Genomic DNA, 57,915 nt, shown 5'->3' on the forward strand with positions numbered 1-57,915 from the left:
CTTTTACTTTCAGAGAGGGGTTGACGAAGAAATGATCAGGAATTGGAGTTAACAGCTTTTCTGTTGGGCAGTTCGACATGAAGAAAATACCTGTTCAAGGACTTGAAATAAAAAGGAAAAAGAGGCCACACATCCTTACATACATGATCTTTCTTTCTTTCCCTTTCTTTCCTTCTTTCTTTCTTTCTTTCTTTCTTTCTTTTTCTTTCTTTCTTTCTTTCTTTCCTTTCTTTTCTTTCTTTCTTTTCTTTCTTTCCTTCCTTCCTTTCCTTTTCTTTCTTTCTTTCTTTCTTTCTTTCTTTCTTTCTTTCTTTCTCTCTTTTTCTTTCTTTCATTTCTCTTTCTTTCTTTCTTTCTCCCTTCCTTCCTTCCTTCCTTTCTTCCTTCCTTCCTCCTTTCCTTTCCTTTCCTTTCCTCTTTCTTCTTCTTCTTCTTCTTTTTTTTCTTTTTTTTTGAGATAGTTTTACTCTGTTGCCCAGGCTGGAGTACAGGAGGCTCAATCTCAGCTCACTGCAACCTCTGCCTCCTGGGTTCAAGAGATTCTCCTGCCTCAGCCTCCTGAGTAGCTGGGATTACAGGTGCGTGCCACCACACCTGGCTAATTTTTGTATTTTTAGTGGAGACAGGGTTTCACCATGTTGGCCAGGTTGGTCTCAAACTCCTGACCTTAAGTGATCCACCCACCTTGGCCTCCGAAAGTGCTGGGATTTCGGGTGTGAGCCACTGCGCCCGGCCTGAGCCACCGCCCCTGGCTGTTTTATATGTTACGTGTATCGTATGCTATATTCTTACAAGTAAGCTAGAGGAAAGGAAATGCTATTAAGCAAATCTTAAGGAAGAGAAGACACATTTACGGTTCTTAAAGTGGGAGTGCATCCTCATAAAGGTATTCATCCTGGCTGTCTGCTGGTGGAGCAGGCTGAGGAGGGGGAAGAGGAGGAGGGGCTGGCCGTGCTTTCTTGGTGGCAGAGGTGGAAGAAAACCATCGTATTAGTGGACCTGCCCAGCTCACACCTGTGCTATTCACAGGCCAACTGCACTTGAGCTGTTTCTCCTGAGAACAAAGACAGACTCCCTGTGCTGGAAATTTTCCACTGCTACATGTCTACGATTTGATATCAGCCACATTCAACATTCTTCACTCTTTCTGTAATTTCCCTTGTAGCTCTTTTTAAAAATCAAACATTCAGTCCACCTGCATTTAGCTTTCCCAGTGTCCTTTCTTCTTCTAGGACAGTTCCTTAGCCTTTTATTTTCTGCCTTTCGCGACAGCGACATTTTTGAAGACTCTGAGCCCATTGTTTTGCGGAGTGGCCTCTCCGCTCGGGTTTGTCTGACCGCACTGACATTCAGTCGCCTCAGCTTGCAGGGCCCCAAGGCCTCGTTCTCTGCTCCCGGACAGGTCAGTAAGACGCGTGGCTCTGGCAGGGAGCCTTGCAGTGCTCGGGCAGTGCAGTGTCTGGGAACACTGTGGCTTTTAGCTCCTCTCTCTCTCTCCACTTCGGGGAACTTCTCTTTTTTCTTTTTTTTTTTTTTTTTTCTTTCTTTGAGACAGGGCTCGCTCTGTCTCCTGGGCTGGAGTGCAGTGGTGTGATCTCGGCTCACAGCAACCTCCACCTCCCAGGTTTAAGTGATTCTTGTACCTCAGTCTCCCTGAGTAGTTGGGACTACAGGCACCCGCCACCATGCCTCGCTAAATTTGTTTTTTTGTATTTTTAGTAGAGATGGGGTTTCACCATGTTGGCCAGGCTGGTCTTCAACTCCTGACCTTAAGTGATCCGCCTGACTCAGAGCCACCATGCCCGGCCATAATTCTGGGAACTGTTCTCACTTTATTCATACATCAGCAGAGTTTGAGCACTCTCTGTGTGAGCACTCTGTATGGGAGCACTCTGTGTGTGAGCACTGCTCTGTGAGCACTCTGTGTGAGCACTGTGTGTGTGAGCACTCTCTGTGGGTGAGCACTCTGTGGGTGAGCACTCTGTGTGTGAGCACTGCTCTGTGTGTGAGTACTGTGTGTGAGCACTCTGTGTGTGAGCACTCTGTGAGCGCTGTCTGAGCACTCTGTGTGTGAGCACTCTGTGTGTGAGCACTGCTCTGTGTGTGAGTACTGTGTGTGAGCACTGTGTGTGAGTACTGTGTGTGAGCACTCTGTGTGTGAGCACTCTCTGTGTGTGAGCACTCTGTGGGTGAGCACTCTGTGTGAGCACTGCTCTCTGTGTGAGTACTGTGTGTGAGCACTCTGTGGGTGAGCACTCTGTGTGTGAGCACTCTGTGGGTGAGCACTCTGTGTGAGCACTGCTCTCTGTGTGAGTACTGTGTGTGAGCACTGTGTGTAAGTACTGTATGTGAGCACTCTGTGTGTGAGCACTCTCTGTGTGTGAGTACTATGTGTGAGCACTCTGTGAGCACTCTCTGTGGGTGAGCACTGTCTGTGTGAGCACTCTCTGTGAGCTCTCTGTGTGTGAGCACTGTCTGTGTGTGAGCACTCTGTGTGTGAGCGCTGTCTGAGCACTCTGTGTGTGAGCACTCTGTGTGAGCACTGTGTGTTATCACTCTCTGTGTGTGAGTACTGTGGGTAAGCAGTCTGTGAGCACTCTATGTGTGAGCATTCTGTGTGTGAGCACTCTGTGTAAGCACTGTGTGTGAGCACTCTGTGTGTGTGAGCACTCTGTGTGTGAGCACTCTGTGTGTGAGTACTGTCTGTGTGTGAGCACTCTGTGTGTGAGCACTCTCTGTGTGTGAGTACTATGTGTGAGCACTCTGTGTGTGAGCACTCTCTGTGGGTGAGTACTGTCTGTGTGAGCACTCTCTGTGAGCTCTCTGTGTGTGAGCACTCTGTGTGTGAGCGCTGTCTGAGCACTCTGTGTGTGAGCACTCTGTGTGAGCACTGTGTGTTATCACTCTCTGTGTGTGAGTACTGTGGGTAAGCAGTCTGTGAGCACTCTATGTGTGAGCATTCTGTGTGTGAGCACTCTGTGTAAGCACTGTGTGTGAGCACTCTGTGTGTGTGAGCACTCTGTGTGTGAGCACTCTGTGTGTGAGTACTGTCTGTGTGTGAGCACTCTGTGTGTGAGCACTCTGGGTGAGCACTGTGTGTGTGAGCACTCTCTGTGGGTGAGCACTGTGTGTGTGAGCACTCTCTGTGGGTGAGCACTCTGTGGGTGAGCACTCTGTGAACACCTTGTGAGCGCATCAGCCCTGGGACGGACTCCCCGGGGTCCTGTGCTCACGGCCACATCAGCTTGTGTGCGGCGGTGGTCACAGAGAGGGAGAGGTGTGGTTGGCCAGTGCCAAGCCCCGTGCACGTCCCTCGCGTGGTCCATGCTGGGCGCGAGGGGCCTTGTCCCCTGAGTAGATGCTGATTGTCTGCTCTGAATGGCCGCTGAAGCCAAGACCAGAGAGGCTGAGTTCCCGTCCCAGGCATCGGGCTCTGACAAGGGGAGCTGGGTCTGAACCCAGGTTCAGCTCAAGCTCTCATGGGGGAACCACCGCCCGCTGCTGCCTGGGGAGGATGCCTGTCCCAAGATTGTCCTGCCCCAGCCCAGGGAGGGAGCCGAGAGCATCATGAGTGAGCATCCCGCCCCCCGTCAGTGTCCACGGTGCGCTCTGCTGGGAGTCGGGCACTGGGACACAGTATTTGATGTCAGAGCCAGGAAATGCTGAGCCCCCATGAGGCAAAGCGCGGCCAGTGCTGACTCCGGGAGGTCAACGGGCACCATGAGCCGTCCGGCATTCCCATAATCCCGCTGCCTGTGTCACGAGGGGCTTCCAGAAAAGACCCAGCACCCAGTCTCAGGGTCCCTCCAGGACCGCCTTGTTCCTAACGTGATGTCCATGAGCCACCCAGGAAGCAAAACAGGAAGAGGCACCTGCCCTGTTCCAGATCCTTCAGCTGTGGAGACTACATGCTGTGTAGACAGCTCCCTACGTGGAGCACCCATGTGTAGACCACTCTGGGTGTGTAGTGTGAATGCGTGTGTGTGGGGTATGTGGTATATAGTGTGTCTGCTGTGTGTGTGGTGTGTGTCATGGTGTGTGTGTGGTGCTGGTATGTGTTGTGATATGTGTTGTTTGTAGTGTATGTGTTTGTGGTATGTGTGTGGTGTGTGGTATGTGGTGTGCCTGTTGTGTGGCTGTTGTGTGTTGTGTGTGTCATGTTGTGTGTGTGATGTGTGTTGTGTGTTGTGTGCGACATGTGTCATGGTGTGTGTTATGTGTAGTGTGATGTGTGTCATGTGTCATGTAGTGTGTGGTGTGCCTGTTGTGTGTTGTGTGTGACATGTGTTGTGTGTTGTGTGTCGTGTGTTGTGTGTGGTGTGTCATGTGGCGTGTTGTGTGCAGTGTGCATGGTGTGTGTCATGTGTATGTGTGGTGTGCCTGTTGTATGTATTGTGCATTGTGTGTGATGTGTGTCGTGTGTTGTGCATGTTGTGTTGTGTGTGGCATGTCTGTTGTGTGTTGTGTGTTGTATGTGATGTGTCATGTGTGCAATGTGTCATGTGTCATGTGTGTTGTGTACTGTGTTGTGTGTGTGTGTGATATGTGTCTTGTGTGTGTTGTGTGTAGTAGGTGTCGTGGTGTGTGTTGTGTGGTATGTGTCGTGTGTTGTGTGTAGTGTGTGTGATGTGTGTTGTGTGGTGTATGTGTGGTGTGTCTGCTGTGTATGTGTGGTGTGCCTGTTGTGTGTATTGTGCGTTGTGTCGTGTGTCGTGTTTTGTGTTGCATCATGTATGTGATGTGTGTCGTGTTGTGTGTCATGTGTGTCATGTGTGTCATGTGTGATGTGTCTTGTGTCATGATGTCATGTGTGTTGTCATGTGTGTGGTGTGTCATGTAGTGTGTTGAGTGTAGCATGTTATGTGTGTCATGTGGTGTATGTGTGGTATGCCTATTATATGTATGGTGTTTATTGTGTTGTGTGTCGTGTGTTAAGTGTGTCATGTGGTGTGTGGTGTGTGTACGTGTGGTGTGTGTCGTGTGGTGTGTGTATGTATGGTGTGTCTGGTGTCGTATGTGTGGTGTGTGTCCTGTGGTGTGTGTTGTATGTGTGTTGTGTGTTGTGTGGTGTATGTGGTGTCATATGTGTGGTGTGTGTCATGTGGTGTTTGTGGTGTGTGTCATGTGTGCATGTGTGTTGTGTCATGTGGTGTGTGATGTGTGTTGTATGTGTGGTGTGTGTCATGTGGTATGTGTGGTGTGTGTTGTGTGGTGTGTCATGTGTGTGGTGTGGTGTGTGGTGTGTGTGTCACGTGTGGTGTGTGTCATATGGTGTGTGTCATGTGGTGCGTGGTGTGTGTCATGTGGTGTGTGGTGTGTGTGTCACGTGTGGTGTGTCGTGTGGTGTGTGTGGTGTGGTGTGTGTCACGTGTGGTGTGTGTCATGTGGTATGTGTGGTGTGTGTCATGTGGTGTGTGGTGTGTGTCATGTGGTGTGTGGTGTGGTGTGTGTCACGTGTGGTATGTGTCGTGTGGTGTGTGTGGTGTGTGTCGTGTGGTGTGTGTGGTGTGGTGTGTGTCATGTGGTGTGTGTGGTGTGTCGTGTGGTGTGTGTGGTGTGTGTCATGTGGTGTGTGTGGTGTGTCGTGTGGTGTGTGTGGTGTGTGTCATGTGGTGTGTGTGGTGTGTGTCGTGTGGTGTGTGTGGTGTGTGTCATGTGGTGTGTGTGGTGTGTGTCGTGTGGTGTGTGTGGTGTGTGTCGTGTGGTGTGTGTCGTGTGGTGTGTGTGGTGTGTGTCGTGTGGTGTGTGTGGTGTGTGTCGTGTGGTGTGTGTCGTGTGGTGTGTGTGGTGTGTGTCGTGTGGTGTGTGTGGTGTGTGTCGTGTGGTGTGTGTGGTGTGGTGTGTGTCGTGTGGTGTGTGTGGTGTGTGTCGTGTGGTGTGTGTCGTGTGGTGTGTGTGGTGTGTGTCGTGTGGTGTGTGTGGTGTGGTGTGTGTGATGTGGTGTGTGTGGTGTGTGTCGTGTGGTGTGTGTGGTGTGTGTCATGTGGTGCGTGTGGTGTGTGTTGTGTGGTGTGTGTGGTGTGTGTCATGTGGTGTGTGTGGTGTGTGTTGTGTGGTGTGTGTGGTGTGTGTCATGTGGTGTGTGTGGTGTGTGGTGTGTGGTGTGTGTGGTGTGTGTCATGTGGTGTGTGTGGTGTGTGTTGTGTGGTGTGTGTGGTGGGCTCCCGCTCTCCCCTGGCTTGGGGAGTTTCCTGGGTTGTTTCTCTGAGCACCTCTGGTCCCGTCCTCTGTCTCTGAGCTCCTACTTTAACTCGTGGGGCTGCCTCGACGGATTTCTGCAGTTTTCTTACCCCTTTTCTCCTGTTTCCAGTTCTTCTTGGTACTTGGAGATTTCCTCAACTTTGTCCTCCAAGCTTTCTTTTTTTAATTTTTAATTTTTAATTGTATTATTATTTATTATACTTCAAGTTCTAGGGCACATGTGCACAATGTGCAGGTTTGTTACATATGTATACATGTGCCACGTTGGTTTGCTGCACCCATTAACTCGTCATTTACATTAGGTATCTCTCCTAATGCTATCCCCCCCCGCTCCCCCCACCGAAAGATTTTGCTTCTACTGCCATGGGGCTCTTTTTAATTCTTGAGCGTTCTTTTGTGTGTGTGAGATGCCATCTTGCCTTTGTTTCATGGATGTCACATTTTCTCTGATTTTCTCTGAACATTCTGCTGATATTTTCCATTAGTTTGCCTCTCCCCGTGGTTTTGTTCCACAAAACAAATAGTACATTGATCTGTGTCCTGAAGCTCAGGCATCGGGGATTTCCTGGGGTTTGCGGCCGGGGCTCTCTGAAGTCCGTGGGCCCCTCGCAGCCACCCGCTTGGGAACCTCACAGTTCAGATCCAGGGACCTGCTCCCCGGGAGTCCAGCTTCCTCGCAGAGGCCTGCGATGCCTTGTGCGGCCAGGGCCGTGCTGCCTGGCGTCTGCACGCAGTGGCGAGGGCTCCGGGCTCCCTGTGCAGAACCCTGTGCAGGCGAGGGGTTTTCCCGGCCCCCTGTGCAGGTGAGGGGGCTCCCGGCCCCGTGCGTTTTTGCTGGTCGCCCTGATCGTGAGGCTTCTCTCCCTGCCCACAGCTATCATTGGAGTCTCGGGGTCCAGGGGTTGGCCCCATCTCTTGTGGTGCTACAGGCCCAGACCCCTCAGGGTAAAGGACTTACCGACCCCTTTTGGGAATTGTCTCAACTCCAGAGACCTGCCCGTTGGGGCCACTCCCTCTGGTCCCGTGACTGCTGGCACACCATGTCCAGGCACCACCCAGGCAGCTCTGAACGGTCACCTGACTTCAGGGCTTTCTGCTGGGCTGGTGGGAGCTTCAGTGAGACCCACCGCGGAGGCGCCCATCCCACAGCCACTGCAGCAGCGCCCTCCTGCTCACCTCCAGCCAAGCTGGCTTCCCAGGGGCTGCAGACCCACCTGCACCCTAGGCTTTCATCCCTCCCCACGCCCTGTCTTTCGGCCTGAGGCTTCTCCAGTGTGGGTGAACTGAAAACACCCAGGGAACACCCCTCTAGGTGGGGTAGATGGCTGCGGGGCACCTCACTGGTCCTCTACAGCCCCACTGCACCCCCACATCCCCACTGCACCTCTTACCGCACCCCTCCCACGTCCCCACTGCACCTCTTACCGCACCCCTCTCACGTCCCCACTGCACCTCTTACCGCACCCCTCCCACGTCCCCACTGCACCTCTTACCGCACCCCTCCCACGTCCCCACTGCACCTCTTACCGCAACCCTCCCACATCGCCACTGCACCTCTTACCGCAACCCTCCCACATCCCCACTGCACCTCTTACCGCACCCCTCCCACATCCCCACTGCACCTCTTACCGCACCCCTCCCACATCGCCACTGCACCTCTTACCGCACCCCTCCCACGTCCCCACTGCACCTCTTACCGCACCCCTCCCACGTCCCCACTGCACCTCTTACCGCACCCCTCCCACGTCCCCACTGCACCTCTTACTGCACCCCTCCCACGTCCTCACTGCACCTCTTACCGCACCCCTCCCACGTCCTCACTGCACCTCTTACCGCAACCCTCCCACATCGCCACTGCACCTCTTACCGCAACCCTCCCACATCCCCACTGCACCTCTTACCGCACCCCTCCCACGTCCCCACTGCACCTCTTACTGCACCCCTCTCATGTCCCCACTGCACCTCTTACTGCACCCCTCTCATGTCCCCACTGCACCTCTTACTGCACCCCTCCCACGTCCTCACTGCACCTCTTACCGCACCCCTCCCACATCGCCACTGCACCTCTTACCGCACCCCTCCCACGTCCCCACTGCACCTCTTACTGCACCCCTCTCATGTCCCCACTGCACCTCTTACTGCACCCCTCCCACGTCCTCACTGCACCTCTTACCGCACCCCTCCCACATCGCCACTGCACCTCTTACCGCAACCCTCCCACATCACCACTGCACCTCTTACCGCAACCCTCCCACATCCCCACTGCACCTCTTACCGCAACCCTCCCACATCCCCACTGCACCTCTTACTGCACCCCTCCCACATCCCCACTGCACCTCTTACCTCACCCCTCCCACATCCCCACTGCACCTCTTACTGCACCCCTCCCACGTCCCCACTGTACTTCTTACGGCACCCCTCCCACATCCCCACTGCACCTCTTACCGCACCCCTCCCACATCCCCACTGCACCTCTTACCGCAACCCTCCCACATCCCCACTGCACCTCTTACCGCACCCCTCCCACATCCCCACTGCACCTCTTACCTCACCCCTCCCACATCCCCACTGCACCTCTTACCTCACCCCTCCCACATCCCCACTGCACCTCTTACCGCAACCCTCCCACATCCCCACTGCACCTCTTACCGCAACCCTCCCACATCCCCACTGCACCTCTTACCTCACCCCTCCCACATCCCCACTGCACCTCTTACCTCACCCCTCCCACATCCCCACTGCACCTCTTACCGCAACCCTCCCACATCCCCACTGCACCTCTTACTGCACCCCTCCCACATCCCCACTGCACCCCCGCTTTGACCTCCAGGGCATCCTTGCTCCCCCTGCACCCCCTATGCCCCTCCGCATCCCCGCAGCACCCATGGCAATCCTGCCATGCCTCACTGCACCCCCCTGCAGCAGCTACCTGGGGAGCATCGCTGCCACGATGAGCTGCTCAGCTTTCTAACAGCCCCAGCCCGAGCTGTCCTGACCTCTGGCACCTGCCGTCTTCTCCCCATCGGGTTTCTCCCTTGTGGTCACGTTAGTGGTGTTTTGGAGCTGTGGACCAGGGCACCACGTTTCACCGAAATTCACCCCAGGTAGCTGAGTGCTCTGCAAATCACCAGAGCAGCATCGCCCAGCAGAAAGGTGGAGCTCTCTGTCTGTCGCTACAACGTCTCCAGCAGCGTCCTGATGTTGTGACTTGAGTGCTTGTGAGCTCTGGATTGTGGCTGTTGTGTTGGAGATGCAGTCCCTGGATGAGAGACCTGTGCCTGGGGGTGCGTAGCTGACTCAGCCCCGCTAGGGTGTAGCCTCCCTCTGAGCAGAAGGGTGGGTTCACCGGGGGCTCTCTGCTCAGTCACAGGTGCCACCAGGCCTCCCCCTCTGCTGGGCAAGTGTATGGGAAGAGAAGGAGCCACTGAGGGTCAGCCCGGAGTGTCTTAGCACCCAGGGTCATGGCTACTCAAGGGCCATCCCGTCTCAGGCCAGATTTTAGTGAAAGTGCTAAGAAACTGTTCTGTCGTGTGTTCCCACCGCCTCCTCTGTTGCTCCTGGATGAATGGCCCCGTTCGTATGAGGTCTTTCATGTTTCCACCGACGGCCAGTTTGTTCTTTGGGGTGGTTGCATCTCCCTTTTTGTTGAGTGTGGGCCGGGTTTTGAAGGCAGGCACGCACCTCTCCTGCCCCCGGCAGAGTTCTGGAGCAGGCAGCATTCGCTTCTGCACGTGCACAGATGGAAACCCCGGTGCTGAGTCCCGTTTTTCCTTTTTGAACCCAGTGTTGGGTGTAGACCCTACGTGGGCACTGCCCTTTTGGCGACGAGCCTCTGGCAGGATGCTGTGGTGCCCTGAGATGGGAGGGTTAAAGGAGGCAGGAGGTCCTGTGCTGGGACGGTGCACTCTGGCAGCTCTGCCCAGCAGAAGCCGCAGTGATCTTACTGTCTTAGGGTCTTGATTTCCTTTCCCCCACTAGTGGAGAGCGGCAGCAGCCTCCACGCAGCACGCACAGGAGGACTCAAAGTGGGCAGTGAACAGTGTCCAGAATGCAGCATGCGACCCCCAAATGGATGGGCCCGCCGACCGTGGGTGGGCTCAGGGGCCCCAACATCACAGGCTAGAAAGTGTCTCACGTTTTCAGGGGGGAGCAATGTGAAAACATGTCCGCAGAGAAGTTTTGCAGATAATACACCTTCAGCAGACAAGAGCTCTTACCATGACTTAAAAGTGTGTGGGTTTGTCTTTTAATTACTAATAAGGTTAATTTTTTCCAAAGCCCTCTGACTCCTTGCCCCTTTAAAATAGTGTGGATGCTATGGGACGCTCTCCCCGCTCCCCCCGTACTCCCCGTCCCCCCCGTCCCCATGGTCAGAGGGAGTTGCAGAGCCGCAGGGGACAGGGTCATTTTTGTGCAGTCTTCCATGGGTGCAATAAGCAGGCTAGAATATGCAGGGATGCAGCTAATTAATGAACCAAATGACAATACCCCTATTAAACCATCGTCATCGGAAGTGAAATCATACAATGCTGTTGTAGAGACGGCTGTCCTTGGAAGAAGCGAGGACGAGCTTCGCCCTCATTCACTCTTGGGTGTGATTAAACACCGGGGTCACTCACAGCATTCTGGGCTGGGGAAACACTGTCTCAGAGTTGGCTGGTCAGTGGGTGATGGGTTCTTTTGTGTGGAGCAGGCCTGGTTGTGGCATTTGTTTGGAGGTGTGTGTGTGTGTGTGTGTGTGTATGTTTGTGTGTGTGTGTGGTGTCCCCATAAGATTTTTTTGAGACAAGCTGCTGTTTCTCTGCATTAATATAATAGCCTAATTAATTTTAATATTCGCCTGACTGTGCATCTAAGTCAGTTGGAGGATGTGTCACAGGAGGAAAATACTAATAGGATATGTGCCAATTTGCAGTTTAAGTAAGGCTGCCTCTAATAGGAGTTGAGAGCTTTGTATTAACCCCCAACAATGGAGAGAAGCCGCCTCGGCGGCTGATTACTTAGGCAACCTCCAGATAGATCCACACAGCCCATTGAAATTCCAATCATTTCCACGTACTATTCCCACCTATATAATTGTCAACTGGCCCTTATCATTATTTATTATGCAAAATTGAATTTTTTTGAAGCGTGAAGAATGAAGTAATTTCGTATGCAAACAGTTAAAACTCTCATGTGTATTCTGATTACGTACGTGTTGATAAATTCACTTATGATGAGTGACAGTGTGAGATTTTGGGGTCGGATCGGTCAATCCATGGAAGACACTGATGAAAATGACAAACCTCATGCCAGAAGCGTCCCCGGCACATCTCGGGTGGAGTGTGCGAAATGTCAGTGTCTAGCCGCTGTCTATTAATAACTAAATATGATTGTGTGTAATGAGCAGAGATTTTCGTGGTGATTGAAGTAGGATTTTTTTGATCTTCCAGATGTTGCTGCTTAGAAATTCATATTGCTTTTTTCCTGATGATGCCTCATGACCTTCTCAACCCTCTCCACTGTTAGAGCCCCTGTTATTCCCCGCACCGTGTCAGGCTGGGGGCTGACGTGTCCTCCACCACTGGGCCGATGTTCCCCCCTTTGTCAAAGTCCCCTTTTCCCATGTGGCCCAGCACCTCCTTTAGGATGAGGCTGCACTGGTGGGGCTGGGAAGGCTGATCAGGAGGTTTGCAGCACCAGGTCCAGTCCTCTCCCCTGGGGTCAGTTTGGCCTTGGACCAGGCATGAAACACCTGGCGTTTTAGGAGGGGGGAAGTTTGAGGTCAGCAGTGGCCCCAGAGCCTTGGGAGAGGGGCCAGGGGAGGGCCATTCTAGATGCATCCCAGGGAGCCTGCAGCCCGTGGCTACCCAAGAAAAGAAGAGAGGTCAAAGAGGGAGCCCAAGGCCCCACAGAGGGGAGATGAAGACCAGGGCGGGCGGGGGCCTGGCCCAGGTTCCGGAGAAGCAAGGGGTGCTTCTCGGATATCACGGTGGACAAGAGTGACGGGGGGTCATTAACCAGAGTGTCTAAGAGGCCGTGATGAGGCATGGACTCGGCTGTCCCCATCACGCGTTTGTGAGCTGAATCTTTCGTCCTACAGATACTTTCACGGAGCATCCAAAAAAGTTCCCATCATGTGCTGAGATGCAAAGACGGCTCAGCCCTGTTCCTGCCTTGAGGACTTGAGCCAGGGATGGCATATGGGAGAGCCAGGGAAGGCACACAGGAGAGCCAGGGACAGTACACGGGAGAGCAGATGAAGGTCATACACGCAGTGGTCCAGCTGGGGGTGGTGGATTCTGCATGAAGATTTTCCTAGAGGAGGAGCTGCCGCCCCCAGAACCTGAAGCCAGAGTTTGTATGAACAGCAGCAATTCCCATGCCGCCGTCTCTCAGGCCACGGTTGGAGAAATGGAATCTTCCCTCTACGTTAGGATAGTGCTTCATTCCAAAAACAAACAAACAAACAAAAAAATCCTTTTTAGGGCCAATTCCCAAGTCTAAGTGACGAGAACAGACAGTAAAGTCGAGTCCCCTCAGCAGTTCTTGAAAAACGCACTGGGAATGCTCAGGGTTTACGGGCCGAAGCCTTAATTCAAACAAACAAGCAAACAAGCCCGACGCGAAACATTACACACATCAATGCAAACAAAGAAAATAATGCAAAGAGGCACCTGACTGTGAGCGCGCAAATCAGTGGCCCTGTGAGGGAGGCAACCTGTGCACTGGACACACCAGGACCCCTCTCGGCAGCTCTTTGTTCCCTGTGTCACCTCACTCCAGGCCCCAAGTCACGAGGGTCATGCTCCAGCAGAGGCGCTCCTCCAGCCGAAGAGGGAGGCTCTGACGAAACCCGTGCAGACAAATTCTCGTGCCTGTGGTGGACGGAATCATGTATTCCTAAAAGATATGTTCACTGGGAGGCCAAGGCAGGAGGATCACTTGAGCCCAGAAGTTCAAGACCAGCCTGGGAAACATAGTGAGACCCCTTTGCTACCAACATAAATAAATAACTAAATAAGCTAGGTGTGGTGGCTTGTGCCTGAGGATGTAGAGCACACCACTGCACTCTAGTCTAAAAAAAGAAAGGTATAATCAAAGCCTAACCCCCGGTACCTGTGAGTGTGACGTTATTTGGAAATAGGGTCTTTACAAGATGTGCTCAGGTTAAGATGAGGTGATACTAGGTTAGGGCAGGCTCTGCTCCAGTGACCCGTATCCTTATTTGAAGGTCATATGAAGACCAGACCCAGGAGGGGAGAATGCCAGGAGACAATGGAGGCAGAGGCCGGAGCGACACATCTATGAGCCGGGGGACACCAGGGCCGGCCTGCAGCAGCAGAGGCTGGGAGAGGCAGGCATGACCCTCCTGCTGCGCCTCCAGCAGGGGTCTGGCCCTCCAAGGGCCTTGATTTTAGACTTCCAGCCTCCAGAACTGTAAGACAGTGAATTTCTATCATTTTAAGCCATCCAGTTTGTGGCAATTTGTTATGGCAGCCTTGGGAAATTGATACATAGCCCAGTTGGGCTGTTTTGGTGGGTTTCAACATGTTAAAATTTGTATTTAGGGCCAGGCATGCTGGCTTATGCCTGTAATCCCATCACTTTGGGAGGCTGAGGCGGGCAGATCACAAGGTCAGGAGATCGAGACCATCCTGGCCAACATGGTGAAATTCTGTCTCTACTAAAAATACAAAAATGAACTGGGCGTGGTGGCGCACACCTGTAGTCCCAGCTACTCGGGAGGCTGAGGCAGGAGAATCACTTGAACCCAGGAGGCAGAGGTTGCAGTGAGCCAAGATTGCGCCACTGCACTCCAGCCTGGCAACAGGGTGAGATTCCGTCTCAAAAAAAAAAAAAAAAGGTTGTATTTAAAATTAAAAAACAGCTTTATTGAGATATAATTCTCATGCATGCAATTCATACATTTAAAGTGTATAATTAGGCCTGGCGTGGTGGCTCATGCCTGTAATCCCAGCACTTTGTGAGGCTGAGGCCGGCAGATCACATGAGGTCAGGGGTTTGAGACCAGCCTGGCCAACATGGCAAAACCCAACTCTACAAAAAATACAAAAATTAGGTGGGTGTGGTGGCAGATGCCTGTAATACCAGCTACTAGGGAGGCTGAGGCATGAGAATTGCTTGAACCTGGGAGGTGGAGGCTGCAGTGAGTTGAGATTGCGCCACTGCACTCAACCTGGGCAGCAGAGTGAGACTCTGTCTAAAAAAAAAAAAGTGTACAATTAGATGGTTTTTAATATGTGGCCCTTCATGTCTGGCATCCTTCAGGTAGCATCATGTTTCCAAGCTTCATTCACGCTGTAGCGTGTTTCAGTGTGTCATTCCTTTTGATGGTTTGATACTGTTCCAGTGTATGAATCTACCGTATTTTATTCATCTGTCAATGGACATGTTGGTTGTTTCCACATTTTGACTGTTATGAGTAACGTTGCTGTTAACATTCATGTTTGCATTTAATTTAATTTTTTTTTTTTTTTTTTGAGACAGAGTCCTGCTCTGTTGCTCAGGCTAAAGTGCTAAAGTGCAGTGGCTTAATCTTGGCTCAATGCAACCTCCATCTCCCCGGTTCAAGTGATTTTCCTGCCTCAGCCTCCTGAGTAGCTGGGATTATAGGCGCCTGTCACTGTGCCTGGCTAATTTTTGTATTTTTAGTAGAGAGGGGCTCTCTCCATGTTGGTCGGGCTGGTATTGAACTCCTGACCTTGTGATCCACCTGCCTCATCCTCCCAAAGTGTTGGGATTACAGGCATGAGTCACCGTGCCCGGCCATGTTTAAATTTTTGTGTGGATGTAGGTTTTGCATTTCTCTGGGTGTGTGCCTAGGAGCTGACATGCTGAGTCATATGGTATCTCTATGTTTAGTCATTTGAGGAACTGTCAGACTGTTCTCCAAAGCAGCAACACCAGTTTACATTCCCATCAGCAAGGCGTGAGGGTTCTGATTTCTTCACATCCTCACCAATACTTCTTGTTACTTGACTTTTTTGACTCTAGCCATCTTAGTGGATAGGAAGTGGGAAGTGGTATCTCAGTGTGGTTTTCATTTGCATTTCCCTGATGACTAGTGATGTGGAGCATCTTTGTATGTGCTTATTGGCCATGTGACTATCTTCCTTGGAGAAATGTCTATTCCGATTCATTGGCCATTTAAAAAGTTGGATTATTTGTCTCTTTTATTATTGGATTGTAAGAATTTCTTATATATTCCAGAAACGAGTCCCTTTTCAGATACAAGATTTGAAAATATTTTATTTCATTCTTTGGGCTGTCTTTTCACTTTCCTAATGATATCCCTTGAAGCACAAAAGTTTTTAATTTTTTTGAAGTACTGTGTTTCAGTATTTTCTTTTGTTGCTTTTGCAGTTGGTGTCATACCAAAGAATTCTTTGTCAAATCTAAGGTCATGAAGATTCCCCCTGTTTTCTTCTAAGATGTTATAGCTTTAACTTTTATATTTAGGTCTTTCATCCATTTTGAATTAATTTTTTAACATGGTGTGAGGTAAGGGTTCAATTTTATTTTTTTCTCTTCTTTTATAGGTGGGTCCACTGGGATCCAGTTGTCCCAGCATCATTTGTTGAAAGGCTATCATTTCCCCACTGAGAAGTCTTGACATCCTTGTTGGAAATCAGTTGACCATAGATGTGAGGGTTTATTTCTAGACTTTCAGTTCGAATCCATAATGAAGCCAGTACCACACTACTTTGATTATTGTTGCTTTTTAGTAAGTTTTGAAATCAGGAAGTGTGGGTCTTTCAACTACGTTCTCCTTTTCCAAGATTGTTTTGGCTATTCTGGATTTCCTGCAATCCCATATGACTTTCAGAATCAGCTTCTTGATTTCTACAAAGACATCAGTTGGGATTCTGATAGGAATTTTGTTGAACTGGTAGATCATTTTGGGGAGTACTGCCATTGTAACGATGTCAAGTCTTTCAATCCATGAACATGGGATGTCTTTCCATTTATTTAAAACTTCTTTAATGTTTTTCAGCAATGTTTTGTAGGGTTCTAAGTTTTACATTTCTTTTGTTATGTGTATTCCCAAGTATTCATTTTGATGCCATTGCAAATGGAATTATTTTCTTAATTTAGTTTTTGGATCACTCATTTCCAGTGTATAGCGATGAAACTGGTTTTTGAAACACTGATCTTGTATTATGCTATATTTCCAAACTCATTTGCTAGTTCTAATAGTTTTTAAGTGAATTCCTTAGGATTTCCTGTATATATGGTCATGTTATTTGCAAACAGAGATAGTTTTATGTCTTTCTTTCCAAACTGAATGCCTTTTATTTCTTTTTCTTGTCTAATTGCCCTGGAAACTCCAATACATTGGTGAACAGCAGGGTGAGAGTGGACATCTTTGTCTTTTTTTGTGACCTTAGTGGGGAAGTATCCAGTATTTCACCATGAAGTATAATTTTAGCTGTGGGTTTTTCATAGATGCCGTTTCTTTGGTTGAGAACTTTCTATTAGTAGTTTGTTGAGCATTTCTATCATGGAATGAGGTTAGGATTTTGTCAGATTTTTTTTTATTTTTTCCTGCATGTGTTAAGATGATCATGTGATTTTTGTTTTCTGTTCTGGTGATATGAGGTATTACCTTAATTGATTTTCAAATGCTCAACCAATCTTGTATTCCTAAGATAAATCCCACTTGGTCATAGTATGTAATTCTTATTATAACTGCTAAATTCAATCTGCTAGTATTTTGTTGAGGATATTTGCATCCATATTAATAAGAAATATTGCTCTGTAGTTTTGTTTTCGTGTGACATCTTTGCCTTGCTTTGGAAGTATATAATACAGGTCTTATTAAATGTTGCACATTCTTTACAAAAAACAAATCCCCAAGCTGTCATTTAATACATTTTTCCAGGGATCAACATAAAATTTGATACTCTTGCAGTTACTCAAGTCTCCAGTCCAGGAGAACAGGGGTAGCAGATAGCTAGGACGTGCCCTTTAAGTGTGTTAAGACAACGATCAGCTGCCCTCAGCACCAATGTCTGTCAGCATCGGCATCTCGGGTAGAACCAGTCAGATGGACAGACACCCGGTGTGGGAGCATGGGTTCTGCCTGGCACTGAGAGCTCCTAAAGGCTTGTCTTGGGCACACGGTGTGAGGTGCTGTCTTCTTGCTGGTGCTGAAATTTACGTGTCTGCTGTGTCTTTCTTGCCAGGGCTGGTCCCAGACATGCTTCTAGACATTACCACATCCCTTCTAGGAAGATGCTGAACATTTCCAGGGACAAATTAGAGCCTGAAGCCTCAGAGCTACCAACAATGAAGGAAAGAAACAAACAATCAGGAGCCACAGTGGAAGCTGAGGACAAGAGAAAGGCAAGTGGGGCCAGGCCACACACACCTTGTTCCCACCTTTGAGCTTTTTATCTTCTTCTTCTGTTTCGTTTCTCATGTCTGTAAACCAGGGAGGAGAACATCTCCTAGAGGTAGGGAGGAGGCAGGCACCACAGACATAAGTGGCCTCCATTTCCCTCTTGAGGACCAATCATGCAGGAAGCAGTCAAAGTTGGGGGCACCAACAACAGCTGCTTAGTGGGAAAGAGCCCAAGGAAGCTTTCTGGCTCTGAAAAAAAATAGAATTATAGACTGTTCTAGAACAAGGCATTTATGCTAGAATTCCATCTCAGTGACATTGTCATTCATGGAGCTGCTTGAGCCCAAATATTAAGAATCATCCTTGGCTCCTCTCCTTTCTTCCCTCTCCCACATCCAAACCACACCTTTGCTTGCCAAATCAATAGTAGCTGCTGTCTGCTCCATGCCCAAAGCTGCTCAGAGCATGATCTCTTTTCAGCATCTTGACACTTCCTCCCCAGCCTAGGCCCCTCATGCTCCGGGAACTGTCTCACATCCACATCTCAGACCTCACGCTCATGGGCTCCTTGACTGGGAAGGTGTTCCTGTCTCCATGGCCAGTCCTCCCCGAATCCCTCCATCTCAGAGAGGCCTCCTCTGCCCCTGCATCCCCGTCTCCTCATCCTGCTTCATTTTTCTCCATCGCCTTTTCACAATGTGACCTTATACGTGACCTGTTTTCTCTCCTTTATACTATGATGGGGTGTGGGTAGGAATTTTGTTCATCCTGATCATAACTGGTGTATCCCTATCATTTATAAAAGAGTCTAACATATTCCAACAGGAAATTGCTGAATGAATGGATTAATAATACTAGAAGGAAAAACTGTTGACAAGGCCACTGTCTTAGTCCATTTGTGTTGCTATGAAGGAACACCTGAGGCTGGGTAACTTACACAGAAAAGAGGTTTATTTGGCTCACAGTTCTGCAGACTGTACAGGAAGCATGGTGCCAGCACTGGCTTCTGATGAGGGCCTTGGGAAGCTTTGCTGTTATCAGAAGGTGAAGGGGAACCCGCGTGTGCAGAGTTCTCCTGGTGAGAGGGAAGCAAGAGTCAGGGAGGCACCAGGTTTCTTTGATAAACAGGTTTCACAGGGACGACTAGAGTGAGACTCACTGACTCATTACCATGAGGACCAGGCTAGTACCAAACCATGCATGAGGGATCTGCCCCCATGACCTAAACCCCTCCCACCGGGCCCCACCTCCAGCACTGGGATTCAATTTCAACACTAGGCTTGGAGGGCCAAATACCCAGACCACAGCAGCCACCTGAGCCTGTCCACTCATGCAGCTCCCACACGGCTGGCGTCTTGGGGCGTGGCCTTGCCTAAGTGGTCCTGTCTGCCTCCCACCTCCAAAGAGCGGCCTGATGAGGCCTGGGGGCCGTGGTACTGAATCCCTTGCCCATCACTCTTGGGGAGTTTCTTTAAGAGGCATCTCTGAGAAGGGCATTTGCCTAGGCCAAGTGGCTTCACTCTGCCCTCTCCTGTGAAACAGACAATCAGAGCTCCAGAGCTCCAGAGCTGGGAGGGGCTTTGGCCACATCCACCTCTTCATTTTAATGCTCACCAATCTGAGTCCCGGGGCTGGAAACTGACCTGCCAGGACACAGCGCTGGTGGGATGTAGAGCATGCCCCCTCAGCATCCCCTGGTGGGTCAGATGGATTTCCTTAAATACTATGAAGAAGCTGAAAGTCTAGGATGGAATATCTCCTTTGAAAAATGTTATTGAGGTTAGCATTGGGGGGATGATAAGGTGAGATAAATACAACTTGTATTTTCAGCGGCTCTTTTCCAAAGAATGAGTAAAATGTTCTTGACCACCCTCCTCCTCTGATCATACAGAAACCAGTGGGTGGGTTTTGCTCATATCAAAACCACCTGTGATTGGTGAGCAAAATTCAGACTTCCTTAGAAAGTCAAGGGTGAAGTTGGATGTAGAAACTCATCACCTTCATGGAACTGAATCCGTTCCCAGCACTTAGAGCTGAATAAATATTTGTTGATTGAGTGTATAAATTTATAATTTTAAGCCTCTGGCTCTCTTAGCTAATCCAGGAGTCCGGGGAAATCAGTCTCTGTGAAGTTTTGATCAAAGAGGCCTTAGATCCCTCTGGAACAAGGATGGATAGAAATAATAATAATTTTAAAGGTGGGCCACCAGTGCCGGGGAAGGAAGGGAAGTGCTGTTTCCCACATTCAGCAGGTACCCGACTACTGCCTGCTACGGGCATGGTTGTGGGAGGCCAAAGAGGACGAGAAGTGAATCCCCGCCGTAAAACCGTTCCCAGCCGAGTGGAGGAGAGAGGGTGTGAACACACTCTCAGGACGCTGTGCTGTGGCTGGGTTTTTGGTGCAGTAGATTGAAAAAGGGAAAAAACGTGGCAGGTGGGAAACCCCTTGGGTCAGTCCAAGAATCTCCAGCCACATGAGCATAACCTCTGACATTTATGTGTTTATTTATCTATTTGAGATGGAGTCTTGCTCTGTTGCCCAGGCTGGAGTTCAGTGGTGCGATCTCAGTTCACTGCAACCTCTGTCTCCCAGGTTCAAGCGATTCTTCTGCCTCAGCCTCCCAAGTAGCTGGGATTACAGGTGCACTGCCATGCCCAGCTAATTCTGTGTTTTTAGTAGAGACAGGGTTTCACTATGTTGGTCAGGCTGGTCTCCAACTCCTGACCTCAAGTGATCCACCTGCCTCGGCCTCCCAAAGTGCTGGGATTACAGGCGTGAGCCACTGTGCCTGGCCAAGCCCTTACATTTATATCACACTTTTCCTAGGGGCTCCCTTGCACATTATTTCTAATGCAATAGACAGATGCATTTGTCCTTCTCACAGTGTAATTCACTACGTTTTAATGAACTCTTCTTCTTGTATTAATGCATGGCACGTGCACACCAGAGGGCTTCCAACAGGGGAAGGGGGAAGGGGGCGTCTCCTTCCCAGCCCAGGCGCTCATACATCTTCCTAGAACTCAGCCACTGTCACCGGGAACTTGTTTGTCCTTCCCAAAGCCAAGCGTGTGCACTGACGCAGAACTGTGAACTTACAGGATGGGTGAAACAGACAACACACGCGCTCGATAACCCTCCCCGCTGTATGAGTGACGGCAGTGCTTGTTGGCGGTGAAAGAATTCAGCCCTTGTCCTCTTTAACTGTATGAAAGTTGAGGAATAGAAGTCTCCAGGTCCATTACCACAGGTTCAGGGCAGTCCCAGTCGTGGTGAAAAGGTTTAAGGCCTTGGGGGCATATTGGTCCATAGCGGGGCAGTTGGGGCAATGCCGCGATGCTTGGGGTGGGCCAAGAGGAGCACCCCCGGCCATCCAGCCTGCTGGGCACTGGCTCAGGCTCTTGTTTGCCAAAACGTTTCAGCCCCACCACATTTGATTTATTTCGGTCCCAGTCTCTGTTTAAATCCATTTAACAGCTTCCAGTGGCCTTCAGGAAAAACCCCCAAATCCTTGGCCCGACATCCAAATCCGTCTACACCTGGGTTCAGGCTCCACTTCGGAGCTTGTGGTCCCTGCCCAGCCCGGAGGCAGGTGTGTGAGGCCAAGCTCCTGCCCCTCCCTGCCCACCCTGGAGAGCCCCGAGTTCTCTCCTCCTCCCTGCTCACGGGCGCTGCCCGAGACCCAACCCTCCCTCTGCTCCCCCCACACCTTCCCACTAGCGTGGACGTCCCCTTTTCTGGATTCCTATGGCTTCAGCAATGCGTTTGCTGCCTTCATGTCTAGGACCCTTTGGGGCGACTTGCTGTCTGACCTGTTTCTGAAGGGCAGGGCGCTGTTTATTTTGCGTCTCTGAATGTGGAGTAGAGAATTTTGTTCCATGAAGGTACTTACATAATAATTTATTAAAAGAAAAAACCCCTCAGCTGTTTGAAATTTTTTCTCCCAGAAGGAGATCTGTTTTCATGGGACCAGGTCTGAAAGTGGATTTATTTTAGATGCTCACAGGAGGAGGGTGACAGGGAGGCTGTGTCCAACTGTCACCGCAGTGTGGAGACACGTTTGGCACCTTGGATCACCTCTAGCTGGGGCTGTCCCACAGCCGCCAGGACCACACCCTAAAGGATGTACACTCTGTGGTTTGAAGGAAATTAAAGGAAATGTGGAGAAACCCCTGCAGACAGAGGCCGGGTCCTGCTGCCACAGCTAGACCTTCCTGACGGATGAGGGGCGCCAGCCATACTCTTTTTGCTTTGATGTAGGGGGTATGTATGTATTTTGGGGGACTGGGGAGGGAGGACTGAGGCGGACCCACTCCTGGCCAGGCCTGAAACCCTCCCGTTGGCACCCCTGTTTGAGCACCAGCTCACTGCATGTGGCCTGGTGCCCATCACCCAGGCTGTGCCAGGGCTGGGGGTGGCACTCGTAAGAGGTGACACTGTCTCTGGGCCTTGCCACCTACCCCTCAAACCCGGCATTTTGTGAATGAAAGCAGGGCTTAGTTGGGGCAAGTGTGCCAGCGAGGGGGTCCGCACGGGGCCTCCTAGCTCAGGGTTTATTAGGAGCCTTGATCATCTGTGGTGCCATTTCCAAACTCCCTCTCCCTCACTCAACGCCCTGAACTTCATTCTTTCCCATACCCAGGTGCTTGGGTGAGAAACGGAGTGTTAATGAGCGTTGGCTTGCTGGCCACGGGCTGGGAGGGGGTTTCCCCCTCGCCCCTGACCCTGCGCGACCCTTACCCCCTGACACCGCATGACCCTCATCCACTGAACAAACAGCTGCATCTCCCGTTGAACCTGTCCTGGTTCTTGGTGGCCTGAGAGTGCACCATGTCCATCCTCCCACCCTCAGAGTCCTGGCTTCTGGGGGGCGTAAAAGCCAGAGGAGCCGAGGCCCTGGCCCACGCTCGGAAGTACCTGAGGCGCCGGCCCAGGCTCGGAAGCACTCTTTCGGCCTGGAGATGTCGGCTGCAGCTCCCCATGCGGCCTGTCCCCTCCCGCTCTCCATTAATCTTGCACCGACACCCTCTTTATGCTGCTGGAAAAATCGAAACGCCAGGAGGCGGGAGGCGGGGAGAATCCCTCATCAGCAGCGTTTATGGTATTGACTTGCATCTCATTGACTGTGTCAACAAGCGCTTGGCATCTACATCTGGGAACAGCCTATAAAATTAGGAAAGCTGAGCGGCCATTGAAATCTCATCACTTCGGATTCACCAGCCACATAGCCCTGAACAGGAAGATGAAAAGTACCTTCTTCCCAGTGCTCGGCCAGCTCTGGGCCTGGTGAAGACGGCACAAAACCGCAGCCGTGAAACAAAAAGTGAATAGAACTAGTCACCACTCAGGCCTGGGGCCTCAGCTGGAAATGACCTTCAGAATTCAACAGAGGAGCCTTTCGTATGCGGGAGACAAAGAAGGATGGGGCGTCATTGTTCGAGCTTTAACTCTGCACAAAGGACGATCAGGAGGCAGCAATGTGTGTGCGACCCGCGCCGGGCAGCGAGGGAGGTTCTCCAGAGGCCTCTGCGCGGGGTGGTGCCCTGTGTGCCTCTGGAAATGAGGCAGAATTTGTGGTGCCATCGTGCCCAGTCTTCCTACCCACAGAAGAGTGTATCAGGTTGGAAGTGAGTTTTCCATTTCACAGGAGAGCGGGAGTATGGCAAGAGACCCTCGGAAATAGTGGAGTTTTGCTCCTGCACAAAAATAAGACCCTGCTCTGAGGATGTGAGTGAGCCAAGCACGTCTGTGCTTCTGTCTAGAGGAGCCGGGAGCTCTGGTCGGCCCGGGTGTCTCGCAGCCTTGTGGTTGGCTCTGTCCACAGGGTCCACGAGCTGGAGAGGCACAGATAAAAATGCTTTTCCCCTGACAGAGCGTGTGTGGTGGGCTGACTACGGTTTATCTGTGAGCACGGAGGTGTGGCCTGCTCCCCACACAGGCGGTGACCCCGCAGAAGGGACACTTCCGCCCTGATCTGTTTGCAGAGGAAGAGGGCTGTCATGCTCCTCTGAGGTTGAGGCCTCAGCCAGCAAGGCAGCAGGGTAGAGCAGGCTTCCGAGCCAGCCACAGAGGGGTCACTGGAAGCTTTGTGCTTTGCCAACCCTGTGACCCGAACAGCCATCCACCTCTCCAAGCCCCAGCGTCCTCGTCTGTAAAGTGGGGTGATAGTGGCTGCCTGACATGAGTGAGAGACTCTTGTTTGCTAAGCACTCTCACGGGTGGGAAGCGATTTCTTTCTGTGTTGGAGGGGCTTCTCCTATCCCTGGGCACTGTTGTGTCCCTGGGAGAAGCACAGGTGAGCAGAGCAGGGCTCATCTGGGCTGGTGCGGCCAGGTCTGCAGGGCCCTCTCACGGGCTGTTGTACGGGGATTTCCATGTATTTCAGTCGCTTATTAGCTTTTATGGCTTCACGGTGAGCCGTGGCGTCTGAGACATCCTGCTAGATGGTTCTGCAGTGGGCGGGGCTTTGAAGACAGGCCTGAAAACGTTCCAGCTCTTGCTGGAAGGACATAATTTCTGAACACGTGAGGGGTCTGAGTTTCTTTACGACAGCAGCTTCTATTGGGTGAAATGGTCAGAAAACCATTGCTCTAGTTAACATTTCAGATAGTTGCAAGTCACTCCATTTACCATACATATTTTACAAGTTTCCAGAGTTAAAATACAGAAATGGCCTTGCTTCCAAATACGAAGTGTGTAGGTGCGTCGGTTGTCTCAAATGCAGAATGTGTTTTCCTCAATGACAACGTCATAAATGCTGTTGAGATTCCCAGGCCAACTCCTAGAAACCCTTAATAGTAGAAAACAATAGGGGGAAACACCAGTAATTAGACAGAACAGAATACAATACGAATTTTTAAAAGTTATTTTGATCCCTGGTGGTCAAACGAAAAATATGATCATGGGAGGCCATGGAAGGTGAGCCGTCGGTATTCCGAAGGGAAGCTGGGATCCATTCGAGGGCTTTCGAGATGAAAGGTGCTGTTTCCTTAATATGTCTAGTTGCACTTCGAGATTTATGGCTTAACTTTGTCTTGTAAAAATTGAATGTTAGCTTTATTCTTATGATTTTTCAGAAGCAATCAGAGAAATTTTTAATTTACAAGGAGGGGAAACAGGCAAACAGAAGAAGGGAGAGAGACAGGCATCTGCGGAGACTTCCCTGGAGAGCAGAAGAGGGAGGGCGTGGAGTGGTTGCCTAGGACTTGCCCAGGAGACCCCTGTAAGAAGGAAGAGTTTTCTCAGCTGAGCATTGAGCCAGCTGGTGTGTCAGGGGCAGCTTAGTTCATTGTGCTGGGTCCTCTCCTGAGCACAGGAAGACTGCACTGTCCCCTCTTCTCTGGAGTCTGCTGGGGCCTCCTGTGTGACCTGTGTCCGGGCCTGGCCCTAAAACATCCCACCAGCCTCTCAGCCCTCTCTTCCCTCTGCAGCAGGAGCAAAGGCCACGTGGGGGAGATGATACGTCACAACACACAACTGCCTACTCTGTGTACCAGGCAGCATGGCCCTGAATCACCGTGTGGAGACGAGCCGCAAGGGGACCCCACTTCCCAGTGGATGTTGCACGAGCAAGCAGGAAACCTCTTCTGTGAGCCCCTGAGGTTCAGGGCTTTTTTTTTTTTTTTTTTTTTTTTTTAGTACTATGGCTAGTGGGATGTATCCTGACTAATGCCGACAGCACAGGGAGCCTCTGCCTGCCAGAGCAAGGGGTGAGGCAGAGACGGTGCATTGTGCACTTTCTGTTGCTGTTTTAGGACTGCTTGGGTGAGTCCAGCATTAAAAATCAGAATGGGAAAAAGGAGAGGAAACCCGGAAGTGTCTACATGGGAAAGCCGGGGTCTGCAGAAGGCTGTTTTTGGAAGCCACGTAGCCGTTGGAGGTTTACATTTCAGGATTTGCCTTACATTAAAATGCAATTTCTTTGTTAATTCTGTTTACTTATTTAACTCATATGGATTAACTGCCTATTCTGTGTACCAGACGTAGTTTGTTCCAGGAAAGTGCTGCTGAACCAGGTAAACACGGCCCCCTTCTCCAGGAGCAGAGGCTGCAGGGACAGGGAGACAATGAGGCAATGGCATGCTAGGGGGAATCGTGCTACAGTGAAAGCATCCTTCGATCATTTTTAAGTCATTCTAAGATCTTCGGAGCATCAAAGTTTTGCCTGTAAGCCTCAATTGGTCTAGTACAAAGATACAAGATACAGACTGCGGTTAATCATCTGAGCTTTGAGATCATGCGGGATTGTAATCCTGCCTTGGTTCTGCCACTTACTGCTGGCAAAAGAAAAATTAATATTTCCAAGCAGCTTGCAAGACAGAAATCATGCTTTCTACCCCTCAAAGCTGCTGTGGGCATGAAACAGCCCACGTGCATAAGGTGCCCAGGATAGTGCCCGGAAATCGCACACAAACACAGAATCACGGGGTCAGAAGAGGCCCTTGAAATTATGTCTGATTTACTCCTCCCATGAGATGCTTCAATTCTCCAACTTCTCCTCAATGGCACCTATAAAGAAATGGGTTCTCTCTCTCTCTCTTGTTCTCTTGCTGTCTCTCTTTCTCTCTTGCTCTCTCTTTCTCTCTCTCTCAAGCTCTTTTAGTACTTAGAGTTACGCCACTTCATTTGAAGTTTAACATGGTAAATCTTAGAGACCATCCAAGTCCAACACCCTTATTTTATTTTTTTTGAGACAGAGTTTTGCTCTTGTTGCCCAGGCTGGAGTGCAATGGCACGATCTTGGCTCACTGCAACCTCCGCCTCCCAGGTTCAAGCGATTCTTTTGCCTCAGCCTCCCCAGTAGCTGGGATTACAGGCATGCGCCACTATGCTCGCCTAATTTTGTATTTTTAGTAGAGACGGGTTTTCTCCATGTTGGTCAGGCTGGTCTTGAGCTCCTGACCTCAGGTCATCCACCCCCCTTGGCCTCCCAAAGTGCTGGGATTACAGGTGTGAGCCACTGCGCCCGGCCCTGACACCCTTATTTTAATGCTGTTAATGTCACTGGACTTCATTTTCGGCCCAGCATCTGCTCTCTCTTGTTGAATGTGCCACGTGCAATGGAGAAGAATGTGTGTGGGTGGTGTTCATCATTTGGGTTAAGGTGATGGATAGTGTTGTTCAGATATTTGTCTTTACTGATATTTTTGTTGAGGGATGTTGAAGTCCCTAATTATGATTGTGGAATCGTTTATTTCTCCCTTTAACTCTGTGGATGTTTGCGTCATGGGTTTAGAAGCTGTTACAAGGTGGATTCAACTCTTCGACCGTCACGTCTTTCCGAAGAACCAACCCTTCAGCATTAGGAAGCATCCCTCTTTATTTCTAATAATACTCTTTGTCTAAATGTCTATTATATCTGATATTAGCAGAGCTTCTCTAGTATTCATATGTTTACTGTTTGCATGATATTTTCTTTTCCTTTCGTTTACTTTCAATCAATACATCTCCATATTTAAAGTGAATCTCTAAGAACACTAGAATCTAATTAGACAAAAAATAAAACAAATCTCCTAGAGATAGTATATAGTTGAATCTTGCTTTCAAAAACTGTCTGACACTCTGTCATTTAATTGGAGTGTTTATTCTATTCATATTTAATGTAGTTGTTGATATGGTTGGATTTAGGCCTATTTTTTGGGGGGGCAGGAGACAGAGTCTCACTCTGCCACCCAGGCTGAGTGCAGTGACATGATCATGTCTCACTGCAACCTCAGCCTCCGAGGGTCAAGCAATCCTCCCATCTCAGCCTCCCAAGTAGCTAGATTACTGGCATGTGCCACCACACTCAGTTAAGCATCTTTTATTACTTGTTTTCTGTTTGTTTCCTCTTTTTTGGTTCTCTGTTCCTCCTATCCTGCCTTCATTTGAATTACGTTAATAGTTTTTAGAATTCCATTGTGATTGATTTATTGACTTTTTAGCTATACCTCTTTGCATTTTTTAAGTGGCTGTTCATGGAATTCCAATGCACATCCTTAGAGTTTTCTTAGAGTTAATATTGTAACATTTTATGTACATTCGTAAACCTTGCAGCAAAATAAGTCCATCTGTTTCCCCTTCCTCCATTTTTTAATGCTATAGTTGCCATAGATATTACATCCACATGCTTTATAAGCCTCACAAGAAAATGTTTTACTTTTTGCTTTGAACAGTCACATGTATCTTAAAGAAATTAAGAGGAAAATTAGTCTTTTGTATTTATCCAGCTATTTACAAATTCAGATGTTCTTCATTCTTTCCCAAAGGTGCAAGTTTGCATCTGGTATTATTTCTCTTTAGCCTCAAAAATCTCCTTTAGCATTTCTTGTAGTGCAGATCTGTTGGCAATGAATTATTATAGCCTTCTTTTATCTGAAAATGTTTTAATTTTACATTTATCTTGAAAAGACACTTTTTTACTGGTTGTTGAAATTTGTGTGACTTTTTTTTTTTTTCTTTTAGCATGTTTGGGTTATTGTTCCACCATATTCTGGCTTCCATAGTTTCTGATGGGATGTCAGTAGTACCTTGAGTTGCTACTTCTCTCTATATAATGTCATTTTTCATTTGCTATGTTCCAGATTTTTTTGGCTTGTTTTTCTTTTTATTTATTGAGTTTGAGGCTTATGGAGCTTCTTAAAGTTGTAAAATTATGTCTTTCACCAAATTTTAGCATTTTTGGACAATTATAACTTCAAATATTTTTGACCCCCTCTCTCCTCTTTTTATGGGACTCCAGTTCCATGGATGTTCAACATTTGATGTGGTCTTTCAAGTTCCTGAGGTTCTTGTTAGTTATCTATTGCTGCATAACAAATGACCCGCAAACAATTGGGGGTTAAACAACAATCCTAATTTATTACCTCTCTGTGGTTTCTGTGGGCCAGAATTCCCACAGGGCACTGTGAGGACAGATTGTCTCTCTCAGGATGCCTGGTGTTTCAGCTGGAAGACTGAAGTCTGAGGGTTGGAGTCATCTGAAGGTGCTCTCACCCACGCATCTGGCAGGTGGGGGGCTGAGGGCCCAGTGTGGCTGTTGGCCAAACACCCACGTGTGGGCTCTCTGTGCGGCCAGGACCGCCTCACAACGTAGTGGCTGGGTTTGAAGGGCAAGCATGGGGGTTGGGGATGGAAGTCATGTTGCTTGTGGCAACCTGGCCTGGGAGTCACCCAGTGTCACTTCCCCTGTCTCCTTTTGGTTGGGAAAGTTTCAGGGGTCTGCCCAGCTAGAGTCCGCCCAGAGTCTGCCTAACTGGAGACTCTGAATTTTGCTCTATCCCTGTTTGTTTGTTCATTTGTTTGTTTAACCTGATTGATCTCAAACTGCAAACTGTTTATTGGGAGGCAGCTCAAATCTCAGAACAATTTTTAAATCCTCCACTGGTGTGCTTTGTGTCTTCCTTGTGCACGCATGTTTCAGGTGCTAGCCAGAGATCTGGGCAGAGTTCATGGCTCTCTCTCCCTTTCTCACTCTCAAAATTCTCCGTCTCCTTTCCAGAGGCTGTGTTTTCCCTGAACTCTGGCATCCGTTCTTCAGGCAAGGACAACTTCTATTATGGTTTTAGCTGCCCCTACAGCACCCACTACAATACACCCTTAGGATAAATCCATAGAAATGAGAAACTTGTTCTGTGTTACCACCTAAGAACTATCCTTTAGTAAATTTCAAGTATAATATACAGTATTATGAACTATAGTCACCATGGTGGACATGAGGTCTCCAGAATTTATTTACTCTGCATAACTGGAACTTTGCACCCTTTGACCAATACCTCAGCTTTCCCACCCCCAGCTCCTGGTTGCCACCATCCTATTCTCTGCTCCTATGAGTGGCACTATTTTAGATTCCACAGATAAGTGAGATATTGTGGTATTTGTCCTCTATGATTAGCTTATTTCACGTAACATGATGTCCTTCAGGTTCATCCATGTTGTTGCAAATGGCAGGATTTCCTTCTTTTGAAAGACTGAGTAAAATCCCGTTGGGGATATGTATACACCACATCCTCTTTGCCCGTTTATCCATCCAGGGATATTAGGCTGTTTCCATATCCTGGTGATTGTGAATAATATGCCAGTGAACACAGGAGTGGAGGCATCTCTTTGAGATTTGGATTCCATTTTCTTTGGGTATATCCCCAGAGGTGGGATTGCTGGGTCACATGGTAGCTGTGTTTTTAATTTTTTGAGGCATCTCCATACTGTTTTCCATAATGACTGTACCAATTTACATTCCCACTAACAGTTCTAAGGGTTCCCTCTTCTTGACACCCTCCGTTCCTAATGGTTTTGTGTAAATGCGCCGGTCTCACCTCCACAACTGGGTTGTAATCCTGAGAGCAGAGCTGCAGTCCTCATGCCTGCTGATCCTGCAGGGTGTGGTGGCTCTGTCCATCCAAGGACCAGCCCTGTTCGTTGTCTAACACAGCACTAGAAGCTGTGCATGCTGAGCAGTGACCAGAGAAAGTTTAATTTATTCTATGCAGAAATATGGCAAGTATTTTTTTTTTAACTAATCAAACAGATTACTTATCAGATGGCATGGGTTAAAAATTACTCAGTCTAAAAATGTCTGGTGAACAAGAGCTTAATTTTAGCAAACAATTCTAAATTGAGTACTTATGAGAAGCATTTTTCTTGTTCCCCAAATCCAAAAGACACCCCCCCTCCATCAGATAAAAAGGGAAATTGCTTATGTGGGTAATTATTTCTGGAGCTGACCACTTACTGGTGTGGAAAGTCATTACAGACACCCGCTGCTTGTTTCCTGGGGATGAGGCTGGCCCTGGTGGGCTGGGAGGAGATTCTGGGGCCTTTCATCATCAGGGCCTGTGAGCACTGCGGGACTGACCGGGCGGGGGCAAGGCAGGTGCAGAGACCAGGACGCTATTAAGGAGCCCCAGGGGTCCCGATGGTGCATGGGCTGGTTTTAAATTATGAGATTTGTGTGAGAGAGAGAGTGTGTGTGTGTATGTGTGTGTGTGTGTGTGTGTGTGTGTGTGTGTGAGAGAGAGAGAGAGAGAGAGAGAGAGAGAGAGATAGAGATAGGGCTACAGAGAGAGGCAGAGAGGGGGAGCCATTAAATGCCACAGAAAGGCATGGCCAAGCGAGAGCTGCTGCGTAGCCCAGCAGAGCCCTTGCCGCTGTTTCTAGAATGGCTGTTTCACAGGCAGCTTTGCGCCTCCTGCTCGAGGCCAGTGTGGACCTCAGGGGTCTGCCCCAGAAGGCCCTGATCACCACCTTCTAGGACCCATGTCCTCGGGCTCCTGCCCAGGCCCGCACCTTCTGCACCCCATGTGCACTGCGCTGTCCTGGGAAGGTGGGAAACCCAACATGGTGGTGCCTGCCTGCCCGGTCTGGCACAGAGATGGAGCGAGTTAGAGCCTGGCCTGAGCTGCGTGCTGTCTGCAGGGGCTCCTGGGTGCTACTCTGTTAAAGCTGGGATGGGCTGGTCACAGGGGCAGCCCCCAGCACCCCCTCCAAGGCATGGCCTGCCCGCAGGCTGCAGCTTCGACCAGTAGAGTGTGGCAGAAGGGGACTTCTTGAGACTTCCAAGCCCAGAGCTGAGGGCACTGGCAGCTTTGCTTCCTTCTGTTGGGAATGGCCATGGGTATAGCCAGGTGTACGGTACAGAGAATGCAAGCTCAGGCTGGGGGACACATGGGGGAGAGAGAGAAAGAGAGAGAGGGGAGAGGGGAGAGAGTAGGGGAGAGGGAGAGAGAAGGGGAGAGGGAGAAAGAGGGGGAGGGGGACGGGGGAGAGAAGAAGAGAGAGGTGGAGAGAGAGAGAGACGGGGAGACAGAGAGAGAGGGGAGAGGGAGAGATGGGGAGGGGGGAGAGAAGGAGAGAGAGGTGGAGAGGGAGAGAGAGAGGTGGAGAGGGAGAGAGAGGGGGAGAGGGAGAGAGAGGGAGACAGGGAGAGAGAGAGGGGAGAGGGAGAGAGAGGGGAGAGGGAGAGAGAAGAGGGAGAGAGGGGAGAGGGAAACAGAGGGGAGAGGGAGAGTGGGGGAGAGGGAGAGGGAGGAGAGAGGAGGGGAGAGAAGAAGAGAGGGGGACAGAAGGAGAGAGGTGGAGAGGGAGAGAGACGGGGAGACAGAGAGAGAGGGAAGAGGGAGAGAGGGAGAAAAGGAGAGAGAGGGGGAGAGAAGGAGAGAGAGGGGTAGAAGGAGAGAGAGGGGGAGAGGGAGAGAGAGGGAAGAGGGAGAGAGGGAGAAAGGGAGAGAGGGGGAGAGGAGAGAGAGGGGGAGAGGAGAGAGAGGGGAGAGGGAGGGAGAGGGGAGAGGGAAGGAGAGGGGAAAGGGAGGGAGAGGGAGAGAGAAGGAAGAGAGAGAGACAGGGGAGAGGGAGAGAGAGGGGAGACGGAAACAGGGGAGAGGGAGAGTGGGGAGAGCGATGGATATGGGGAGGGACTGCGTGTGGTGGTAGCAACATGTTTTCTTCTAATCGAGGTTGGTGGAAAAGTAAGATAGTTCTGGGTTCCTCATGTTTCTCTTCACTATTTTTTACATTTGAATGAAAGATGTTTTGTTGGATATAAGTGGACGTTAACCTGGTCTTTTTCCTATTGGTGAAATTGTGAAACAGCAAAGTTAGCATTCAACTTCCGACTTGTCCGCCAAGTTGAAAAGTGCTCCCAAAACGGGATTGGTAAAGACAATGGTCTAAATACAGGCAAATGACGTACAATTCTTAAACGTTATTTTGTTCGAATAAGCTTTACACCAGATGATTCTACAGAGATTATAATAGTGATACAATTGGGTCTCTATTTTTCTGCCTTTCAGTATTAAATTCATATTTTTATAAATGTTTGTTGACTACAAAAGAATTTGATATTCATCACATTCATCGTCAGAAAGTGAATGATTGGATGTCCGCAGTGTCAGAACGAAGGCCTGTCTCATCTGTGTCATCAGGCCACGGAGGGGATGTGGACCTGCAGATGACATCGCGGCAGCCACACGCGTGCCTGGGGCTGCTGGAGATGCTGGTTGGGGAGGAGTTTGGCCTTCTGAAGAGGAAGTCCCAGAGCTGACTTTGGCTTAACTCTAAGGTGCATCTGAGCTTGTAGAGGGATCCCCGCCGCTCTTCTGCCTGTGAGCTCGCCCTTAGGCTTGGCAGCCGTGGTCCTGCCCGTGAACGTCCCTCTCCTTCCTGTGAACGTCCCTCTCCTTCCTGTGAACGTCCCTCTCCTCCTGCCTGTGAACGTCCCTCTCCTCCTTCCTGTGAACGTCCCTCTCCTCCTGTCTGTGAACGTCCCTCTCCTCCTGCCTCTGAACGTCCCTCTCCTCCTGTCTGTGAACGTCCCTCTCCTCCTGTCTGTGAACGTCCCTCTCCTCCTTCCTGTGAACGTCCCTCTCCTCCTTCCTGTGAACGTCCCTCTCCTCCTGTCTGTGAACGTCCCTCTCCTCCTTCCTGTGAACGTCCCTCTCCTCCTGTCTGTGAACGTCCCTCTCCTCCTCTCTGTGAACGTCCCTCTCCTCCTGTCTGTGAACGTCCCTCTCCTCCTTCCTGTGAACGTCCCTCTCCTCCTTCCTGTGAACGTCCCTCTCCTCCTTCCTGTGAACGTCCCTCTCCTCCTGTCTGTGAACGTCCCTCTCCTCCTGTCTGTGAACGTCCCTCTCCTCCTGCCCCACTCTCTCTTGACCTTTCCGTCCATTTGTCGGAGAATAAAGGCCTGCGTCTCCTGGAGGTGGGGCCGAATACCTGTTGGGAGGCCAGGGCTGGCAAACAATGAAAAGATCACTGTTTTCCAAACTCACTCAAAGGCTTGTTGATTTGACCTTTACTTCCAGATCAGAGAAAATGATTTTGATTTCATGTTTTTGTTACAACGACATTTAAAGGTGTGACCTTTAAAGCGACTTTTGTTTCCCGCTTAAAAGCTTTTTGACCCTTTTGGTTTTGTGCTGAAATCAAAGTTGATTAGGTTGCACTGAAGAACTCCGTTGTTTTGGCTTCTGCTGATGCGCACTGTGGGAAGAACGGTTTCGTTATTGTGGATCGCACCTCACGTGCTGTTTCTGAGGGATTCAGATGTCCGAGGACCCCTCTCCAACTTTCATGGGAGCCTGGAGTCTGGAAACCAACAGCACAAGAGGCAATTTTCTTTTCTTTTCTTTTCTTTTCTTTCTCTTTCTTTCTTTCTTTCTTTCTTTCTTTCTTTCTTTCTTTCTTTCTTTCTTTCTTTCTTTCTTTCTTTCTTTCTTTCTCTCTTTCTTTCTTTTTCTTTTCTTTTTCTTCCTTTCTCTCTCTCTTTCTCCTTCCTTTCCTCCTTTCTTTCTTTCCTTCCTTCCTTCCTTCCTTCCTTCCCTCCCTCCCTCCCTCCCTCCCTCCCTCCCTCCCTCCCTCCCTCCTTCCTTCCTTCCTTCCTTCCTTCCTTCTTTCCTTCCTTCCTTCTTTCTTTTCTTTTCTTTTCTTTTCTTTTTTTTCTTTTTTTTTTTCTCTCTCTCTTACCCTGTTGTCCAGGCTGGAGTCTGGAGTACAGTGGCGCGATCTTGGCTCACTTCAGCCTCCGCCTCCCAGGTTCAAGCGATTTTCCTGCCTCAGCTTCCCGAGTAGCAGAGATTTAACCTGGTAAATTATTGTATTTTTAGTTGAGACAGGTTTTCACCATGTCGGCCAGGCTGGTCTCAAATTCCTGACCTCAGGTGATCCACCCACGTCCACCTCCCAAAGTGCTGAGATTACAAGAGAGAATTTTTGATTTTCAGCTCCCAGGCCAGTGGGTTCGGCCAGGCGGGGTCTCCTCCCACAACCGCCCTGTGCTTTGGGCGGTTCCTTTGCTTCCCAACCTTCTGTTTCAGATGATTTGGATCCGTAACAATCTGAGTCGTGCAGCCCCCGGGCTCTCTGTGGCAGCCTCGAGGGGGGTGGCTTTCACGATGAATGCAGCGGGCAGAAGCACTGCGGCCTCCCTGGGGTAGCCCAGCGGGCAGCCTGTCCAGTGAGGGAAAAGGGGCAGGTGTGTGGGCAGGCTTGTAACACCCCAATCCCGAGATGGATCTGACCAAGCCGCCCCAAAGCAGGCACTGTCTTATTCTGCTCGCGTGGCCACCACAGCAGACTTTTATCTCCCAGCTGTGGGGGTGGGAGGCCGAAAGTCACGGTGTAGCTGATTCAGTTCTGGTGAGGTCCCCTTCTGCACAGCCGTCTTCTTGCTGCGCCCTCACGTGCGGGAGAGAGTTCTGGTGACTCGTCTGATAAGGGCACCGATCCCACCATGGGTCTCGCCCTCACGACCTCATCTAACCCTAATGAGTCCCTTAGAGTCCACATCTGTGACCTTGGGGTGTGCCCTTGGGGGTCAGGGCTCTCACGATGGACTCAGGGGAACACAAACATTCGGTCTTTGAGACACGCAGACAAGCAGGAGGAAACGTCATTCCCACAGAAATCAGGGAATGGAGCCATGCAGAGGACCCTCAGGTTAAAGGAGGGTGGAGGCTGTGGCCTCTCCCTGCGCAGAGAGCAGGGCAGGGGATGTAAGTGGGGGAGGTCCCAGCAAACGGGAGCCTGCTGAGTGGTAATGGGGCGTTTATTACCACAGTACATCTTAGGTAACCACCTAAAATCACAAGCTTCAGTATGTTTAATAAACTTTTATTTTAATACAAGGCAAACAATCAAATCAAAGAATTTTTATGCAATTTAGTAAGAACAGAAGTAGAAATTGGAAATTTAGACAGTCGGATTAGTTTTATTTACAGAACGGGATCTGTTTCCCTCTGGTGGTGACCGGCACCTTTTAAAAGAATCTGCGGAATCCTAACCGTGACAGACGCTGATACTGCTGGGGACACCAGACCTCTCGACCAGCGTCACCTTGAGGCACCTCCTCGCCTGCTGACAGTGGCATGGAGACTGGGGGCTGCGGCATTGGGGGTGGCTCCAGGGCCTGGGACCCTGGCTTCTGAGCAGGTGCGCCATCCTCAGTGTGGGGGAGGATGAGGGAGGAGACGCCCACTCAAGGGGGTGACGGGACAGGCTTCCTAAACCCGCTGGAGCTCTGAGGCCCCTGGCGTATCCCTCCCGTGGAGACAGCTGTGGAGGTGGGCGCAGGAGGCCAGGTTCTCCCTGTATTTCTAGACTAGAGGCAGTGGCAGCTGTTGGTATGGGATGGGAGGGGAGAGCAGCTGGGACATAGAAACATTCTGAACCAATGATAAGCTCCCCACTTCCAAACCCTTAAATGTCTTTAGTCTGTAAGAAAGAACACTCCTGACCAAAATCAGCCAGAAGACCCTCTCAGGTTTATTCTCTGAAATAAACCTGTCCTTGACTGTGGAGCTGCTTTTGTGTTTCTCTCCTCTTTCTTTAACTCTTACAGAGAGCAGCTGGCACAGCCCCGCAGGCTACAGCCTCTGTTAGTGTGGGATGTGAAGGAGAGGAGCCAGGATGGCCCCACACACTTTCCTTGGTTGCCTGGGTGGGTGCAACGGCCACCTAAGAGGGCCATCTGAGGACACGAGGCAGCGTCAGCCTCCTGAGATCTGGGGTGTGCACGGGACGTACACAAAGCCGTCAGAGATGCGTGTCTGGCGAGGTGCCGACTGGGAGGGTGGGTTTCTGTAGTGTTTAGGGTAGAGGGATGAAGCTGTGCAGGGGTGTGAGGCCTGAGGGCTGCAGCAGATGCCTGTGTCCACATCTGGACAGCATTGCTGGCTAACACTAACCCCACCTGGCTTGGGAACAGGCTTGAATGTATGGTCTGTCCCGGGCAAAGAGTAACTTCTTAGAAAACCCCAGCAGTCACTGAGAAGTTCAATGACTTCCTGAGCCCAGCTCTTGGTGTGATGTGATCCAATTGGTGGTGTTACTTCTGGTTTTCGTCTTGTTCACAATAGGATTTGGAGTAGTTTACAAAGGTTAACAAAGTCCAGGGAGTCAGGGAAGGGAAAATTAAGAAAAAGCCACAGGACAGAGTGGAGCATGTGGTGAGGTCAGCCTCCGATTGTGCTGCTGTGGCCGCGGTGGGGTGGAAGCTGAGTCCATCTCCTGAAACTGCCGGCCCCGAGCCTCACGGCGCCCGTTAAAAACTCTGATTTCCAGCTCCACTCACGGACACCTGGGTGCAGTGGGCCTGGGCTGGGCCCCGGAACCTGGGTTTCCAGCAAGTGCCCAGGGCAAGTCCTGTGATGGGAGTTTCAGGAACGATGCCGGCCACGTGTCCTGAGGCTGTGGGCAGGGCAGGTGTCTCTGAAACCCAGGGTGCTGCCAGTCTGGGATGCCTGGGCTCCTGCTGTGGGCCTGGGTATTGGAGAGCTGGCAGGCGGAGGTGAGGGCCTCAAAGCTGGTGGAGGGGGCTCTTTACAAGGACATGGCTCTTCCACGACAGTCTCAGGTGTCTGAGCTTCCTCACCTGCTCAGGGGCTTCACCTGCATCCTGGGGGTTTCCCGGAAGGTGACTGGGTCGGGGGAGCTGCCGACGCGGAGAAAGCAGGCCCAGGAGACCAGGTGGTCCAGGCTCTTTGGGTCGTGCCCTCTCTGTGGGTCCTGGCTGGTGTTTTGCACGAGGCAGGTGGTGCAGAGGCAGGGTAGCTGCTAGGGGCCTCCTTGGGAAAAGGTGATGGTCAGTCAGTACCTGGGGCAGGGCTTGTGGTCGGCCCCAGCCACTCTCTCCCCCAGCATCTCTGAGCCCAGCCCTGCTGGGTGCCAGCACCTGACGTCCCAGAGGACCCAGGCTTCCTCCCTGGGGTGTGGTCCTGCTTACGGTACCTGCTCTAACAAGGAACCAAGTGCCAGCCCCCTGAGCCCTGGCACTGCCTCTGAGTGGAGCCTGGTACTGCCTTGGGGTCTGGGCGGGGGTTGCCCAGAAGCTTTGGGGCAGGAAGAGAGTAGGATGAGGCCTCTCAGACGATCAGGACGGGCTGGCTCCAGGGAACTGGATCTGAGGCGTGGAGCTGGGGAGTGTGTTCCTTCCACATCCCCTGGAGAGGGCGGAGCGCTCCCTACCCCCTTATCACTAGCAGGGCTTCAGCATCCCCAAGCCAGGAGAAGGGGGAGTCCACACCGATATCTCCCCATGCTTCTTCATGTGGGCCAAACGTCCTCACTTCCCCCCAGTCCAGTTGTACATGTTGTGCACTGCCAAGGGCCCTGGCAGAGGGCCAAGTTGGAGCTGAAATCCAGCTGTGGCATGGCCCTGTGGGCTGCACACAGCATATGAAGGCTGCACTGGTCAGCAGCTGCTCAGTCTGAGAGAGATCCTGGATCCCCATGTGGCGTCTCTGGGCCTGAATTCTCTCTTAACATAAAGAGGACACCTCCTTGTGAATTGCTAAGGAATTTGAACAGAAGAGGGCCGTGAAAGCTCCCAGCACCATGCACTGTCCAGCTGAGTCCAACACCTGGAAGCTGCTGTCAGCTAGGTCCCTCGGACACTGCTGTGGGCTGGTCTGCCCTGTCGGGCCTTCACCGCTCAGAGCTGCAAGATGGATTCACCACTTTCCTCTGTGCGGTCTCAGCCTTCCAGATGGTCAGAGACTGCTGGTGCCTCCCTCTACCCTCCCGTTGCTGTCCTCCAGGGCCTCATCTCTGGGACTTGTCTGCCCTGCCACCCCTCACATTGACACAAATGTGTATGCAGATGCACACATGCCTGAACACAAAGACACGTGCACGTGCACAGATGCACACACACACAAGCATGTGCACAGATGCACACACAGACACACACATGCACACAGATGCACACAGACACACACACACACATGCTACAGCATGTGCACACAGACACACACACACACCCTGCACACCCCAAGCCTCGTCTGCTGTCCCTGCTGTGCCTGCTTCCTTTAGGCCCTGACACCACCCTCCCCAGGGTCTCCCAACTGCCCTGCCTGGACACAGAGAGGGGTCCTGTGAAGTCAGGCATTGAAGGGCTGGGCGTCTCTCAGCCCCTGTGGAAGCCTCACTCCAGGACTGTCCCTCCCCGGCAGAGCATTCAGGACCAGCAGCCCTCAGCCCTGCAGTGTCTAGACCTGGTTCTAGGGAGCCGGGAGCCGGGGGAGCTGGGGAGCTGGGTCAGGACCCACCCACCTTTGATTGGGACCCATTTGACATGAGACCGTGGGTATCATCCCTAAATTAAATCTTGATTTCAGAATTTTGGAGTTTACCAAAAGGACTTATTTCTCAGTACTTCCAAAGTTTCTATTTTGTTTTAAAATAATAAACAATACACATCTGAACTTGTGAAAACAAGCTTATACGAATACTATTCCACAGCCTCCCACCCCAGCCGTCTTTCACAAACTGTGAGGGTCAGGATGTTACTGGCTGGGACCCCATAGCCCCCGGGCCTCCCTGATGTCCAGGCTCCTCTGCGGGAAAACTGGGCTGACGTGATGCTCTGCAGTGAGGGACACCAGGGGTGGCTGGAAGAGCCAGTGCATGCCTGGACCCTCACCTGGGTGGGGTGTGGCATGAGGGCACTGTGAGTGCTGGGGCCTGGGTCTCGCTGGCCTTGGCCCGTTCCAGTGGCAATGGCTGCCCACCATCTTAAAACCCAGCATGATCTCTGGCCGACTGCTCTGTTGCTTTCTGTATTCTGTTTATTTTCTGAGAATCAGAAGAAGATACTAGTTATCTGCTCCAGCCTAACCCTCCATAAAGCCTGATTTCCCATTGTCAGCACCCCGTTCCTTTCGACTAAAGACGGCTCTGTTTAGGTTCCTCCTGAAAATGATCACCGGCCTGGGAGGGCTCCTGCTTCAGGATCCTGAGGTGGGGGACGGTGAGAGATCCCTGCCTCCTGTTTGGGGCAGGTGGCCGGGGGTCGGTGGTGACTGCTGCAGAGGTCGCAGGCTGAGCACACGGCTCACAATTCTGCTCCCCATCCCCTGTCACCTAAGGCATCTAGCTGCTTTCCAGCCATCTTTTATTTGGGGTCGTATCAGGAGTAATCTTGTATCAGATCCCATTACCCTGGGGCCTTCTGCCTTCAGGGCTGGGGGATCGGTGCCTGGTCCCCAGGGAGAGGCCTGGCTGGACCGTGGGCTGGGCCTCGAATCTGTAGGAACTGGCTGGTGTTATTGCTCCCAGATTTATTTTTTGAATCTCTGTGAAAAGGAAAAGCAAATGAGTGCATGTGAGGCAGGAGGCAGGTCGGGGCGGGGAAGGAATCGCCTCTGCAGCTGGCAAGGAAGCGGGTTTCCAGGAGAAAACTCCTGGGGGAGAGGGCCCCACTCACCTCCAGGAGGAAGCAGCACAAGGGCTGACTCCAGGTCACCCCTGGGGCAACAAAGGTCAAAAGGTGGGTGCACCTGCTCCAGGCCGGTGGCTGCCGCAGGACAGACGGCTCCCGCCGCCTGGAGCTCACGTCCCCCTCCCCGTGCTGGGCCTGCACGGAGGCCCCCGAGCTGAATCAGCAGCCGGGGAACTATCCTGGCTGCAGTCTTCGCTCTCGGCTTCTTTTCTCTGTTCCTTTTTGTTTGTTTTGAGAGAAGATCTCACTCCGCTGCTCAGGCTGGAGTGCAGTGATGACATCCTGGCTCACTGCAGCGTTGACTGCTGGGCTAGGGTGATCCTCCCACCTCAGCCTCCTGAGTAGCTGGGACCACAGGCACACGCTGCCATGCCTGGCTAATTTTTATTATTTTTTTTTTTAGAGAAGGGGCCTCCCTGTATTGTCCAGGCTGGTCTTGAACTCCTGGGCTGAAGAAGCAGTCTTCCCACCTCCGCCTCCCGAAGTGCTGGGGCTACAGGTACGAGCCACACGACTGGCCTTGATTCATGTCTTAACTTGGTCAACCTGGTGGACAAAAGGAGTGTTATCTATTGGGGGCTTCCTCAGATACCCCAACAGCCATGAGGAGGAGGAAGAGAAGGAGAGGGAAGGAGACTGGGGAGGAGGAGGGTGGAGAGAGGGAGGGGCTGGTGAGGCGAAGGGGGAAGGGCGAGGAGGAGGGGCAAAGGGGGAATTTCCGAAGGGTCTGGGCTGCTGAGACAACAGTGAGCTGCAGCTTCTCCCACATGCACGTGGCTGGACCTGCTGCCCCTTCCTGCTCGGGAGGGAGGTGGGCCTGGCCGTGCAGATGTGGGAGGTGCGGGTGAGTGGGCGCCTGGTGAGGGTTCAGTGGAGCCAGCGCTGGGTCCTCCTGCCAGGTCAGCCCATGTGCCTTGGACCCAGGAGGTGCAACACGGTGACCCCATCTCTGTGGCGCTGGAGGGCTCAGGGTTGTCAGCGAAGAGACACTAGGGCAGACGTGGCTTGATGGCCGGGGACGTCGCTAGTGCGTCAGCACCACACCGAGGCCAGGCCTGGTTCTCACCCCAAACAGAACAGCTTGCTCCGGCCTTCCCAGCCACCCTGAGCACCTGGTCCCTTACTGCCCCCCCGCCCCCCTCAACAGGGCAGAAGGCTGATGAGTGGTGCGTGTGAGTCGCAGAGTCAGCGAGTGGGAGGAGGGCCCCGAGGTGTGGGCCGGGCCACAGGCCACTGTCTGGGTCTGCAGGTGGTGCTCCTCTCCCGGCTGAGTGTGGCCGGGGCTGGTGGGAGCCGCGGGCGGGAGGGTGGTGCCTGCCTCCCCACGAGCCATTCCCACGCCTTCAGAGATGGAGATTCATCTCCAAGGGTAATTTAGCAGGAGTGGAAAGAAAAAGAGCTGCGATGATCGTGCGGCTGGATTTATTAAAATGGAAGCGGGGGGTGGGGGGCAAAGGCAGCGACTGCATCCGGAAGAAGCTGTTTCCAGCGGCCTGATGAATTAAACAAGTTATTCCTATATTGTAACTGTAATTATGTCAGGAAATAAAATAGAGATGAGAGTGCATGTTCAAAAAAAATGGTTTTGAATAAGGAGTTGGGCGTTTCAAACGCTACGGTTTGCAGCGAATGGAGCCACAGCGCCGACCTCTTCAGACTGAGTCCTGCCCAGGAGTGAGAGGAGGCCCCAGGCGCCTGCAGAACCTCCCGGAAATGGGAGGGACTTGGCCTGACGGGCCGAGCGGTCCCTGGGCACCTGAATGTCCTCACTCCCCCTGTTCTTCTTTATTCGTGGCCTTTTGTAAATAAAAATGAACATCAAATCCTTCACCTCATTTAAGTCTCATTAGCAGAAATTAGCAGAAATGTTCACCAGCAGACTCAGCTCTTCACAGGGTCTCATTCAGATGCTGGGGCTGGCTTGGTGCCCCTTAGCACCTAGGGGGTGGGGCTGGGCTCAGAAAGGCGCCCTCACGCCCAGCCCAGAGGATCCCCTGCACCCCCCACTGGGCTTTTGGAACTGGGTCCCAGGGAGCAGCCATGGAGGGGCTGAGCGTGGCCTCACCGGTGTGGCCAACCTTGGATGTGGTTAGGAGCCTGGAATTTGATGTGACTTTAAGGATGTTGAAAATCACGTGACCACTAGATCCAGACACATGGAATTAGGAACCACACACAGTGGCGTGCAAGAGCCTGGTGATTTCTGCATGTCCAGTGCACGGGCATGTGCGTGCATTTGTGTGTCTACACAGACGCATGACTTCGTGAATGGAGATGCGTGTGTGGGCATGTGCACTGTGTGTGTATACACGTACCACCACGTCTACAGACACGTGTAGATCTATCCAGGATTTCGAAGTGTCAATTAAATACAACCGCATATTGCCCCAGAAGAGTCTCAAAGAGACTCCCAAGGACTTCAGGTTCCTCCAAGGAAAGAAATCGCTCAGCCCCATCAGGATCCGGCCAAGAGAGAATTTGTTACTTCATCCTCCCTCCCTCTTGCCACTCCAAGGTGTTCAGATGTCTGCTGAACATCTCACTCTCTTCTTTCTCTTCTTTTGACCAAAACTTTGGAGACAAAGTTTGCAAAACCGGTAAAAGACCAGAGGTAAGAAAGATGTCAGCAGGTTGCTGAGAGCTGCATTGCCCCAGGAAACACTGGCCTGAGGCACACGCAGAAACTCGCAGCCTCCGCCAGCTCCTGCCCTGCTTGGGAAAGTCCAGGTCAGGCCTGATGGACACACCCAGGGAGGAGAGAGGCCTCGAGGCTGTCTCTCCACAGAAGCGCAGGGCCTGGCCTCCTCCATAAGGACGAGGGCTGAAGGCTGCAGGTGTGGGAGGCTGTGAGGTGGGCAGCAGGGATGGTCAGGGGCTGGGGAGGGGAGGGATGTGGGGTCCCAGAGCAGGAAGCTGTGCCGTAGCAGGAGGCCTGGCATCCCCTTACTGGCCCCTGCCCAGCACTAGCATTCTGCAAACACTGGCTGCTTAAAAAGAATGGAGACAACAGTGCACTTCCTGGTGGAGCCTCACGGCTGCCCTGAGAACTCTGGCTGCCTCTCAAGCTGCGCGGGAGTGAAGGTGAGGGCGTGGAGCGGCTCCGGCCCCGGTGCTCCGTGAGGTGCTGCTCCTCATGGCTGCGATCCCTGCGGCTGCCGTCCCACTTTCCAGCAGAGGAAGCTCAGGCTCCAAGAGGGGAAGGAAGGTCCCTGTGGCCACATGGCTGGACGGAGCATTTGAACCGACTTCTGTCTGCCCCAGTCCGTGCTGGGGTGTGCAGGTGCTGGGGGCTACACAGAGCTGAGGAGGCCGTCAGGGCTCCCGGGCAGATGACCAGGCTGGGTTTGCACCCCAAGTCTGTGCCTAGACTGGGCTGGGTTTGTACCCTAAGTCTGTGCCTAGAGCCTGAAGGGCATGCATCAGGTCAGGGTCTGGTCAGGACCCTGCAGGGGAGTGAGGGGCCCTGGGGACTTGTGTGGGTGCCGTGCCTGGGCCTGGGGACAGCAGCCTTACCTGGACTTTGCCTCTGTCTCTGGCTCCTGCTCTGGATAATGGGCCAGCACCTGGCTGCAGCGGTCAGAGGTGAGCCTGGAGTGTGCAGAGCCGCCTCCTGGAGTGCTCACGAGCTCAGGGTGAGAAGACTGGATGCCACCTTGGTGCGGAGAGACTGGGAAGGGCCCCCCTGCAGTCCCTCCAGGCTCTGCCCTGGTCTCCACCCTGGCGTCTCCAGGACTGACCGGCCAGGCTCTCCTCTCTCTTCACCCCTCAGTGTGTGCAGCTACTCCTTCCTCTGCTCCGCCCCATGGGAACAGCTCTGGCTCAGGGGCCCTCTTCTGAGGGAGAGTGGAAGGGCCCCCAGGCCTGGCCTGAGGAGCCCCGACTCCTGCCCTCTGGCTGTGACAGCTGCGGGGATTTGGGGCAGGGGGTGAGTGAAGGAGCACGATGCTGGGGTGGCGAAGCCCAGATGTCGTGTGTCTGGATGCCACACAGTTGCAAGCAAGGCCTCTGTGGAACCCCCAGGCCGCTCTGGGACTGGAGGGCCCCACAGGGTGGTCCCTTAAGGGGCCAGTGGGAGAGCCTCATGCCCCTCTTAGACCAGTCATGGGGTGGGTCATGTCCCTGGGAAGGGCACTGGCATGGGCCGGGGGCATCTGGTTGAGAGCAGTTCATGGAGAGAGGCCTGGCTGTGAGCCCTCAGCAGCCCAGCTGCCAGCCACTGGGAGCCCCAATGTCCCTGTGGGGCCCCTGGCCTCTGATGCGTGGCCCAAGGCCGGAGAGTCTGTGACTTCCCCTGACTTCCCTTCATTCACAGCCACCTTTTCACAGGGAACATCTAATCCTGAAAAACAGAAGGATGACTGCAAAGTAGTGGGATTACTTTTTTTTTTTTTTTTAAGAAAATCGAGACCACAATAGTTATGTATCAGTGACTTCCTTCAAAGCAGGTACCCCAGAGAACACAGAGAGAGGCTCAGGGGTGCAGGGAGAAGACAGAGACAGAGAAGGAGGCAGAGAGACAGAGAGAGAAGAGGCAGACGGAGACAGAGAGGGAGGCATGGAGAGACAGAGAGAGGAGAAGAGACAGATGGAGACAGGGAGGCAGAGAGAGACAGAGAAAGGAGAAGAGACAGATGGAGAGAGAGAGGGAGGCAGAGACTTTGTGTGTAACACATCCTCCCTTGAAAGAGAAGCAAAAGGAATCGGAAAAAATGTTTGCAAACTCTTCATCCAACAAGGGACTAATGCCCAGAATTTACAAGGAACTCACTCAGCTCAACAGCAACAAAAATAATCTGATTTTAAAATGGGCAAATTTCAGCAGGTCATGGACTAAAAAAGTAAAAAATAAGAAAAATGAGCAAATGATCAGAGTAGATGTTTCTCAAAAGAAGACCTACCAGTGGCCAGAAAATATACGAGAAAAGACCCAGCATCACTCAGGGAAATGCATATTTAAAACCACAATGAGCTACCACCCCACACCTGCTAGAATGGTTTTTATCAAAAAGGCAGAAGATCACAAAGGCGGGGAGGCGGAGAAAAGAGGGCCGTGGGCACTGTCGGACTGTAAGTGAGGACGCCTGCTATGGAGAGCAGCTGGAGTTTCCTGAAAACACTAAACATAGAGCCACCTTAGGATCCAGCAGTCCTGCTGGGCATACGCCGCAAAGAAAGGAAATGTGTGTATCGAAGACGTACCTGCATGTCCCTGTTCATTGCAGCAGTATTCACGACGGCCAAGATCTGGAATCCACCTCAGTGGCCATCAGCGGATGCACGGATAAGGAAAATGTGGTGCGCAGGCACAGTGGATGCTATTCAGCCAGAAAAGAAAGGAATCCTGTCATTTCAGCTGCATGGGTGAGCCTGGAGGAATTGGGGAAATAAGCCAGGCACAGGAAGACAAACATCTCAGGATCTCACTCATGTGTGGGAGTGGAAAAAGCTGAGCTCGAGGCGATGGTGATGGACTGGTGGCTGCCAGAGACTGGGAAGGGGGTAAGCGTTACAGCCAGACGGGAGAATAAGCTCGAGTGTTCCTGGCGCTCCACGCAGCTGTGGTTGGTCGACAATTTATTCCATGTTTTCAGATAGCTGGAAGAGGGGCTTTTGAATGTTCCCAGCACAAAGAACTGACAAAGGTTTGAGGTGACGGGCACGTGAACCGCCCTGATCTGACTATCCCACATCATATAGGGGCATCGAAACGCCACCCTGTATTCCAGAAACGTGTGCAATTATTGTGTGCCAATTAAAAAAAGCAGAGCAAGGAGAGAGGGAGGGCGAGCTGGGCTGTGGAAGTGGAATCAGACTCGGAGCCGGCCTTTCCTCCCTGCCTCCTTCGACGCTGAGACCTGACGTCACTCCCGTGCCGTTCCCAGCCTTCCTTCAGAGCCCCTGCGTGCCCCCAGGAGCTGTGTGGTGGGGTTGAGGATGGCCACATCCCGGGTGCCTCCGACTGCTGCAGGCCTCCCAAGACCACTTCATACTTCTGCGCTGACCAGGCCACGAGCCACCATTGCCTCTGCAGACCACTCGGCCGCTACTGGGGTGTGCACAGCAGCAGGCTTTCTGCACCCAGAGAGGCGGCAGCAGGAGAGCCGCAGAGAGCACGGGAGCTTCTCCACCTCGCCTGGCCCCTCACGTGTGGAACGCGTCCCCTCCAGACTGGAGGGTGCACATCTTGGGTTGCAGGACATGTGCCCCCAGGGCTGGGCTGCGTGGTGCAGGCCAAATGCTCCCAGCTCACCTGAGCACTGTCCTGTGGAGGTGACCACAGAGAAACGACCTGATGGCCAGAAAACCCACCGTGATATTTACCAACTGCACTCAACTGAAAAAAGCAAATTCCCTAAACCGTCTTGTTTGTCTAATAAATGGAGCAACATAAATGGTTAAGACCAGTTTCTAAACAAATGGCTGAACAGAATGAAACCCAGCCATTGTTTAGGAACAAAGGTATAATCAAATCCTCATTTTCTATTCCAATAAACTCTTTGAATTAATGTCTATTCCGCTCATTATGAGGGTTTTTTTTATTAGTGCTCTCCATGATTACTAACGCACGAGACACAGGCTCCGTCTAACGTGGCCGGTGCTTCCCCAGGGAGCGCCCTGGGCTGGCTTCCTGCCTGCGCTGAGCAGCCAGAGCGGGAGGAGCCCAGCAGAGACGGAGACAGTGGGGAGGGGAGCGGAGAGAGACAGTGGGCGTGCAGGTCTGTTTTTAAAAAGTATTCAGTTAATTTTGTAGACAAACAATTAAACTTCCGGGAGCTGTCCTATTAGTTTACTCGGCCCAGTAACATATATTCACAGCATCCATTTCAGTCCCAGGTCTCAGCAGGAAAAACCCCACACGTATGCAGTGGTAGGCATGCTGGTCTCCGCGGAGTCTGGACCAATGCTCTGACCTGCCACCTTCACTTTAGATGCTTCCCAGGCCCATGCTCTTCCCAGTCACCGGGCAGCAGGGCGCTCGGGGCCACCACACCCAGCTGTCCCGAAGCAATGTGTGCAGGACCCCGGCCATGGAGGCAGACGGACTCCGGACAGCCCACTCACCCACCGGCGGGGCTGCGGCGGCTCCCAGGTGGGGAGTGTGACCGCGAGCTTTCAGAGGAGGCTGGAAGTTCCGTACTGCCACCGATTCCACGTGAGAGCAGGTGTGTGGTGTGGGGAAGTGATTCTTTCCCGGGGTAGTCGGGAGCTGGTGGTGCAGGCATGGGGCTGGAAGAGTGACAGCAGAGGCAGGGATGGCCCCAAAGGAGCCAGAGTCAGAGTTAGGCCCCAGAACCTCACACCTGAGGGCTCAGAACAGCCACGAGAGGTGGGCATCTTTAACGAGACTTCATCTACCCACAAGGCGTGTGGGCCTCTGTGCATGCGTGTGCATTTCCAAGGAATTCCAATAAACCCCATTCCAAGACCCCGAGGAAAACAGATTTACGGTCTCGTTATTAAGTTGGTGCATTTCTTTTTTTGTGTGTTTGTTTTGAGCCAAGGCCTTGCTCCCCAGCCTGGAGGGTAGTGGCACAATCTCAGTTCACCGCAGCCTCAGACTCCCTCCCAGGCTCAAGCAATCCTCCCATTTCAGCACCACCTGCCACCCGGTAGCTGGGCCTGCAGCTGTGTGCCACCATGCCTGGCTTTTTTTTTTTTTTTTTTTTGGTAGAGACAGGGTTTCACCACGTTGCCCAAGCTGATTTTGAACTCCTGGGCTCAAGCAATCCTCCCTCCTCAGCCTCCCAAAGTGTGAGCCACTGTGTCTGGCCTGGTGCATTTCTCATGCATAGAATTGCAATACACAGATCTTTCGTTTTCTTTTTGTGAGATCACGTCTCCCCACATTAAAAAAAAATCAGTCTTAAGCAACAACTTTGTAAAAATCATCACTGAATCGCTGGATGAGAAGTCCCGTTGTGTTGAAACAGTGAATGGCTACGAGCCCCTAACGCAAGCCCCAGGCCCCGGTGACTCGCGGGAGGGAGGAGACCATCATCCTGGCACCTTGCGGAGTGTCCTGCTGTGAACTCAGGGTGCCGGCCTGCCTTGCCTGTGATGCAGGCTGCATGGCCAAGGTTTGCAGCTCAGTGCCTGCACACTGTAAAGTGGGGTGACACGGTCGCGCCCTCCCCACTCCTTGGTTAGCCCATTGCCTCCTTGGTGCCTATATTTTCTAATCCTGAAGCCCCTCCAGGCATCTCTGCGTCTGTGGCCTCCCGGTCAAGGCCACGCTAGAAATCCAAGTGCAGAGCCGTGTCGGTGGACGAAGCCCCCTGTGGCTGGGGTCTCGACGCTATCTCAATGCCCTCTCGACCCGGACAGGGTGCACGTCCCAGGCCACACGTGCCAGCCAGGAAGGAAGCATTGGGTAATAGAAATTTCCGACAAGTCTCCGCCCAGTTGGAACTGGAGCTGGCTATGGGGACGGATGCTGAAATAAGAGCTGTCCCTGGCTAGGACCCACCGTGGAGAGGGGCCCAGGAGGCCCACAGAGCCCGCCTGTGCCATGAGAGGGACTCCAAAACGGCCCCGGCACGGACGGCCCTCCTCTTCTGGCGCCCATTCCTGCCCTTTGTAGTTCCCCAACCTCTCTTGCATATTTTCATTTTATGAGTGGATTTCTCAGCCCTATCTTCCGTTTCACTGAGTTTCCCGCTCTAGCCAATCTTCCCTTTTACCCAGACATTGAGTTTTTACGGTCAGCTTGTATCACGCGAACACGTATCCCTTAATTTTAAAATAATTGTTCCTTTTCGGTTTCTTTTCTAGAAGTTTTGTTTGGTTCTTTTTCAAGTCTAGTTGTTCTTTTTTAAAATGCAGTTATTCTTTTTATATACCATTTAACATGGTAAAACCGGTTTTATCGCCTTTTCCACATTGGACGACAGTCCCTGAGGGAGTCTATCCCCTGTGGGCTTTGTGATTGTTTATTAGGAGCTCATCTTCAGGGGGCGTCTTTTCTGGGGGTTGCCGAAGGGCACTGAGTGCTTTTGCCTTTACTCATCTTGCAGACCCAAGCGTTTCACGGGGCTTGGATCAGTTTCAACCTTGATATTTCGTCTTGGCTTTCCTGGGCCACGTGGGGAGGGGAAGCTTGATGCCACACCCTCCTGTGGTATATAGGACTTTTTTTTTTTCCTGTATGGCGGGACAGGTCTGTCCTCCAAACTCTACTCTTTGTCACGGAGTCCTGAGACAGAGTGTGTGGCAACCGGCTTCGACCGACTTGCAGGCAGATTGTTAAGTTTATAGGAATCTTGTAGGCAGCTTGTTAAATACAGCCATTATTAAAATTTAATTATATTAGCTGACAAATTATATTAAAACACAGATAATAAACACGATGTTTTTTGCTTACACTTGTCATTGTCCCTAGTGGTTGTATATTCTCTGGTTATTTCCAGCTCTTGTGCCTGTGCGGTGGGAACGCTAACGGCTGCCTGTCCCATCGCACTGAGATCATTCACAGAGGGCTTGTTGACATCACAGAAATCGGCAGCCACGACAGACGGGGGGCCTGTCCCATCGCACCGAGATCATTCACAGAGGGCTTGTTGACATCACAGAAATCGGCAGCCACGACAGACGGGGGGCCTGTCCCATCGCACCGAGATCATTCACAGAGGGCGTGTTGACATCACGGAAATCAGCAGCCACGACAGACGGGGCATCACTTTTGCTTTGATTGTCTAGACTTTAATACGTGATGAAGAAGACATTCCTAATGCTGATTACACTTAAGTGTGTGGTGTCTGTAGCCCTTCGATTGTGAGCAGCATGAGGAAATAGAGACCTTCTTCCCTCAGGATTTGACAACTATCATCCCATTTGGCAAACAAAGTTGCTCAGGTCACTCATGAGTGACGTGGAGTAAGTTCTGATGTATTCTGTTTTATCTTCTTGCCTGTTCAGGTAAATGATGTTAACCAACACTCATGTTGGAACAACACTCATTCCCCAATTGCAATCATAGGTTGGATACGGATACCAGAGTTCCATGAAAATCGGAGGCAGCATTCTGTGAGAACCCGTGGGCTGCATGAAATTGTCAATAGAGCACCGTGTGTGCTGTTGTTTGTAAGCCACGTGCTGCATCTCGTCTATCTGTAAATCACATGATCTCTGGGAGTCGGCTGTCTGGGGGAGTTGGTTGTTAAACATTCCCTGAAGCTATTTATGCAGAAGCCAGTGGAGGTGTTTAGCACCCGGCCGCCTGCCCCTGTGGGGCTCAGTCCTGACCACCTTCCTGCACTGACCTCCATCTCCCTCTTTGGAATAAGACCTTGAGGAGTTCTCTTTCTTTAGAGTTTGGCTGCACGTTTTAAAAGTTATTTTAGTACACTCTGTCCAGCATTTCTAAATAATCATATCAGGAGTGGAATATTTTACATGGCATTTCAGCCTGCGCTATTGCCCTCAGCCCTAAATTCGGAAATGCATTCATCCTGAGAAGCTTCCATATTGTCAGACATGCTCACATAAGATGTTCAGTGGCCGGGTCTCAGCAGCCTCTCCCGACACACGGAAAGCGGAAGCTTCCTGGAGGCGTAGGCACGGTTCCGACGTGGCTCACACTCAGGAAGGAAAGCCTGAGAAACTGCACCAACAGGAACGCAGCTGGGAGTCGATCCACTGAGACTGAGAACTGGGTTTCCTAAGAAAGGAACACCAGCATTGGTGGACACTGACAAAGACCCTTTGCTTGGTCCGACTTTATTTATTTATATTTTTAAGAATATTTTAACTTTTATTTTAGGATCAGAGGTATATGTGCAGGCTTGTTATACAGGCAAACTCGTGACTGGGGGGTTTGGTGTACAGATGATTTCGTCACCCAGGTACTAAGCGTAGCACCCAACAGTTTTGTTTTGTTGTTGTTTTGTTTTTGCCCCGGGCCTCTCCTCCCACCCTCCACCCTCACGTAGGCCCCAGTGTCTGATGCTCCTCTCTTGCTGTCTATGTGTTCTCATTATTTGGCTTCCACTTACAAGTGAGGACATGTGATATTTGGTTTTTTGTTTCTGTATTAGTTTGCTAAAGATAATGGCCTCCAGTTCTATCCATATTCCTGCAGAGGACACGACTTCATTCTTTTTTATGGCTGCACAGTATTCCATGGTGTATATGTACACACTTTCTTCATTCAGTCTACCGTCGATGGGCGTTTAGGTTGATTCCATGTCTCTGCTGTTGTGAATAGTTCTGTAATGAACATGTGTGTGCATGTGTCTTTATGGTTGGACAATTTATATTCTTTTGGGTAGTTACCAGTAGTGGGATTTCTGGGTCAAATGGTAGTTCTGTTTTTAGGTCTTTGAGGAATCTCCATATTGCTTTCTACAATGGTTGAACCTAATTCACATTCCTACCAGCAATGTGTAAGTGTTCCCTTTTCTCCACAGCCTCATCAGCATCTGTCGTTTTTTGTTTTTAATAATAACCGTTCTGACGGGTGTGAGATGGTGTCTCATTGTGGTTTTGATTTGCATTTCTCTGATTAGTGATATTGAGCATTTTTTCATATGCCTGTTGGCCGTATGTATGTCTCCTTTTGAAAAGCGTCTGTTCATGTCCTTTGCCCACCTTTTAATGGAGTTGTTTATTTTTTGCTTGTATATTTGTTTAAGAGCCTTGTAGATTCTGGATATTAGACCTTTGTTAGATGTATATTTTGCTTTTTTTTTTTTTTTTGATACGGAGTCTCGCTCTGTTGCCCAGGCTGGAGTGCAGTGGCACGATCTTGGCTCACTGCAAGCTCTGCCTCCCAGGCTCACGCCATTCTCCTGCCTCAGCCTCCTGAGTAGCTGGGACTACAGGTGCCCGCTGCCACTCCTGGCTAATTTTTTTTGTATTTTATAGAGACAGGGTTTCACCGTGTTAGCCAGGATGGTCTCGATCTTCTGAACTCGTGATCCACCCGCCTTGGCCTCCCAAAGTGCTGGGATTACAGGCATGAGCCACCGTGCCCAGCCAGATGTATATTTTGTAAATATTTTCTCCTCTTCTGTAGGTTGTCTGTTTACTCTGTTGATGGTTTCTTTTGCTGTGCAAAAGCTCTTTAATTAGGTCCCATTTGTCAATTTTTGCCTTTGTTGCAATTGCTTTTAGCATTTTTGTTGTGAAATCTTTGCCAGTTTCTATGTTCCAAATGGTATTTCCTAGGTTATCTTCTAGGGTTTTTATAATTTTAGGTTTTACATTTAGATCTTTAATCCATCTCGAGTTGATTTTTGTATGTGGTATAAAGAAGGGGTCATGTTTTGATCTTCTGCATATGGCCAGCCTGCTATCCCAGCACCATTTATTGATTAGGCAGTCCATTTTCGGTTGCTTGTTTTTGTCAGTTTTGTCAAAGATCAGATGGTTGTTGGTGTGCGGCTTTATTTCTGGGCTCCCTATTCTGCTCCATTGGGTCTATGTGTCTGTTTTTGCACCAGTACCATGCTGTTTTGGTTACTGTAGCCTTGTAGTATAGTTTGAAGTCTGGCAATGTGATTCCTCCAGTTTTGTTCTTTTTGGTTAGAATTGCCTTGGCTGTTCGGGCTCTTTTTTGGTTCAATGTGAACTTTAGAATAGTTTTTTCTACATCTGTGAAGAATATCATTGGTAATTTGATAGGAATAGCACTGAATCTGTAACTTGCCTTGGGCAGTATGGACATTTTAACGATATTGATTCTTATATCCATGAGCATGGAATATTTTTCCATTTGTTTTTGTCCTCTTTGATTTCTTTGAGCAGTGTTTTGTAGTTCTCATTGTAGAGATCTTTCACTTCTCTGGTTAGCTGTATTCCTAGATATTTTATTTTTTTTGTGGCAGTTGTGAATGGGATTGCGTTCCTGATTTGGCTCATGGCTTGGGTGCTGTTAGTGTATAGGAATGCTACTGATTTTTTGCCTTTTATTTATCTTGCCTGATTGCTCTGTTGGCCCAAATTTAGTTAAGCTCTTTGACCTTCTCCTAGGCCCATCTGTGCCCTTCTTTGTAAAATCCAGTTTTAGCAAAGAACCATGTTAAGTCAGTTTAGCAAGAACTGTTCCCCCACCCATCCTTGATATCTGGTCACCCTCAATGTCTGATTGGGTCATGCTTTACCACCTCCCAGGTAGTGTCAGTCACCCTGGCCTGCCTGCAGCAAGAACTCTGTTAGGGGGTTTATCCAGAATCTCCTGACCCTGACATTTCCTCTTAGTAATGCTCCATCCACTCACCCCTACCTTGCTTTTTGGTTATGGATCCCCAACCTCCTGTGCTGTGTTTGGAGCTGAGTCAGCCTCCCTTCCCCGCCGCAAGGCCCCGTTGTCATGGCCCCTACACCTATTGCGTTGGTCCTGAATAAAGTCTTCCTTACTGTGCTTTTAACAGGTATCACTGAATAGTTTTTTCTTTAACAGTCATGGTGTTGCAATCCGACAGAAACAGATTCATCATGGGACCCCTGGGCCTTTGTCCAAGACCCTAAGGGTGCGCCTTTGAAGCTTTGTCTTCACTCCTGACTGAGTGGGGTCCATTGGCGAGTCAGACTCTTGAACCAAATGTCTGTTGAAGGTAGTCAGTACAGATTTAGATTCTTCAGGTATGAGTATCTCTCTGAGGTTGCGTGAGTCTCAGGCTTCTTTAGAAAGGTAACTGTGGGGCTGGAAGTACCTTCCCCCTGGCTGTCTTTCCTGAGTGAGAATTATTCTCTCAATTTCTGGGCTGGAAGTCCCTTCTCCTGGCTCTCTTTCCTGAGTGGGGATTTTTTTTTTTTTTCTCATTCCCTGGGCTGGAAGTACCTTCCTCCTGTCTCTCTTTCCTGAGTAGGGATTTGTCTCTTATTCCCTGGGCTGGAAGTACCTTCCTCCTGGCTCTCTCTGAGGCCCCCCTCTTCTCTCTGTTGTCTGTTTTCTACCAGCTCCTGCTTCTCCCATGGGGACTTCTCTGCCACTTGGAATCCCTCTTCTCGCACCCCGGCTGACTCTGAGCTCTGCTAACTCTGTCCGCCTCTGCCAGGCCCTTTCCTCCCCCTCCCCACTCCAGCCCCTCACCCACCCACGTGAACTCTGGACTCCTACTGGGGTCTAAAGGGCTCCACTGGGGGCTCCAGGAACTCAAGAGTGAATTCCACTTGAGGCAGAAAAGAGGAAAAAGAAACTCTCTGGAACTGAGCAAGTGAAAAATCTTAAAGGCCTTCTCCACAAATGTTGGTAAATAGCTGTATCCCTTATTAAGTAGGTAACCTCAACTTGCTCATTTTCATCAGAAACACAATTTATATAAAAATATTAAGTGGAGATAAACCAATGAGTTTGTATGTATTGGTCTGTTTTACTGTCTCATGACTAAAATTTTGAAAAATTAAAAGATCTGCTTGCATCCATCTGTACATTTAAGTATGGATCTATATATATATGTTATGTGTATGTGATAATTTTCTATCTCTGCATGATGCTGTCAACATATATAAAAGAGCTCTATTTGATTAGCTTAAAATAAGCACTATATAAAGTATTATCTCAGAAAATAGAAACAAACTTAATTGCCCTTTAGCTCATGTGACTTGAGTAATTCTTTAAAAATAAACTAGTTTTACAATTACTGACAAAAATAAAAATAGAAATTCTTCAAAATTGTCAGCATTAAATATAATACAGACATACAATTTTGTCTGTTTTTGCTGGACAGGTTTGTGTTGTCTCTATTAGATGTTTAAAGCCATAAGTTATAAATCCAACTATACAGTGGAATGCATAGTAAAAATGAGTTGCTTAATTGCTTGATGCATGTCAGTTGTGAAAGGAAAAAAAGAGGCTGTAAAAGTGTTGTGAAAATCTTATCTTGTGTGGTCAAAACTGACTGAAAATGGATAACTTCACTTATAAGGTTTTATGAAAAATTAGTTTTAGTTGTACATTGATGCAAAAGTAGAATTTGGTCTTATCTGTTAAAATGACAAATTTTTCTTGGAGTATTGGTCTGAGGACATGAAGGGTTTTCCTTGTTTTTTAAGTAATTGACCTAGGAAACAAAGATTTTTTGTTTTATCTAGATAATTTCTTGTGTTTCATATTGTCTTTTATTAGGTCTTTACTTAAGAAAAGCAAATCTTCTAAATATTAAAAGAACTAAGTTCTTGTTTACAACTATGTAAACTTTTGTATTTGCCTTTAAATATTTTATCGCTTTGATTAATTAATATCATATTTAATAAAGTGTTTTAAACTTTTTGACATTTTGTACAAACTTCCCAAAATCAAATTCTAAGTTAAATCTTTCTGATCTCAAATTAACTTTGGGATTTTCCAGTTGGGCCTCTGGAAGGTCAAGAGATGTGTCTCTCACCTTGTAATAGAGTAATATTAAACAATTATTCTTATTTTATATGTTAAATTATACAGGAAGCATTTCCAAATAAATCTTCTGTGAGTTATATTTATGGGTATGTTATTGATATGAGTGTTCCAAAAATTGTATGAGATTTCTAGAAATCGAATGTGTTAGTCAAAATTTTGGTTATATTAAAATGTTGTATACTACACAAATAACCACGTTTCCTTGCCAATTGCATCATTATTAAAATAAACTCTCATCAGATTTTTAGCCACGATTGTTTCAAGTCTCTGTCATTCATAGACAGCTATTCTTTTACTTTAATTCTTCTCTAAAAGCATTTGCCATTAGTTGCAGTCCAAGATTACTTCTTCAAAAAAAAAAAAAAATCATGGAAAACACTCTGACAAGCACTGTGAAATACTGGTTTCTGACAACTTTAAGATGCCACTGGGCTAAGAATTTCCAGAACTCTAATGAAGAAACCAATGAGTTCATAAGATTGCTAACTAAGATCACGGAGGACAGAATTAAGTACATGGGACTAAATCCACCGATGAGGATATTTTAAAATGATTTTTTTGCTGGAAATATTGGTGGTTCTTTAAATTTTTTGTTTTAATTGATTTAAGATTTTTTTACCCTATCTATAGTTTACAGAAGTTCAGTAAAGTATACTTTTGTGAATAAAACCTGAAACAATTACTTTTTCTACTTACCTGATCCATCTAGAATTCAGAAACTGAGTATTCTTATTTTTGTGGCAATACAGTTATTTGCATAAGTTCGGTAAGAATCTGTTGTCCTTGTACTAAGACAACTAGAAGCGCTGGTTATATTGCCAAGGCTTTGACTGGTATATCATATTTTCAGATATGACTAGACAACTTTAAGAAACTGAGGTTGACCTTATGGGGCCCATAAAACCCCACTGGAAAAGCTGCCCCGTTTCCAGCATTACCAGGGGTAAGGGATGTCACTTCTTGGCAGGCGCAGGAACCAGGATATTTTGGGAACCTTGAGAAGAGAGAATTTGCCCAAATCTATAGGTGCTACACATGCAGCCTGAAGCAAGGCCTTGGTGTGGCTTCGCAGCCTCAAGAGTCTTTACCAGTCCGATCTGAGACTCTTTATCAAAAGTCCCAGCAAAGCAAACTTTAAAAAGCTTGTCAGTCACTATTCTTGTTGCGGTGATACAAATAATCAAGACAAGTTTATGAGACTAAACTTATTTTGCAAACAAATCTGTCTAACTTTGATTATTTTGTTTAGAAATGAAGGTGATTTGAGAGAGGAAAATTATGTTTCAGGAGAAAACTATAGTGCACCCACTGTTAGATTCTGGCCTCTTCGAGGTTTTGCTACCTACCTGCAACCTGAAATGGATCCTGAATTCTTCTTGTTTCCTCCAACATCTGACTGCGACTTTCCAAACTATTATTTCCCATTTTCTTCCATTCTTCAAATTTGGAATTGTTGCCTCTTTGCCGAAGTCTTGCGAGCTGGAGCTGGATGACTTGACATAAACCTCAGCAGCTCATATGGACAACTTTCATGGCATCCAAACTGCAAACCAGGGAGCTCTGTCGTTTATAACGGTCTGCTCCCCTCCAGCCAAAGGTGCATCAGCCCAGCATCTAGAAAGCTTCTGCACTGCCTGCCCTCTGGGCTCAGAATCGGAGTTCATAGTTTGTTCCAACTATTTTTCTTTTTATTTTTGTAGAAACCAAATTCCCCTCACTAAAGGCCTGATGCCTCACACCATCCAGCTGAACCCTCTACCACCAAGCCCTGGCGGGTGACTCTGCTGGTCCTTACTGAACAAAAGGCAACCAAATAAGAAAGGGAACTTCTAGTTTTCAAGGAAAGAAGAGAGTAAAGGTGTAAAGATTCTCTGACCAACCGTTAGTTGGGTTTCGGAACCTTCTTCTAGGCCCGTCTGTGTACGTCCTTGTAAAGTGACATTTTCAGAAAGAATCCTGCAAAGTCAGTTTAGCAAGAGCCCATCCCCCCCATTCTTGATTTCTGATCACCTTGATATTTTTTCAGCCTCAAGATCTGATTGGGTCCCTCATCCTCCACCATCCCCAGGTGATGGCGGTCACCCTGGCCTGCCTTCAACAAGAACCCTGTTAGGTGGCTTTAGCCAGAATCCCCTGACCCTGAGGCTTCCTCTTGGTAACTCTCCACCCACTGACCCCAGCCCACGCCTTGGCTGTGAAGTCTCGCTGCCCGTGTGGTGTTTGGAGCTGAGCCCTGCTAGGGTTTGAGTACTGGACTCTGCAAACCTCATGTTGAAATCTGATGCCCGCTGTTGGAGGTGGGGCCTAATGGGAGGTTTTGGGGTCATGGGGGTGGATCCCTCATGAATAGATTAATGCTCTGGGGTGGGGGACAAGTTCTTATTCTGGCAGTTCCCATGAAAGCTGGTTGTTGAAAAGAGCCCGGCCCTCCCTCCATGCCATCTCCTGCTTCCTCTCTCTCCATCTGAGCTCTGCACTGCACACACACGGGGCCTCCCCAGATGCAGACACCGGCGTCATGCTTGTTATACGGCCTGCAGAGCTGTGAGCCAAAACCCTCATTTCTTTATAAATTACCAGCCTCAGGTGTTCCTTCATAGCGATGCGAAATGGACAGAGATGAGCCCAGTCTCCCTCCCCCACTGCAAAATCCCCCCGCGCTCTCCCTGTACCAGTTGCCCTGGTCCTGAATCAAGTCTTCCTTCCTGTGCTTTAGCAAGTGTCATTCAATATTTGATTCTTCAACACCAAGCCCCTCTAGTTGGAGGGCACTGCTTAGGTGTTACTTGATTTTGGGATGAGCCGACTCCGCTGTCCTCCGTCTCTCTGTTGCCGGCGGAGAC

The 57,915-nt window shown here is 50.1% G+C and overlaps 1 long non-coding RNA gene across 1 annotated transcript; it reads left to right on the forward strand.

Moving 5' to 3' along the window:
* The first annotated feature begins 24,256 nt into the window (after positions 1-24,256).
* On the forward strand, positions 24,257-26,092 carry LOC144340100 (uncharacterized). The gene is made up of 3 exons (XR_013415826.1): positions 24,257-24,524; positions 24,977-25,310; positions 25,527-26,092. It is a non-coding gene; the product is annotated as an uncharacterized LOC144340100 (long non-coding RNA).
* The last annotated feature ends 31,823 nt before the right edge of the window (positions 26,093-57,915 follow it).

The sequence above is a fragment of the Macaca mulatta genome, chromosome 3 (assembly GCF_049350105.2).
Source record: "Macaca mulatta isolate MMU2019108-1 chromosome 3, T2T-MMU8v2.0, whole genome shotgun sequence".
In the NCBI taxonomy this organism is placed as follows: Eukaryota; Metazoa; Chordata; class Mammalia; order Primates; family Cercopithecidae; genus Macaca; species Macaca mulatta.